The sequence below is a fragment of the Xiphias gladius genome, chromosome 22 (assembly GCF_016859285.1).
Source record: "Xiphias gladius isolate SHS-SW01 ecotype Sanya breed wild chromosome 22, ASM1685928v1, whole genome shotgun sequence".
Taxonomy (NCBI): domain Eukaryota; kingdom Metazoa; phylum Chordata; class Actinopteri; order Istiophoriformes; family Xiphiidae; genus Xiphias; species Xiphias gladius.
Window position 1 is genome coordinate 21647030 of NC_053421.1, and position 70299 is coordinate 21717328.

The following is a 70299-nucleotide window of genomic DNA, read 5'->3' on the forward strand; positions in this document are numbered from 1 at the left end:
AGGACATTTAGTTGCCAGAAATGTGTAAGCGACTTCCTGTACTCAAACCCAGAAAATATGGTGACTAATAAGAGTGTGTACGTGTGCTTGTGTGTCTGTGTGTGTTTTGTAATGTGTGTGTTTCCTCCTCGTGTTCCTCTCCTCTCCTCTCTCCTCTCGTTGTCCCACACGAGGCTCGCAGTGAGCCCACTATAGCCTGTCAGCACAACTGACCTGTGGTAAGGGGGAAATCAATAGTCAATTCCATTTTGCAGCCAGCGTGTGACAGGTACTAGATAGGAGTGGATCGGGTGCGTGTAAGGAGCAGGAGCGTGAGTCAGAGATTGTCTGACCCCCCCCTCCTCCCTCTCTCTCTCACAGTGTCTCACAGTCTCGCTCGACCAACCCCCTTGGTGGAAACAGCAGTGACATGCAAGAGGCCACACTCCTTGGTGTACAACAACTCAGGGGTATGTTGACAAATTAAGCATTGTCCAGGGTGAAGGTTGAATATGACAGATGACTGTGATTATAACTAAATCAGAGTCTTAAATGCCAAGTACCATGAGAGCACAGGGAAGGTAACTTGTTATACTGATGTAGATGCATTACAATACGCACAGCACTACTGACAGGATTCTTCTCATATTTTCATACATTTGTGTGAATTAAATGCACATGGCCGGACGATTTGTTCATTACATATGCAGACCGCACCCACACACTTTATAACAGTGATGATAAGAACAGAGAGAAAAACACACGCACCTTCCACATTGACACTTTTGAGGACATATGGTTCCTCCACCTGGGAGTTCTGATAATGTGGAGAGCTAGTGCAGCACAAACACCGCAGGCCACATGTCAGTTTCAGAGGTATGTCTAGCATCGTGGCTCTAGGGATGGCGGTGTCTGTCTGTCTGTCTGTCAGTCAGATGGTCCACCACTCTGGTCCAGACTGAGATGTCTCAACAACTATAGGATGTGTTTTCATAAAATTTCATACAGATATTCATGTCTCCTGAGGAGAAATCCTAGAGATTTTGATGATTCCCCTGACTTTTCCTCTGGTTCTATGATGAGGTTGTTTTTGTTTTTTAGTAAAACGTCTCGACAACTATCATATGGGTTGCCACTTCAGTACACACATTCATGTCCCTCTCAGGATGAATTGTACAAACTCCATCTAGCGCCATCATCAGGCCTAAACTGTAATTTGCCCGATACTCTGGTTATATCCAAATACACACAGAACTAATGACATTGAAATCCTGGGTACAGTGTGTTCTTTTTGACTTAGTAGGGTTGAGTGGAGTAATAGGAATGGCAATCGTTAAACAAGAGTACAGATAAAGAGTGGGCTCTGAATATTTCTAGATTTGAATGTAGGAAGCTATGATTGCATGTGATTGCAGTTGACTGTAATTCTCTGTAGGCCTATAAAAGTAGATATAAGGATATTTTTGGCAGTGACTGATTTGGGGTTAGTCACATGTCTAATGTGAACCAGAATCTAAAGAGGAGACAGCATTCTATTAAGTGCAGTACAAGAACCGTAATAATCAAGCCTAGCAAAGTGTCATCAGTTCAACTTAGCTTCGGGGCCCTCGGCTAATTTTACTGCTCACTGAAACATAGCATGTAATACCCCCAGAGGACGGAGAACACTTTGTTCATTAATGCTGATTAGGAAAAAAGATCAAGCAAAACATGTCAACGCATGATAACCAGTTAATGTATTTTTAATTAGAGCTTGCTTTGCTCTTTCTCCCGTTGATACCTATTCAAAAACCTACCACTGTGTGCATTTAATTCCTCCTCCAGCGGCCTCTTGATTAACAGTTAGCTTCCATTATGTTTTTGAGGGTGGCAAGAGTGACCAAGCAGGGATACAGCTGTTAGATTAAAAGTTGAGTGGGTGAGCTCACTGGCTGGCCTCACGCACCATTTGAAATGAAGCCTCAGCCAGAGAATCATTTTACAATTTATTAAGCTAATAAACGTGATATGGCAAGTAGTTTCAAGTGCCCTTGGGGGGGTCAAAGCACAGTTTACAATCCCATTTAAAAGCTTGTTACATTACCATACTGACAAAGGCTTGGACGGGGCAGAGAGGGAGACGACTGCGTTTTGAGGCAGTCTCGGTGATACAGCAGATCTGCTACTTCAAAGGTCACACTCAACACAGAGGGTTCAGACTGAACCAGACTTATTGCATTACTCTAGACAGCTCCCTGGAGTCATATTGTAGGGCATTTGACAGCCGCCATATTAACACCTTGTAGGAAAAAAACCATAAAATAAAGTTGAAATTCCTCTGCAGTCTCATACAAGCAAAGGGCAGATGCCTCACCTGTTCAGAGACTGACAGTCACAATGAAGCCAGGAACTGGGGGAAAAGGACCCAAATGCAGACACACAAGACAGGCTGATGCGGTGAAGGTGCTTTAATATAACAAAATCAGGCTTACAGGCAGACGGATGGATGAACAGGTAGCTGAGTTGACAGGCAAACCGGCAGGAACAAACAACAGGATTCAACACACGAGGAGCATGAGGGAACATCAGGAACAAAAGCAGATTCATAGGCAAGACACTCAGGAACTTACACAGACAAACTGACAAAGGAACAAAGGAAGGGAACTAAGATATATAGTCCAAGGTTGATTATGGGATGATACATCTGTTTTGCCAGACATAAAAATTATTAAACCATCTAAATGTGTAAACAACAACATGGACAATTTGCAGGAACTACAAAACAGAGGGGGGAAAAAAACAAACAACTGTGAGTGCTCTCTAGCTAGTTAAGGCAAGCTGGAGAACTTCTGTAATTCAAATATCTTTTTTTGATCCTCCAATATCTTAGTAACTGAGTCACTTAAATAATGCAGAAGTGAAATTTAACCATAATGGAGAAAAAAAGAAACACCAGATAAAAGTGAAAAGCTAATGCTAACTAGTCAAGCTTATGTCTGTGAAGATTCTTAGTCATCCAGGTCATGGCGTTCTGTAAGTGCTCTGTGAAGGCAACGGGATTTGCTTGGACTTCTTGAAGACGTTTCGCCTCTCATCGGTTAGGAAAAACTGAAGAAGCTTTTCGGATGAGAGGCGAAACGTCCTCAAGAACTTCGAAGGTTTTTGAAGACGTTTTGCACTTACAGAATAGTCAAGCTTTCTTTGCCGAAACAGATTGACCGATAGCATAAACATCCTAAAAGGCATAAAGTTGAGGGATAATTCCAGTTTATTTCAACTTGTTGTATATCCCATAAATGTTGCTATTGTGGCTCTATGGCTCATGCTAACTTGGCACTTTTCTAACCGAATGGAGAGCTGAGCATTTGTCCAGTTAGCCTCTGTCTTCTGTCAGTTTTGGGGAGGTGAAATAAAAAGAGGACGATCTTGAAAAGCGTTTGCAAAATCATGCCTTGTAGTTACACTGTTTGAATCACTACGATCTATGGGGTCTATTTTTTCAAGTCTGGATTCTGCAGCAGAAGGTTTTCTGCTCGGTTGGCTGGTTCGCCACTGCATTTAGCTTTGAGGGTTTCCTCAGAAGACAGTATTGAAGCAGTGAAAGTCAGCCTTACACATGTAAAAAAAAAACCGGCACCTGCGGATGAATATGCAGGGTGATTAGGTCGGCCGGCAATATGCCCCGGATGTAGAACCCTATAAGTTAGCATTCCGGAAGCCACCATTCTGGGAGGCTAATTTCTGTGTTTATTTTCAGTAAGACTCAGAGACAAGCGTTCGAAATGATTCATGTTTATTTGGAAAGCTGTAAGACGCTCGTGCTGGCTGCCACAATATGTACTTTTTTGCGCGAGTACATCCCCAAATCTCAACAATGGAGGTGCCGAGTGCAAAGTTAGCAAGACCCATTGAGCCACAATAGCCACATTTATGGGACATACACTAAGTTTAAATAAACTGGAATTTTTCTTTAAGGTTTATATGGTAACTGTTACACACTTTGGCTAAGAAGCCCCAACACCTCAAACTCATTTTTTTTTTTTTTTTTTTTTTGCAATTTCATCATTTCTGTAGTTACCACTGTCTGCCTTTGTAAGGCAGAATACCTGTATATTGTGACAGTAAATACATATCCAATATCACACGTAAAGAATTAAGGAATTTGTTCCATATTCGATTATTTTTACTTTAACTATTCAACTCTCTTCTTTCGAGAAAGCCCTGAATTTAAACAACCCATGTTTCTTTCCCATAACTGGGCCCCATCAGTCACGTGTTCCTTCCTGGAAAATAGTGAAGTTTCACATATTCAAAACAAGGATGTTTCTGCTGTTGCTGGTGTTTGGCTAACACACACATATGTCCTCCAATCTGAGCTGCTTTGAGCCACACTGTTTCATCTGGCGCTATCAGGGCTGATGAGAGCCACTCGTCTTTCTGGGTCTGCTGCAGCTGCTGTTTGGTGAGTAGCAACCCTCTCTGATGGCTTTCCTCTATCTTCACATCAAGCAATTTGCTGCTCCTTTCATTTTGATACTTGTGCCAGATTGAAAAGGGAAACTTTGCAAAACTCGTTTCTGGATGACATAGGTTCAGGCTGGAGAGTTGTATCCTGATCCAGCTTTAGGACTGATTAACTTTATTTCTTTTAAAAATCCTTCCTTAATCTGATTTTTTTATTTTTTATTTGGCCGTTTACTATTGTACTTGTGCCATTTATCATCTTTTGTAGTTTTCCTGTCTAATAATGCCAGCGTTTTATTTTGTTTTATTTTTTTAACAAACATCAAATACTAAAGCTACAGAGGATCTTCAAATAAATAGGATTTAAAGAGGAATTCTAAGATAAGATAATCCTTTTAAAATAAGTATACTTGAAGTTTAATGGTCAAAAAGTGTCAAATTGAAACTTAATAAAACCTTCTACAAAAGCAGTTTTGATTAGACTTTTAAGATAGAAAACAGAAGAAAGATTTTTGTATGTTTTGTCAGCTGTTTTGTCACTGTGGATGTAATATTAGTGTGTTAAGGTAGGGGAGACATGTTCATGCTTTGGCCATCCATTCAAAAAGAGGATGTGAAACTGATTCCTCACCTCCTTTTTAGATTTTGGGAGTTTTACAACTGCTGACAAAAACATCACTGTGTCTGAGCCTGAAGGAACTGTTCTTTGATTAATGAGTGTCTAAACACAAAAAAAATAAAACTTTTTTTCACACCTTTTAAAATCCCTATTTAAAGCACAGTGCTTAGTATGAGAAATAAGACAAAAAAGGGGAAATAGTGGCGAGTTTTTCATTGCACTCTGTGTCAAGGATATTGCCAAATCCTGATAGTGGGTGTTTTGTAACCTTCAACGGGAAAGGAAACCGTGGCTATAGCAAAATATTTCTTTTCGCATAGGGACTTGACTCACCGAGACACAAAAATTAATCTAGAATCTAACATGTATGCATCAACATATATTTGGAACATAATTGGCCAATTCACTGAAAATGGCCACTCTTAAATTATACAGTCTTTATTTTAAGCGTGCCAAATTGTGTTTGTTGACAAAAAACACTCTACACTAATAGCATACCCCCCCCACCCCCACCCCCACCCCCACCCCCTTCTCCCAGCAGCCTTTTGTCAGAGCCACAGGCAATTACCTATTAGTAGTAAGCAGAAACCGTAAAAAAAGAAAGCAGGGAAAATGGAGGCCTTTATGCACATTGCTGATAAGAAACAGAGAGAGAAAATTCATTTCACATTGCTTAATGTAGACTTCAACAAATAGTTGGTTACTGTGGACTGAGGGCAGCAGCTGACTGAGAGTTTGAGTGATAGTTACAAATTATTAAAGTAATTCTTCCTCGTCTTATGGGGCTGCTTGCAATTTAAAAGTCCAGACATAAAATTCTGCTAAAAAGCAGAATGTTGCTCTAAGGCCAGAAGTAAGTTGAATTGAAATCTCAAGAGTCCGTTGACAATAAAAATGTAGATGTTGCCAACACGTTTCAGCCTGAGGAACAAATAAAGTCCTGCAGTTTCTTAAGTTTCTCATGAGAATCCGAAAAGAAGACCAAGACCACAGGAACTTTCTCACTACTGTGGTCTCACTTACTGGCTCTGTGTTCATATGTGTACTGTACGTGTTTGTGTGTTCACATACGTCTGTGTGTGTGTGTGTGTGTGTGTGTGTGTGTGTGTGTGTGTGTGTAAACATGTCTATGTGGTCAACAACCACACAGTCAGAGAACATATGAGAGCTTTCCTCCTTCTTGAGCTCTTAATAGAATTTTATGATTACTAATATTGGTTAGAATAATTCGTGCCAATAAAATATATTTAAAAAATATATAATAAGTATTATTATTATTATTTATTTATTTATTTATTTATTAAGTCTGTAAAATGTCAGATTACCCCAGAGCCTAAAGATAATTTAAACAGTCTGTTTTGCTTAACCAACAATCCGAAACCCAAGAAAATTCAGTTTAAAAAAAACTTTTACACCAGGTTGAAAAGCATTGTTTTGCTGCCATCTTTCTAGCTTGTTTCACCTCTGACCAGAGGTGTGCTCTGTTGGACTTGTAAGCACACCCAACAGTGATGTCGAGGGGGTCCCGGAGTACACCTGTACATCAATGCAGCAAGGTGAGAAGTTGAACCACTGGAGGTTACCATACACAAGATTTTCATGGGGTGCTAAGTTACTCTTTAAGAAGCGAATACTCACATCTGAGAAGCAGGATCTAGTTAAAGTTTGATGGGGTTTCTTTTTTCGGGTTTTTTTTGTTTGTTTGTTTTATTTTTGCTTGATAAATAACTAAAAAGATTCATTTATCTTACAGAAAATATGTTTTCAAATGTATGTATATGTAATATATTGCAAAAATATCCAAAAGCCACGTATGGGAGGAAAGATTCACTGTGTATGCACAGCGTATGCAGTTATTCTGTCTGCAAAGAATTTAAATTCGATTTTGTAACAACTAGGAAAGCTTTAAATGTCACATCCTTTGTGTAATCATGCTACATAGATGTTCAAATTATTTATGAGTGTGTCATGTATCAGTTTATGGGTTTGTTGTGAACATGCTCTGCAGACAGCTTACACAGACAGCACTGCAGATTTTTTTTCAGTGTTTCAGGAAGCAGTGAATGCATTCTCTAGCTGTCTGTTTATATTGAAATGCTATGCATTATGGAGATCACATTCTCGCTCACAACCGCCTGCCATACCAAACACTTGAAACACGGCGTTGATGATGTCTTTGAAGCGACAGACGTTATCGCTCTCAGTTCCTCCTTCACACAATGCAGCAATTTAAATATTGTTTTGATTGGGCATGAACATTTGTAATTTAAGAATAATACATTTCATTTTTGTCTTCCTAACAGGTTTTATCATCATGATATCCACATGGGTGTTAGCGATTGTCATGCTGGTGGCATTTGTGAATGGAGCGAGGAATGGTGAGTGTTGCTCTCAGAATGAAACAACAAATCTATATGGAAATACCCTGCAGCAGTTAAAAAGACAATCGTTTTTACACCTGCTATCCTTCTGACTTGGATTCTGTCAAAACTAAATGTAATGCTTTCAGGACAACATGGCACATCCAAATTAATTTTCTCATTGTTAGAGGATGTCATACAACGGTGTGCGAACATTCAGACATCAAGCTCAGTGGTGCCTTTGGGATCACCTGTCACAGCCACCTGTGTCATCAGAGACGACTGCCTTCTGGTCATTGGACAAGCTGTTCATATAGAGTGGCGGCTTGGCGAACAATTTATTCCCAGCAGCCCCGTGGACAGTGAGAGCGGCAGGGCTTCTGAGGTTGTTATACCAAGCTTCAATCACACCAGGGCGTTCCTCACCTGCTGTTTCCAGGCCTCTCCCGTTCAAGTAGTAGGAGGAGTGGAGATCAGAGCTGGATGTGAGGAAGATTCAAAGTTCTTGTAAATGTTTGTTCATTGCTGATCAAATTAACTTGCCCATATCACTAGTTACTGTGTCACGAGTGAACGAAACCAAACGAAAGAATTGGGGATGTTAAAATTTAGTTTTTGACGAACATTTAATTGTTGAGTTGACCTCAACATAAGAAATGGGAAAATAAAACTCCAATACTGAACATTTTAATTAACTTCAAAGGTACTAGTAACTTTTTCATCAACCGATATAACAGATCTGCCACATTTTAGTAGATCTATGGATTGATACATGTTTTAGAAGTTTTATAAATAAAACAAAGACTTATATTTCACATCAAAAAGAAGCTCCATCTTTTAATTTGGACTAATTCTAAACTTTTTAATTGGCATCCTTTACCCAGATATATATCACGGAAACTGCATCTCAAAACATTTTGATCCAAAAAGCTGCATAAAATCTAAGGATTTGTCAGGGCCCAAGTACATAAAAAATTAATCTCACACAAAAAGAGGAGATGCCTTGTACCAGTTGTAGCTTCCAGCTAGTTTCCATCCGCAATCCCTGGGCAGGTAAACACAAACACTACTACTACTAATACAATTATTTTAGTTCTAATTACAGTAAATACTTTATTAATCATACATCCAAACATACATACAAATTTCAGTTACACACCCTACCTTATATAATATGAATACTCTATGCCACTTGATCCCCATATCATGCATACAGCCCCTGGTCCAGTGTAACTTTTGTCTATCGGTAGATGCACCACTACTCCCACAGAACCTCAGATGCCAGTAGATCAAACCCACAGATGGGAAAATGTGGGTTTAGATGTTGAATGAATAGCACCTTCCTTAGCAACTCCATTAAAGAAAAAATCCTACTCACCTTGTTTTTCCATCTGTAGATCCACCAGAACCACCACAAAACCTCAGCTGTCAGACAAACCTCACCACCCCTAACACCCTGACCTGTAGTTGGGACCCTGGGCAGCAGGAGACTCACCTCCTGACAAAGTACTTCCTCCACACAGGGATACGGTAATATTCAGGAGTACACTGAAACAGTTGCCAGAATGCAAGGATCGTTTTGGTTTCATCAATGTTCAAAGTGTCATTTACAAAATATGTCTGTGAAGTTTGACAACTGTGTTTCCCACATAATGGTTTCCTCTTTTCAGGGATTCAAAGGAAAACTATACTTACAAGCTACCAGCAGGAGTCCACCAATATACCATCCCTCGTTCTGACTTTGTCCTGTTCTCTGAAATGGAAATATATGTGGAGGCGGTGAATGAACTTGGAGAGGCAACTTCAGCACCTATTATTTTGGAACCCGTCAGTGCAAGTGAGAATTCTACACTTTTTGGGAAAATATTTGTTGAATATTTTCACAGACTGTTTCTGTTGTGCCAAAGCAGTAACCTCCATCAAAATGTCATTTACTTGCCATTATCTGCCATTTGTTAAGATTACTTATATTGCCCTGAACATCCTTAATTCTACTGCTCCATTTTTCTTTCATAATCTAATGTAGCCCAAGTTTGTGCATCTAATGTATTGCCATTATATTATTGTCACCGAGCTAAGATTCTGTTTTTTAGAAGAATAATTAAGAGATGATCACTGAAAAACCCAGGTCATTTAACAACACTTATTGCTGTTTTGATGGTATTTTCAGACTCCTCAAAGACACTTCTAACCATCTGGATGAAAAAACATTCCATCTGGTGCATATAAAAAAGATTTTTAACCTTTTTCCCAACTTACAACATATATATATATATATATATATATATATATATATATATATATATATATATATATATATATATATATATATTTCCTATCCAGGTAAGCTGGAAATTACATACCTCCTTGCTAGTTTTGTGTGACATGAGAAAAATACAAACCTGGTATTTTGAATGAAAATATAAAATAATACAATACAACATTTTTATAGACAAATGTAGATGAAAATAAAGCATGTTGATTTTGCGTACCTTTGTTTTTCACTTCATGCAAATCGAACAAGAAAATATGTCATTTCCAGCAACCGTCTTTGTTTGGGTTAAAAATCTTTTTTTTATCATTTAGTAGACAGAACTTTTTTTCATCCAGATGGTTAGAGCTGTCTCTGAGGATTCTCAGATTACCTTCAGAACAGCTGTACGTGTTGTTAAACAACCTTCTGGATTTTTCAAATTTCCCACAGGTATTTATTTTTTGGATAACCTGACACTTAGTTCTGTGACCTGAATGTCAGGGTAATACGTGAGAAAGGCTAAATCTAACTTTTTTCTTCGTGGATTAGAATTAAACTAAAAGACCTGGGAAATAATCCAAATTACATGGGCTACATGCTTTGTTGACTGTTTTATTTCAGCTAAGTTTGACCCACCAAAGATTCTGAAAGTTGAAGCAGTGCCTAAAAGGTACGGCTGCCTAAAGCTGAGCTGGAGCTTATCGCAGCACCAGGCCTGGATGCATGACTACTGCCTGAACCTGGAACTCCGATTTAAGACTGCTGACAGTAGTCAATGGAGTGAAAAACCAGTGAGTGCAAATCAATCCAGTGTCAATATTAACTGTAAGCTTAGTTGATTAACTTTGGATGCAGGAGCTATAAGCACCCATATGGTACTATTAACCGTCTGAAGTTCATAATGTGTGTGCTTAGAGTCATATCTTTATGGTTTGTGTGCTCTTGGACATATTTTAGATCCTGGTGAGCTGGGTTAAACCCACCAGACCTGTGGACCAGTGTCGCCTGCTCCATGGGACTCAGTATTTTGCCCAGATTAGAGTCAGATACCAGCAGAGCCCCTGGAGTGAATGGAGCAGCAGCCAGTCTGGAGTCACCTTGGAGAGCGGTAGGGCTCAAATCAATTCAGAGGGACACAATCAGTCATTCTAACATCTTCCAATCTACTGCCTTTTCTTCCATTTTCTGCTCTTTTCAATATATGCTAATGTTATGTTCTACATCCCCCATTGCTTTGCTCTATAGCTCAGACTGAATTAATGTATTGACTTTTGCCACACACTCTGGCAGTGAATCCATAGACCTGTCATGTATAGAAAAGTTTTACTTTCTAAAGAGTGAGAAGAGAAATGCAGGCTTTTGACGAGCTGCAAAGCTGACAGCAATCTCTATCTTTTCAGCTCCCACTGGACGTCTAGACTCGTGGACGAAGCTATCAGGGGATCACACGCACAAACAAGTCAACGTACACTTGTTTTGGAAGGTGCACACATCGTACACGTTGCTTGACACCTGTCACAAACTGATGGTATTTTCTGTTATAGCTCTGGCTTGGTGTGTGAAGTCTGCCTTCAAAATGTCCTCTCACTTTTTTTTGCTGTTCCAGGCCTCAAAACAATTCCGTTCCAACAGCCAAAATCTGTCATATATCGTCTCATTGCAAAAACTGCCAGGTGAAAAGGGAAAGGTTTGCTCTACAATGGGGAATCACTGTACATTCCAGCTTCCCAGGAAAGCAAAGAAAGTGTATCTGAGCGCAGTAAATACAGCAGGGAAATCCTCCCCCACTGAAGTTCGGATTTACATACCTAAAGGTAAAACTGTCATATTTAAATGTGCTGAAACTGGTTTAGAAAATGGCTCAGGTATGATATAGTATAATATATTTTCCCCATAATGTTCATAACATGTTTTTGTGCCTGTAGCTCATAAGGCGATATCAGACATCACAGCCGTTCCTTGTAACGACCGAGCCCTTCTGGTCCAGTGGAAAAACTTGGATATTTCAAGTCTCACTGGTTATGTGGTTGCATGGAGACCATTGTTAAAAACAGACCTCTCCCTCACCCAGTTTGAAATTGCAGAAAGAAACAAGTCCAGCCTCATTATAACGGGTAAGTTTCCTAGTATTTGTATTGTAGGTTTCAAGGTCCACGTGCTTCATATTTTACACACCTTTTATTTGGTTATCCTAATCTGGTTCTCATCCTTTCCCACGAGAATTCAAGCAATCACTTTTATGCAGGATCTTCTTTTTCCTGTGCAGGACCTGCCTGTTCACACTGTTAGGAGCTTATGAGCACTGATCCACTCTAACCTCCTTACTTTCATCAATAGGAAGCTTTGAGCCCTACAAGCCCTATGGGATCTCTGTGTATCCTAGGTTTAAGGATGGGATAGGCCTTCCTCAAACTGTTACTGCCTACTCAAGACAGAAGGGTAAGTCACCAAATACAACAGGAGAATCACACAAAGAGCAAGCAAGGGTGTGAGAGTGGGATTGCCTCAACTTTGAAGAAGTGAGAAAGAGTTTAAAACATGTGTAAAAAATACACTTATTGTGCAATCCATCAGAAGCATCTGATAAGTGATGGAATAATGCCCTCTTGTGGATATAAATGAATAATGATTTCTAACCTAGTCTCTAGGTTTCAAACCATAATCTGTACTACCCAGTGTCAAACTTTAAGGTCATAAAGCCACTGTAACTGTAATAATAACTCATGATGAATATATTTCTTTTTTAAAGCTCCATCCATGGTTCCAAAAATACGAATTAAAAAGACTTGGCATTCACATATTGAGCTCACCTGGGATGAAATACCATTAGACCAAAGAAATGGAATTATCCAGAGCTACAAAGTCTTCTCCTGGTATGACAAGGGACCCATTAATGGTAGGTAAATTACCTAAATTTTGCTTTTCTTAAACCTTTTTTTATGCACTAGATTCTATCTGATGTCTGACTTTTGTTTCAGTTGTGAATGCTGACCCAGAAGAGAGAAGGGTGGTCCTGAAAGACCTCAAAACTATGTGTCTGTATGAAGCTTTAATGATGGTTAGCACGTTTGGTGGGAGCCTGAATGGGTCAACGGTTCACTTTGAAATTGAGCCATTTGGTTGGTATAATTATTTGCTTGTGTCGTTGTAAAAACATGACCAAAATAACAAGAGAGTGTGTATTCTCACATCAAATATTTAATTCAGAATGTGTATTTCTCTGCTCTCAGATGCGGTTACTGCTGTGATGATTGTAACTGTGTCTGGTGTTGGACTGTCATTGTTGATCATTTTCATAGTCATGACTTGTTTCTCCAACCACAAAAGGTGAGATCATTGCCACACTGTGTTAAGATGTGAAGCTGTAATGTCCTTTATTCTCAACACATTTCTTTTCTGTTCTTCTATTTCCAGGCTGAAGGGGCATTTTTGGCCAATTGTTCCTGATCCAGCTAACAGCAGCATCAAGAAATGGACATCAGAATCATCAGAGGTGTGGAAAATTAACCAATGCAAGATTAAATGGCTTCAGGCAACAAGCCCCGTTAAGGTTACAACTGCATTACTCTGTGTTTTTATATGAATGGTGAATCACATAATTCTGTGTCTTATGAAAGGTGTCGCTAGTAGTGACAAACCCACCGAGGATTATCACCTAACTCAGTCTCACTGCTCTCATCAACCTCATTCCCAGCAGCATTAGGCAGCTGTTTTCAGCAAAAAGGCTCTGATAAATCCATTGTACACTCCCTGCCCAGCACCAAATGGCAGACAAAGTTAACGACTAGAACTAGATCCTAGTGGAGTAATTGGCATCTAAAGAGCCACATCACTTTCCTTCAGGAGTTCTTGAAGACCAAAGCAGCGTTAAAAGGAGATTGAATAAATGATCAGGTGACCGGAACCATGACTGCAAATGAATGCAGCTGTTTTAACATTAGATTTTTACAGTTTGTTCCACTTCTCCCAAGTGGTCAAAAAAAGCAATTAAAGCAGCTTTAACTAACAGACTGTATATTCATGAAAATGTCATGTGATATATGAGATGTAAAACACTGATTATTAATTTATTTTCCATTGGCAGGATACACGTCCTGCATGGGACAATGACGAGCCCAATCCAATATACCTGTCCCACCTCAGCTTCCTGGACCTCCCAATGAAACTAAGCAAACAAGAGGACGATCTTTGGTTAAACAGTGCAGAGGACACCAGTGACCTGGGAGAGTCAATTTGTGGTTCACCGTTCATCCCTGAATACTCTGGCTCAAACAGCAACTCTGTTCCCTATGCCACTGTGATCTTCTCTGGTCCATGCAGCAGCCCTCCACCCAAAGAGCCTCATGTCTACCTGCGCTCCGAGTCCACACAGCCGCTCCTGGAGTCCGAAGAGTCCTTCAGTCCAAAGTGCTACCAGAATATGGCAACTGATGGGATACCAAGGGAGCAGTGTTTTTTTGGACCGTGCCATGATTTTTTAGCCGCAGAAGGGGCAGACCCAGTCACTCTTTGGGATGATTTTCCTTTTCTACGAGCATTAGCCATGAATGATACTCAAAATGACTAAAAGTTCTTTCCTGATTATAAGAATAACTGCTTTGCAAGAAATTCATGTAGATCAGAGTTTTGTAATGAGTCGATTGTGATAAGTCGATCCAGCGTAGCACACAGCTTTAAATACTTGCTAGATTTAATGCTAGAAATCACGCTGATATTTAATGATAATGATGTCCATGATTTATCTGTACCACACTTCGTAGGTACATCACCTCTTTAGAAAAACGTCTTTACTGCAACAAAAATAACATTGTTGAGATGATATTGTTATGGATTATACACTCACTGATTATTTTATCAGGAACACCTGTATACCTGCTCATTCATGCAATTATCCAATCAGCCAATCAAGTAGCAGTGCAATGCATAAAGTCCTGCAGATAGAGGTCAGGGGCTTCAGTTAATGTTCCCTTAAACCAGAATGGGGAAAAAGTGTGATCTCATTGACTGGTTTGAGTCTGAAACTGTTGATCTCCTGGGATTTTCATGCACAACAGTCTGTAGAGTTTACTCAGATTACTGTGGAAAAAAAAAAAAAAAAAAACATCCAGTGAGCAGCAGTTCTACTGATAGAAGTGCCTTGTTGATGAGAGAAGAACGGTCCGGTCGAATTAGTTGGAGCTGACAGAAGGCTACAGCTAACTGAGATGACCGCTCAGTACAACTGTGATGAGCAGAGAAGCATCTCAGAATGCACAGCTCTTTGAACCTTGAGGCAGATGGGAAACAACAGCGGAAAACCTCGTCGGGTTCCACTCCTGTCAGCCGAGAACAGAAATCTGAGCCTGCAGTGGGCTCACCAAGACTGGAAAGTTGAAGCGTGGAAAAACAAAGCCTGGTCTAATGAATCTGGATTTCTGCTGAGGCATGCAGATGGCCGTGTCAGAATTTGGCATCAACAGCATGAATCCAGGGACCCAACCTGCCTTGTGTCAACAGTCCAGGCTGCTGGTGGTGGTGGTGTAATGGTCTGGGTAATGTTCTCTTGGCACACTTTGGGCCCCTTAATACGATTCAATCATTGTTTGAATGCCACATCTTATCTGAGTGTTGTTGCTGATCATGTTCATCCCTTTATTACCACAATTGAACCATTTTCTAATGTCTACTTCAAGCGTGATAATGCATCATGTCACAAAGCAAAATTAATCTCAAACTGGTTTCATGAATGTGACAATGAGTTCAATGTACTTCAGTGGCCTTCCTGGTCACCAGATCTGAATTCAATAGAACAGCTTTGGGATGTGGTAGAACGGGAGATTGGCAGCATGAAGGTGCAGGTGTCAAATCTGCAGAAATTATGCGATGAAATCATGCAAACATGGATCAGAATTTCAAATGAATGTTTCCAACATCTTTTGGAAAATCCATGCCGCGAAGAATCGAAGCTGTTCTGAGAGCAAAGGGAGGCTCTACCCAGTATTAGTATGGTTTTTCCTAATCAAGAGCTCGGTGAGTGTGTGTGAATGTTCTCAAAAAAAAAAACCGTATTGTTTGTGCTGAAGGACCAAGGTTTAAATTGTTTCGTTGAATAATTTAAAATGGAAACAGAGTAGCCTGCAGTTTCCAGAACACACAGTAAAGTAAAATCATCACTCAATAAAGCAGCCTGGGGTCATGCCAGGTACAGTGAGACACTTTTTGGGAAATGGTTTTTAGACCAAATCAATCCAATTAAGGTTGTTGTTTTTTGCTTGTTTGTTTTTTTTCCCATTGGAATGGGTCTAAAAAGTTTTATCAACTTAAACAGGATCCTGACACACTCTTTTACTTATGGTCAACTCTGAAGTCAGTGGGGCGCTGGTAAAATGGGACACTTCATTTTATGACTATTATTTACGCATAGATTTCAGTGTAACCCATGATGCTTTATACATTAATTTTGTTGTATAAGATGGAGGGAATTGATGTTAAACTGTGTAACGGTATTAAAATTCATTAAATCCAGTTTGGAGTTTTTGTTTGATGAAAAAATCACAAAATTTGTTTAAAAAATTCCCCTTCATACTATTCTGCTTTTCATTATACTGTATTATTCTTTTTTGTCTCTCTTCCTCCCTGTCATTTGCCATTTTATAAGGGCTAATTAATGTAAAATATGAGCTACCACAGCAATTTGATATTGTATGTCCATATTTATACATTTATCCATCCATCTATGCATTTTCTGCCATTTATCCAAGGCTGAGTTGTAGTGGCAGCAGGTTAAGCAAGGCAGCCCAGACGTCCCTCTCCCCAGCAAAATTTTCCAGCTCCTCCTGGGGGATCCTGAGGCCCTCCCAGGCCAGATGACATATATAATCTCTCTGGTTTTGTTCTGGGTCTACCCTTCGGTCTCCTACCAGCTGGACGTGTCAAGAAGACCTCCAATAGAAGATGTCCAGGAGGCATTCTATGCAGATGCCCGAACCGACTGAACTAGCTCCTTGCAATGTGAAGAAGCAGTGGCTCTACTCTCCCTCCGGATGTCAGAGGATAGGGTGTCTCCTTACCCTGTTTCTACGGCTGAGCCCAACCACCCTGCGGAGGAAAGTCTGCAATCTCATTCTTTAAGTTACTACCCAAAGCTCATGACAATAGGTAAGGGTTGGAACATAGATCAACTGGTAAATCAATAGCTTTGCCCTTCAGGGGCAGGTCCCTCTTCACCACAGTAGTCCGGTACAACACCCGCTTTACTTCTGATGCCGCACCGATCCGCTTGTCAGTGTCCCGCTCCATCCTACCCTCATTCGTGAACAAGACCCCAAGATACTTCACTCCTTCTCCTCTCCTTCACTTGGGACAGAAACTCTGTCACAACCCAAGGCAAGCAATCCACCATTTTCCGACAGAGAACCATGGCCCCAGACTTTGAGGTGCTGACCCTCATCCCGGCCGCTTCACACTCGGCGGCAAACCACCCCAGTGCATGCTGGAGGTCACAGTCTAATGATGCCAACAGTACCACATCATTTGCAAATAGCAGAGACACAATTCTTAGGCCCCAAAAGCAGACATATATTTCCACCTGGCTGCACCCTGAAATCTTGTCCGTGAAGATCACAAAGAGGACTGTGACAAGGGACAACCCTGGTGGAGGACAACACCTACCAAAAAAGTGTTTGACTTCCTGCCGAGAATACGGACACAACTCTCACTCTGGTTATATAGGGACCGAATGACTCATAATAACAGCCCCGGAACCCCATATTAATTATTAACTATAAACTGGAAAATCATTACTGTTGGAGTTTTTTTATTTATTGCATTATTGTCATGATTGTTTTTTTTTTAAATAAAATAAAAACATCCCACTCAATCGGAAACCTACTCCTCCCTATCAACCTAAAGCAACTAAAAAACCTTTCATATACAGTAAATACAATTATTTGGTTGTTAAGCGAACTGTCTTTAATGGTAAAAGAAAGTAAAAGTGGACAAAGAGGCTGCCAGTCTCGGTTTACTGTTGTTTTTCGTGACAGAAACCGATACTAATCTCTCATATTTGACCTATCGATGTGTTCTGGGATCGTAAGCCTAGGACAAATATTTCCCCGTCTTCATTTGATTAGTTTAGTCTAGTCAAAATGGCGAACCTCATGTAGGGGTCGAGTACGACTATATGTCATATTTTCATAACTTTCAGGGAGCTTATTTTCTTTATTGTCTGCTCTCCTGCGAGCCATGTTCGCAAACATAGCTCTGCGGACCGTCCTGAAATCGCCAGCTGGTGTTTTGCGAGAGCTGTGCTCTGCTGCACCCGTGAAACCGTGGACATGCAGCTCGGCTTTATTATCAAGAGCGAGAGACAAATGCGGTAAGTCCCAGTCAGAGGAAAAAAAGACGCGGATCCTGACCAGAATTGTGGAGCAAATAGCTGGCTAACGTATCTCAACATACTTAGCTGTTTACTGCCTTTCTGTCAGCACTTAGCCAGGGCACCATCAGTCAACTAACATCAACTGCTGAGAGCTGCACTGGCGAAAAAGCGACTCACTACATGTCAGACAACATATAAGGTGGCACTTTTAAATTTTAAACGCTTGGCACTGTCTGAATTTCATTTAGGCAAAGTAATAATCGTGGATATTGTGGGCTTGTTTTTTTTGTTAGACTGCGAATTTCAAGTCTTTACCTAGCTTTAACTAAACTGAACATGTAACAAAAACAAACATGCAGCCAGTGTTTTACAGAGGATGCTTGTACAGCTAGTATGATGGCTAGCGTGGTTAGCAGTAAACTGATTTTTTTTAAAAACTGAAATAGTACAGAAAATCACGAATCAAAGATAACAAAACGGCTTTCACAAATAAAGCTCCGACAAAGGAGCAGTTAAGAATAAAAATATCTGTCGGTATTTGTTGGGTCACAGATTTGAGAAAACGTGCAACGATGTCAGCCAAACGGTAACCGCGGTGGAACTCTGCCAGTAGTGGTCGCTATGGCAACAGCATGTTCAGTTGCTACCGCGGTGCTGGCGACAGAATAAACTCTAAACCAGTTAAACTGAAAATCATAAGCCTCACGCGGATAAGATTTACTGCAGGGGTTGTCGTATTAGACTGCATTAGTTTACGGAGGTGTGCCTAATAAACTGGCAACCGAGTGTGCGAATGTATGTTTTTGCCAGTAACATTAGATTTATGATATGGTTATCACTGGCCTCTGCAAAAGAGTCATTAGTAAAATCAAACCGTTCATGTTCACAATAAAGCGCAATTCCCGAATCAGTGTGTTTAAAAAAAAAAAATAAATGTGAAGGTATCTTGCCAAAATTTGTGTCGAATGAGGAGAGAACCAAATATAAATATTGTAAATTTTTGGGCACAGTTCACAAAAAGAAAAAATCAGTGCTGTCTTTAAATATATGCTGAGAGAACAGTTATTTTCATTATTGATTAATCTGCTGATTATTTGCTCAATTAAACGGTTATTGGTTTTTGTTCATATAATATCGGAAAATAGTTAAAAATTCCTGTTGCCGTTCCCCAGAGTCCAAGGTTATGTCTTCAGATGCCTTGGTTTGTAAGACCAAAAGTCCAAAACCCAAAGATTTTCAGTTGACTATTGTATATGACACAGAAAAGCATCTGTTTGTCACATTTGAGAGGCTGGAACCACTTACGATTATTTGATTGTCAGATTAGTTTCAGATTAATTTTCTTTTTGAGCAACTAATCAATCAGCTAATCGTTGCAGCTCGAGATTATACGGATTCATTGCCCAAAAAAATGCCCATTCTCACTTACTTTAATCATTAACTATTGAGAGAAGTGAATCTTATAAAAACAGTCCCTCTGGAAGTATAAAAAGTCTTAAATTCAATTTACAAAAGTCTTCAATATTTTTCCCATGCCCACCATAGGCAGTGATGTTAGTTATAAAATGTTTTTTTGAATTCGATTATGGGCTGTATTGGTGCAACAGTGGGTTGTAGTCAGCACCATCAGACCTGTAGGAAACACTGTAACTACTGCCAGCTACAGCAACTGGGAAGCTTGTTGTCTCATAATAGGCAAATTAAGTTTTTAGCAAAAACTTAGATGAAATTAAATGAATTAATCATTTTTAATTGAATAATCCATTCATCCGTTTCTGCAGCTTATCTATCAATTATATCATTAGAAACTAGAAAAATGTGCTCAGTAGAGCGCAGACCTCTGCCAAGGCCAATGTCAAACAAAAAACACCAGACTTAAGAGGAAAAAATTCAAATTCATATTAAATGATCCGGATCTGACCTACATTTAATGGGTTCTTCCTTGGCCCATGGCCCATGCCCCATCCCTTTACCAAGTTCAGTGCAAATCAGATCAAATCTTTACTTTTTGCATAATCTTGCTGACAAATAAACAAGGAAACCAGCAAACACAGGTAATTACATAAACTCCTTGGCATACTTAATTATTTTCATATACTGCTGGGAAGCAGTGAAAAAATGTGATATAATAATAAATAATTCTGTGCCACGTTTTCACTATGATCGTGAATCAGGTATTAAATTGCACTCTATGTGGTGTTAAAAAGGTCTAAAAAGAAGTTTTAAATTTAACTTGGTGAATCCTGAAGAAACCCTGTAATCCTGTCCTCAAGACCTGGCAGGCAGACTTGCAGCACATAGATAAAAAATGCGAACACCTAACTGAAAATGGCTTAACTCGAAGTTTTACTAAAAAACATTTCTATAGTTGGACTGCTTTTTAGTAGCAGCTGTAAACTATTAAAGAGGTCTGGCAAACAGCTTGTAAACGTACAACAATCAAAATGCCAAATATTCTGCATCGCTGGTTAATTGCCCAAAAACAAACCAAAAGCAATATCAAAACGAGTAAAAACAAGCCTTTAGACTCAGACAAACTACATTGATTGCTACATATTAAAATGAACCAACAGGCCTTCTGAAAGACGTGCTGTATTTAATAAGCTGACTAATATTCTTAGCCCAATATGACCCATCTCTGCTGCAGGGCATGCATATGATGAGGTTGCTTCAGTGTTCTTTTTCACTCAAGGCTTATGAGTGGTTGCCTTCCCCTCTGTGCTTCTATTACTGCTCAATCTTTGCACCATCTGGCTTCATTATGGTCATATCAAGAGCATGTAGAGCAGCTATACTTTAATTTCCCCCTCAAAGTCACTGCGGACTCATGTCCGTCCCATTCTTTTGAACACGATATATCAGGAACGCCTGGAGGAGATTTCATTACATCTGGCACAAATGTCCACTCGGACGGAAGGATGAAGTGAATAGAATTAGTTGGCCAAAGGTCAAAGGTCAAGGTCACTGTGACCTCACAAAACACGTTTTTGGCCAAAACTCAAGAATTCATGCGCTAATTATGACAGATTTTCACACAAATGTCTTAATAGGATAAAATAAAATTATGGCATTTCATATCCAAAAGGTCAAAGGTAAACTTAATTGTGGCTTCATAATGTTCTGCAAATACACTTATGCCATTTATATTACCTTTTATTAAATTCCTTAAAAGTCTTCACTACATATATTATATGAGGCTGGACAGACATGGATGTAAAATGCAACTTGAGTATTTGGTGGAGCTACACAACCGTGTGGCAGTAATTCTAGGTTTAGATTAAGTTAACTGCCAAGAAAAGTTAATGCTTTAAGTAAATTTTTCAATTGGGTGGAGAGCACTAAGAAACCAGAATAGGCACAGTGTACCAGCACGGTATGTTTGTTGATTTCTGATGGAGGGGTGAACAACCAGTATTTCAGAGGAAATAACATCATTTTATGATACTGATAATAAAAACCACTGTCACTGTCACCATCTGATGCGTGCATAGTTGTGTTATCTGGAGTGTCTGAAAGCGATGCTTTACAGATTATCTTTCCTGTGAGTCATGCAGTTTAAACTTGAAGATCGGTTTTATTGTCATCCTGTAAAATTCTTCTCACACAACAGAGGAGAAATTCTTCTTTCGCTACTGAGCTCGCAATGGAGACAATATCCCCTTCATGCCAAGTGGCATGCAGCAAAATAAAATTTCTGATGGTGGGTTTGGTAACAAGCAGAAAGGTTTCTCCACATGCAGGGGTGACTAAGTTTTAAAAGTCACCCCAAAGGCTTATCTAGAAATTAGTTTAAACAGAATTAAGTGTGATCCAATGAAAGTGTGCCTTATCAGACGTACCGTATGTCTGCCTTGTCCCCTTGCTGTCTGCTATGCATTCATTCCCAACGTGAAGGGCTGGTAAACATGTTTGCTGTGCACAGTTTATGTTAGAACTCTTGCTGCCTTTTTTTGGACTGCCAGTGGCAAATATTACAATATGAAAATCAATTACTCAAGAAAGAGGGGCCATCTTTTTCCTTTTGGTCCTGCTCTGTTCTTACTTGCAGTGATATCAAATTTAAGAACAGATAAACCTCCGATTCTTGGAATAGTTTCAGGATGTGGAGAGGTGGAAAATCTGCAAAGGGCACTATCATCCTGGAATATGTAAACATGATGAGATAACTGTGTTTGCATCTGTGGTCCTGGTCCTATAAATGGCCTATTTATTTGCCTAGCTTTCTCGGCTATTATACATCCACAGAAAGCACTAATTGGATGTCGTAAAAAGATTGCAGTCAGCATCATTACAGATCCACCACTATGTTGAACAACATGTAAAAGGAACTGAGCAGCAAAGCTATCCTTGGCTTTCTTGGAACATAAATCTGTATGATTTAAAAAGGTTAAGGCCTGTCATCAGACCATATTGCTATATTGAATTGCTCGGATTCCAGCTTTTTCTGCTCCTTATTATGTGTCTTCGTCTGATGGCCTCTGATATAAGAGATTTCCTTGTGGAAGTCTTGACACAGAAACCAGCAGGTGACACGCATGCATCTTTGTTGAAACTGTCACAGATGTCTTTGTTTAGTTCTGTAGTAGTAGTAGTTCCTTTGCGTTACGTGGAGCTTCCGTATAGCTCAGTCAGCTTTGACCGGCAATATCAGATCGTTCTCTGAGTCAGTTTTTGGTGTATCTGACAAATTTCATGTTTTCCTTTGCCCTGCACATTGCAGTTTTTCTCATTGATTCACCTGTTCTTCTGTTGTTGGGCCTCTCCTGAGCTCAAATTAGCTATCAACCTTTTATCTAAGTTGTTTTCATCATTCTGTCCACTCACTACACATTTTTTTTCCCCTCTTCAGCTGCAGGACACTTTGCTGTTCCACCACCAGTGAGACATTATGCTCGGGCTGCAAAGAAAAAGAAGACAGGTATGTGAGGAGGCTGCACTCTCACCCGACTGCGTTTCAACATTTTTGAAATACTCATCTCTCATCCCAATATTTTGTGTTTTCCAGGACCTCAGAGCCAGCTCAGTGATCTTCCTCCAACAATGCTGAGGATGGAATATTCAGCCATACCCCTCGCTCAAACGTACATACATACCGTACCTTACATAAAATGAGTAATAATAAAATGTATATTCACCATTCATCATAAATCTTTTTCATATATTTATTAGATTAATCCATTACTTTCCTAACACCAGTGTGTTTTCTTTTAACAGAACTGATGATATTGTCAAAAGGCTTCTTTCATTGGAGTTAGCATGTCATGTAAGTTCTCTCAATCTCTCAACAGATTGCCTTGCCATGTTTTCCCCCGTTTTCTTTTTCTTCAGTAATTTTGTTGCTGATGATTGATTTTCTCGAAATATACATTGACATGCCAGTTTCGAAAGGTGGGGTCATAAACAGGTAGTTCAACACTCTGTGTCCATGTCCTCAGAGTGACAAGCTACAGCTGAAAAAGGAACAGCTGATTGAGAAAGTCCAGAGGGATGAGAGTGACCGCAGCTCAGTGGAAGTCCAGGGTGAGTTGCTTTGCTTCAATGTTGCCCATAGTGTTTTCATTGAAATACAAAGATAGAATAAAAGGTATTTTAAATGTATGCTGACACAATCCCCCTTTTACTTTCTTTTTCTACAGTGGCTATTTTGACAACGAGAATCAGAAACTATCAGGAGCACCTGCAAATACATCACAAGGTGATTGAGGGCTTAGAATCAGTATCATTTTAGCTTTATTTTGCTCCCTTTAAACAGGGAAACTTGTATTGTGGACGGTTTTTATAAAAATATTAGATGACATAACGTGTTTTAGGGCAGTGGACTTGCAAAACTAGAACTGTTGATGTATGAATGCCTCCCCACATTTCCTCTTTGCTTTCCTCTGGTGTCAAGAATGCGTGAACTACAGGATATCCTGTCTACTCCCCCGCATTAAATAAAAACGTGTGTAGCACAGTCATGGTTGGAAATTTCCATGTTACATCATACATTGAGCATTTTTTATTAAAACTGACATAGATAGGGAATAGAGGTTGTGTAATGTTTGGACGGTTTCTAAGTTACATTTGTAGTTAAGTAATTCCTCATAAGCAGGTTAGTGTGTAAACTTTGCTTCACTTGATGTCCTCATTTCCTACTATGTGGGCCTGTTTGAATCATATTTGAAGTCCAGCCTCATTATTTTACAAGTTTTTTTCATTCCAGGACAAAGCCAACAAGAGGCGGATGCTCATGGCCATTGACCTAAGGAAAAAGCTTTTGAAACGCCTTAGGTTGGTTCGCTATGATGCCTTTGAGAAAGTTTGTGAGCAGCTGGGCATCACCTACACCTTCCCCCCAGAGTACTATAGACGGGCTACCCGTCGCTGGCTGGCCAAGAAGGCCCTCTGCATTAAGGTAGCAAACAAATGACCCCATCATCCTATTTACATCTACATTTTCTATGTATAAGAATGTATACTGTTTTTTCACTGGCTGTGTATAATAAAACCTTCAAACTTTGACATCAGTGAAATAGTAGTACGTATAGTGTCTTACATCATTACTCGGGTTTAGTGTAGGTTGATGTGTACACTCATCTAACTGATTACCGTGTTGAGGGTGTTATGTATTGTGAAGTTGTTGTGCCCTCCCTGATGCTTGGTCATGTGTGTCTCTTCACAGGTCTTCAAAGAAATGCAGAGGCAGAAAGCAGAGCAGAGACTAAAGATGAAGCAAAGTTTAGCTTCCACAGAAACAGAGGCAGCTAAGACAAAAGCCAGTACTCAGTAAAAGACAACATACTGTATATTACAATGCTTGATTCTAAATGCTTGTCTTAACCACCATCTTTACTTTTCCACCTTAAGATGTGGTAGTGTAGCATGTGGAGAACCAGCTCCCTTTTTTTCATGTGTTACCATTATAAGATATTATTATTTGCTTGTGCTTTCAGGTTGATGTCAGAATTGTCTGAAAATGTCAGAATTAAATGGAATAAAGTGACCTAGAAAGTGATGTATAAATGGGAATTTATTTGTGCTGAAATATGTTAAATGCATGATTCAAGAGGCATCTGCACCAAACAAGTGGAGTGCCCATTGATATCACTTGTGCAAGGCAATTTCTGAAGTACAGAACTCAACCAGATAACTTAAAAAAAAAAGATTTGGCAGTTTGGTGACACAAAATAGCCAAATCGCTGAATGTTCCACCGTAAGCTGCAACTTAAAGGTTTATTCAACACTGAACTGTGGCGGAAATGTGTTGCTATGTTGCTCCCCTGGCCATGATGTCAGAACGGGTAGTTTTCCATCAGCCGTGAAGGGCAAGCAAACTGTTCTTTTGTCATTTATCAAAAACAAAGAAATCCTTCAGCTAGATACATCTCCAGGAATAGCTTGCATAATATTAGATATTAAGCAATCACAACGGTAGTATTAAATTTCTCACAGTTTCAGTACTGTTTTGGTGTTTTTCTGTAGGCTTTGTGCAGAATCTTTAAGTGCCAACACTCTTCAGTGTCTAAGAGCATCTGGTAGTACAGAATGATTCATCTCGTTTGAGCATTGTTTGATTGGCTTGGATCTCTGTGGAGATAAGGCTATTAAATAGCCATAACACAGGAATCAGAAACAATAACAGGAAAACCTGTACAACATCCACTCAAAAATTTCTGCAATGAAAAGGCCATTGGTGACATGATGTAAAATTTTTGTCGACTGGACTGGAAGTGCCAGAGAGATGTTGATGAAACTGGTCATTTTTGAGGTTGTACAGGTGGGGTTGATGCATTATATTGCAACGTTTGTCTTATTTTGTCCGTATAACCAAAAGGATATTACTTTAATGTGATCCAGTAAAACATCACCACAAGTTATGCCCTCCAGAGATATCAACATCACTACTTTCTGACTGCACTCCCATATATACTGCGAATTTCCATTAAAATTTCAAGTTATTTCACATCAAGGTATACTAACAAATGCAACACTGTGTGAAATAAGAGGGATAAACATATGAACATTTGGATTCCCTCAGGGGTTTTCATTAAACAGAAAAAAAGTTTTTTGCAGCTGCCTGTAGTTTTGTGCATGTTCAGATCTGAAGTAAATCGATCACTTCTGTGACAAACAGCAGAGGTGACGGGTTGTTTAAAACCTCAAGCCAAGTGACAAAAGGGATGTGATGCATTTGTGGGTGTTCTGTGAAAGTTTGGTCTGAGAGATTCTGAAAACTGCGTGAGTGCTCTGAACTAAATTGATCAAATGTGAGATTGAAAAACCATTAAAATCCAACCTCCCAACAGTGATCTGTAGCTTTTGGGTATTATACCAACGATCCGCCTCAAAGCCAAGCAAGCCAAGTTCTCCTTAATGGCCTGAGTTTGCCTGTGAATTACCAAAGATTTTTTGTCATATTCAGACACGGCAGTGTGTTGTTAAAACAGCATTTCGCAGATCAAGCTCGTCACAGTTTCCTGTGCGGTGTGCAGTTTGTCAGTTTGATCAGGAGGAGCGCAGACTGACATACTATTCTGGTAAGTGGCACCTCTTTTTCCTCTAACAGCAGATTATATTCAGGATTCAATATTAATTTAGTTTAAATGAAATTCATTCATGCTCACAAACCATATTTGCAAATTCTTCACTTCTTGTATTTTTAAAATTGTGCATTCACATTAAACTCCTTTTGACAGCATTGAGATAAGATAACATGGGCCCTTGTCTGTCCTTTAGAACTTAGGGTTAATTAATAGCTTCATATTCATTTTATATCTCTTTTTTATGTAATAGTTTACCTACATGGCTCATAGTATGAACATTTACACTTTACGATTTACCAGTCACCGTGGTTAACAATACTTTTATATACCAATATTATGATCTAGTACTGACTTATTTAACGTAGGCCTATATACAGAAAAACAAACCCCTAAAGTGGTAATTCCAAAACGATGTAATCTACGACATTATTGACATACTTAAGATTTTTCAAGTCAAACCTTTCAAGTTTGAAACACAAATACCAAAACAAAATATCCTCTGAGCAACATTTGTGAAAGAGAGGCTGAACTGTTGCACACTGATTTTGTTGGGAAGACTTTTCTGAGAATATGGGTAGATTTCTGATTAAGAACTATGCAAAGCAATTTTTAATTAATTAGTGTGTAAATCACAAAAAATCTCAAGGCCAGCAAACCAGTGTTTCGTTCGTTTTTAAGAACGAAGTCCATGACATGTTTGTTGATACATCACATGCTTTGCAGGGGAGCTTCATTAATGCTGATTGAGCTGTGGAGGCTGAATAATACATGAAATCTGTATTAGGGTTATTCTGTTATGAGAGGGCACTAGAATATCTTTACATATACCTCTGAATTATCCTGTGAAAAGTCCAACTATGTCATTTCCTAATCAGGAAATTAATAGCGTCATATATAAGTACATATGACCAAATGTAAAAACAACTGTGTGCACATGGAAAGATTAATTTAGGTCATTTTTCTACAGCCTTGCCACCTGCAACAAACTGCACTTTTGCTCTATTCCATACCTAACAGCTGAATATCTTTTTAACCACGTAGGTAGATCAAAAACAACCAGCAGATCCACTAATCCAAAATGTCAAACCCAGTGGTCACCAGTCAACCAGGTGCAGGCGGCTATGGGACAAATGTCCAAACGGGAGAGTGGAGCACGGGCCTCTGCTCCTGCTGCAGTGACTTGTTGATCTGTGAGTACAATTCAAGATACTTCATTCTGACATTATTTAATTTTTGTCCATACACCAAAAACACATTTAGGCATCAATTAACATTTTTTTCTGAGACACAAAAACCATTTTCTTTCACACATTCACAATGAAATACATTTCTGCTGTGCAGGTGCTCTCGGTAGCGTCTGTCCAATGGCACTGAGCTGCTACACAGCAAATAAGTATGGAGAAAACGTCTGTTTGGGTTGTTTGCCAGGAGGCTTAACAGCCATGAGGACTCATATGAGACTGACCTATGGTATTCAGGTATGTGACTCATCTGAAAACGATTTAGTTTTTATCTATTGTAAACTTTTCAGAATACTTTGAGGTTTAAGTCTCATACAGAAGAATTGACTGTCTCTTTTCAATAACTTGGCTCTTGTGAAAGACAGAAATTTCGTGAAATTTGGAAATGTTGGGTGTTCCCTGAAATTTAGAAACCCGAATTGCAGCACATTTCCTAATAGAGGCTTGACACTCTATGTTGTGATTTTTTTGCAATGCTTTAACCACAGGGAACAATATGCAACGACGCCTTGATGAGCTGTTTTTGCGGACTTTGTGAGCTCTGCAGGATGGCGCGAGAAATCCGCATCAGGAATGGAGAGATGTCACTGTAACAAGACACAAAGGATTCTGGCCCACTCTATACAGTATCATCTGTTTGTTAATGAAGTCCTGCTATTGTGGAAGTAATTTGTTTATTTCTGTAGCTTTCATACAGACAAAAAATGCGGAGCAGCTGATGAAATATGCAATTCAATGTATTAAATGTGATGTTACCTTTAGCGTTATACTGTATGTGTCTGTGTAACAGTATGACAAAGTGTTAGTTCTAGTTTACTATCAGTACTATTAGTGTAAATATATTGCATTATTCACTCACTCACAACATAAATAAATCCATTTAACCAGTTTTACAAAATTGTCTGTAAAAATATAATTGTTGAATTTTATGTCATGTACTTTTTATTATATTATATAACGTGTTCAGATGTGATGATCCACATGTAGCTCTGACAAAGAAAAAAAAAAAGATCTTTCTAAATCCTTTCTTAAACCAGTGATTCCCAACCTCTTTGACTTGACTCTTTAAAGTAAGTGTATTTGAGACTATTACAGCAGCTTATGGCCTTAGTGTGGACATAAAAGCAGTCAAACCAAAGACTGATTTAACAATCTTGAATTGTTATATTTCAAGGATATTTAGAGGCTTAAAGGAGCGAAAGTACCCAGTATTTCACAGAATGTATAACAGTATAAAAGTATCTGAAGTACGGTAGGGGGGGAACCACTACTCTAAACTACGTGGAACAGCGGTTTGTTCTGACATTGAATAAATGAACTGAGCTTGTGTTTTTATCCATGATTTTCAACTTGGGACTTGTGACTTCATTGCATGTGCACTGTATGCACACTGCGGCTGAGCTGCAACTGTCTGACCCCTCCCCTTTCCCCGACGTCGTGCGGCAACCGCGCTCTGATTGGCTGTCTTCTTCGTGGCCTGGCAACCAGAAGAGGCTTTACCAAACAGTTAGATCCCCCTCCGGGCAAGCGTTCGAGCTATCCGCGACCCGATAGCATCTTCTGTTTTCTCGGGACATTCGACCGACCGTCCAAACACCATCATGTCTTCAAGGACCCTCCCGTTGCTCTTCATCAATCTCGGTGGGGAGATGCTGTACATCCTGGACCAGCGGCTTCGAGCTCAGAATATTCCTGCAGACAAAGCCAAGAAAGGTAGCTAGCTTAGCAGCTATCCAGCTAACAACATAAATGTCCCCCCGCAGTCAAACGTCAACGTTATAATGCGATAACTGCACTTTCAGTTCAGCCGGTTTGTCCGTTTACTGGATGGTGTATTGACAAGTTTCGGTGATGCAGAGAAAGTCAATAGAAAGACAACTGAGGAGTTAACGTTAATGAGTCACTGGGTTGTCCTCTGTAAATCTACACGTTTTGATAAAATCGTAGCTCATATAGACAAGTAATAGTCGCATGAGACACTGAAATTAGGAGCCCAGAGCACATTTTAATTTGTAATTACCAGTGGTCCATTGTCAGTAAATGTGAAACTTCTCTGTCTATAATCCGAAAAAAGGCTTTAGATCATAGTGACATACACATAATGTATATATACAGTACGGTGCAAAAGTTAAGTAAAAGTAAAGTGAGGATGCGTTCAGAAATAATGCAATGAATACTTTTTATTTATCAGTTAACTTCACACAAAGTGCAATAACTAGAAAAATCTAAATCAAATCAATTTGGGCTGTGACCGCCCTTTGCCTTTCAAACATCCCCAGTTCTCCAAGGTGCACTTAGCATCTTGAGGAACTTGCCACAGTTCTTCTGTGGATTTAGGTTGTCTCAGCGTCTTCTCTGTCTTCATGTCATCCGAGACTGACGCGAGGATGTTGAAATCAGGGCTCTCCGGGGGCCAGACTATCTGTTGCAGGACTCCGTGTCCTGCTTGTCGCTGAAGGTAGTTGTAAGACTCTAGATGTGTGTTTGGGGTTGTTGTCTCGCTGCAGATGAATTTGGGACTAACCTGATGCCTCCCTGACGGTATTGTGCGATGGATAAAAATCTAAACATCTAAAGTCCCTAAAACTTTTGCAGAGTACTATATATACACAGTATATACAGGATGTATAGAATTTTGGCATACAACCGCATTAAATGAAGTCTTGAGATGTTTTCAGCACATCATTGCATTTATCTATGTCCTTTTAATTCATAAAGTGTCCACAATAGCTGGCTGGATAGAGGAGGACAGAAGGAGAGGTATTATTACAGAGCTTCAGTATAGTTATGCACTCATGCATTAGTAGCTCTTCACTCTGCTTTGGCCTAGACTGAACCAACGCGCTCCAAAGGCAATAGGAGTCGATGAATAAACAACGGATGAGAGCTCATATACATACTGTAGATCAGCTCTCAAATAATATACTCTGGTTGTCTCTGGTCCCCAATGTTTGTCTCTGCTCCGAGAGAAGTGCTTCACTTGTCTCAGCTCCTTTTTTAAGTGGAACTTTGGCTTCCATACGGGTAAGTAGCACTACAGAAAACACTACCCGACCTCACGGCATAAAGCTAATTTATTTGCCTCAACCATGAGCAGATAAAAAGAATGTGAAATTTTTGGAAAAAAGGTGACATTCACCAATTGGTTTCACGGCTGCCAGTCACAGCAGTGATTGTGATCGTTTCTGTCAGTTGCAACAGTAATTGACAGAAAGGCTCACAACATAGGAAAAGATTCCGAGGGGAGTTTGAACACTAAACTCTTCCTACCTGGCTGTAGGCCTGCTACCAAGTAGGATACACGCTGATGGCTTTCCACGCTGCTGCTTTGTCAGGGGCTTTGTGTTTAGGCTTTGGATTAAATGGTTTTGCCCAGCATATAGTATAGAATGCTCATCTGTCTACCTCTGAGCCTACAGTGAGGAAAGTACATTTGTTTAACCTCAGTTAACTTTTTATGGACTTTTCTGTTGCACTCTGCATCACTAGTTATGAATGACATCATCACCACCATGTTCAACAAAAAGTTCCTGGAGGAGCTTTTCAAGCCACAGGAGCTTTACTCCAAGAAGGCCCTGCGGACTGTGTTCGACAGGCTGGCCCACGCATCCATAATGAGACTCAATCAAGCTAGCATGGACAAGGTGGAGTGGTGCATACAGATGTTGGCCTACAGCATTATACTATTTTGCAACCTGCACATTTAGAATTTCTCTGTTTGTCTTTTTTTCTAATTTGAATTTCCACTTCAGCGCACAAACTTTATCCGCACATTAATCATATTCTGTCATCAACTGCACAGTGATCCTAGTTTGTCTTACGTCTTCTTCAGTATACACGCTAGATTTGTTTTTTAAAATCAAACAACGCTTTGGATCTATATGACATAAATCTACACATCAATCAATACTTTACTTACTATATACTAATACTATCTTATATGACAACTGTTTAGCAGTAGTACTTTGTATAGTGCATACATCTAAAACGTTTAATGTGGCTCCCTCTGTTGTTTATTATACAACAACAGAATCAATATGTGGATTGTGTTCCTCTTTACAGCTCTATGACTTGATGACCATGGCTTTCAAGTACCAGGTGCTTCTATGTCCCCGACCGAAGGACATCCTCCTTGTGTCCTTCAACCACATGGATTCAATCAAGGACTTCGTGAAAGACACTTCCAGCATTCTCAGCCAGGTTGATGAGACTTACCGACAGCTCATAGAGGTACGACACGTGTGTCTTCAGTCTTTACTTTTTTTTTCTTTTTTTTCTTTTTTTTTCTTTTTTGTGTAGGAACCTTATACATGGCTTATTGGTACCTCTTGCAGAGTGTTGCAAGATGTGTGAGGTTTTGGGAACTAGGTCAAACGTTGAAAGAGGTAGAATGCAAAGAGGCTCCAAAACCTGTCTAACTATACAAAGGAATAAAGAAGCGAGAAAAACAACTTCAAATTTAAAAATAGAAATGTTTTTATTCCAGTTTAGTCATGCATGCTCAGCCATAGATTCCGAAGTGGCTTTACACTAACATATCTGGTGATACACTGCGAATCATTGCTTTTCCTCAGGCAGGATTTAAGAAACTGCTATGTAGTACAACCTACATGGCCAAGAAGAGGAAATACATGTCAGTGTTACAAAGATCACAGTCTTATGACCAAAAAAAGTATCCAGGTCCACAGATAAGACCAATAAAAATAAGGAAGACAGAGTAAACCATCCAATCGAACTACAAACAGGATACAGGGGAATTTAATAGAACAATTTAATATCAGCATTTTAAGTGGCAGTGACTTATTAATACCACTAATAGAAATGGTGTTTCGAGTGAATATAGAGCTGCTAGTACATGGGGGTGTGTTTCATCTTTTTTGCGGATTCATTTGTTACGGTCAGTAATGCCAATCATACAGTAGCAGCTTCTCGGTTACCTGTCTATAATTACCTGTTTTTTACTCATTTTCATAAAATCCAGTTCTCATTTAAGTATTCACTACGATTGTGTTTTTTAATGCCAATTTAGTTATAAAAGATAAACCACAAGCTATTTGTAGTAGTGGCTACACATAAAATTAAAGATATAAAAAGTAGAAATAAATATTTAGATGAGTGTAGTAGTTTATTTTACCTGACTACAAGTTTATCTCCAGCTCTGAAGTACACACTTTTTTCCATCTTTTTCATCACTTCAGATATTTTTAATTTACTTTTATTCTTATTTTTTAGATGTATACACCCTTGTCTGGTGGTGAATTCCAGCTGATTAGACAGAGTCTTCTAATCTTCTTCCAAGACATGCATATAAGGGTAAGTCAGTAATTTTCAACATTTAATCATGGGCAGACTATTAATTAGAGAATATTTGTTTTTGTTTTGTACTTCATTTTCCTCACAAGCCTTTTGCTGTGTGTCTTCTTCTATGCCAGGTGTCTATTTTCCTTAAGGACAAAGTGCAGAACTCCAATGGCCGATTTGTACTTCCCACCAATGGTCCTGTGCCTCATGGAACACAAGTTCCTGGCTTGATAAGGTTCCACTGTATATAGCTCTTATCCCTCACAACCAAACAATCTTCCCTCTAAAGAATGATGGAGATAGTGGGATTAAACAAATGGCTTTGTGTAGAAAACAAAATTACCTTTGGTCTTTCCAGTGATCTTTAATGTTTGCCTTTCTTGTCTTTCATACACTCTGTTTTCTGATTGTATCCAGACACTGTAATCTGATGTTAAGTAGGCCTATCTGCAGCTAATTGCATTACAGAGGTTTTGTTGAGCACGCATTTGCATTCTAATTTTAGATGTGTTGTATTTTTAGCTTGGATAAAATTACGTAAGGATTGTATGTCCACAGTGAAACATTTAATACTTAGAGGAAACAAGCGCTCACTTGTACATTAGAACATCTGAGCTTCAGCAGTGTTAAAGTATTAAAAGCAATACACAAGGTAAGGGTTACACTTAAGGGAACTATTTTCATCACAGAAATGTTGTGTTTTTGTATCTGGTATTTCCAGGATGTTCAGCTGTACTGGTGAAGAAGTGAAAAGGCTGCAGTTCAATAATGGAGGAAACTACACCGCTGCTATCCGGGAAGGATCTTTTGAGATTTTTGGAGACAGGGTCACCAAACTAGGCACAAACATGTAAGACTATATGGTCCTTATGCAATGACAGGGTTAATGACTCTTTGTCTTCAGGTCATGAGATATTTAAATGTACTAAGTCAAAGGCATCTGGACAGTGTGTCAACAGTCATCCAAGCTGTTTGATCATTTTTTAAAGTTTACTTTGGAATTTTATGCCTGTATTGATAGTCAACAGGTGAGAGATGACAGGAAATGAGAGGAGAGAGAGATGTGGAATGACATGCAATCAAAGGTCCCTGACCGGATGCGAGCCAGGGGTGTTGCGGTTCATGGTCGTCGCCTAAACCCCTAGGTCACCAGGGCAGCCTGGGTTTGATCACTTCTACTGACTGTAGGCATTTAATCTCTGGTTTTACATAAAATATTTCCATATAACATCAAGGTAGGAACGGCATAGGGAGGTTTAAATGCCTGGGCCTCCCTACCACTCTGTAGAACTGATGAAGTGTCTTGAATGAGTGGCAGTTGTGTGTAAGATTAAACCAGCCGACCCATTACCCCTTGACTTAGCTTTTAATTTATACAATCATACCTTAGATACAATATTATCACAGTATGCAAAAGAACCATATAAACCAAGCATTTATATTACTTTTGCAGGTTACCTTTGATACTCTGCTGCATGCACATAAGTGTTGTCTCTCTCTTTCTTATCTTTTCTTTCAGGTACAGTGTAAGTCGTCCAGTGGAAACCCACATGTCAGGAACATCTAAAAATTCTGCTCAGCACACTAAGGTGAAACGGGTTTACTGTGAGCACTGCATCATTTTGCATTTTTTAATACACGTTTCTTGAACTTTAAAAAACGAGTTAAATTTTGAAAATTGATTCCAACATGTTTTACCTCCGCACAGTGACCCTAGTCCAGAACAAGACTCTACTTCTTAGTGCACCATCAACAGGAGCGGGATCTTTTTAACAACGGGTTTAGGACAAATATACCAAAGTTAACAATCTACTATGTGCCAACAGGTCAATGCTGCTCCCAACCCTCTGGCCAAAGAGGAGCTGAATCTGTTGGCCAAGTTAATGGGAGGGTTAGAGGTTCAGAAACTAGGAAATGCAGACAGCGGTTTCCGCGTCAACCTCTTTGCCACCGACGAGGAAGAAGAGTGAGTCCCCTTATTTGTGTGTGTACTGTCAATGTGTTGTATGGCAATTGATCAAAGAAACTGCTAAAAAAAAAGTTAACTTGTTTTAAGTACTCAAAACTAACATAGTGACTCTTCTTTATCACAGAGAGGCATTAATATCAAGACCAGATGAGCTTTCATATGGAGTCATAAACATCCAAGCAACAAAGGTAAAGCTTATTTATCTCACAAACTGTTTGTTTCCGCAGAAAACAATAGGAAGCTCAGTATTTCTGTAATGAAAATCTAAATTCAACTGCACATTTAGTGACATTAAGTTTGACCATACATCCGTCATCTAAGGCCAAGTGCAGACTGCAAGACTGCTGAACCCATCAAGACAGTTTTTGTCCCTGCCTGTTGTCCTTTTGATGTGAGGGTGCACAAACGACACAGCTGATCTCAGACAAGGTGTATCGATTACAAGATTCAACAAAACATGCAAGAAATTATTTGTCGGAAATGACATCTGGTTTGTTTACATCCGCCTACTGGTGGAACTTGACGAGGTTCAATGAGCCTCCCCTCCATCTCGTGTCCACAGAATCCGAGGAACGCTAGTCCCCATCTTTGTGAGCTTTTTAGCCACGATGGTTGTTTTGTTTTGGACTGTCCACTCCCCTTTTCACAGCCTCGTTTCCTCGTGCACTCCGATTGGTTTACTGATCTCCTCCCATTTAAAACTCGTCTCCAAAGTGCCCCAAATACAAGTGCATCTTGTTTTGGTTACGATTAACTCAAATATGTTTAAAAACTGACATAGATGGTCTGTAACAGCTCACAATGTGGTCAGGACCCGTCTCGGAACCACTCATACCCGTCATGACGGACACAGGTGCAGAATTCGCGCTGACACAAGGGTTTTTATCTCAGATCTAAGAAATTTGTCTAACATGTCAGCCTCACAACTAGTGGGCTGTCTTTTGCCCTTGATAAGCAACCCTCCCGATTGGACTCCATGTTACTTATTTCAATGTCTGGTTTAAGGTTATACAGTCAATGATCAGATATGTTAGGCTTTGCCAGTCTAGCAGGATTTACTGTAATGAGGTGTAAGTGCTTGTGATGACCAATCCAACACTGAGGTTGGTGGATAACATTGTCTTTCAGGACCAACAGGCCAGTGCTGAGCTGGCAAAGATCATGGGAGAGTTCACAGAGTCTAGAGATCAATCTCCCAGCGCCAGCAGCAAAGGAGATGACCTTCTGGCCATGATGGATGGCCTGTAACACATCAGCCACTCAGAAATGCACAGGGGCTGGGGCACAATGCATCGTCAGCAGTCTGCTCTACTGTAGACTATTCTGCTTTCTGTACCTGCAGCACTGCAGCAACCTCTCAAGAGCCAGAAAACCTTATTCTTTGGGTGCTTTTAAAATGCAGATGTGAGCAAGTGTTTCAATTGGTTGTCAAATGACCAACTGCAAATTTGCATAGTTAACAACTAAGCAGGTGTTATGACTCAAGCTTTAAGCTGTAATACACTGTAATAGTATGTTTGCTGTAAACTGAGAAGAGTTTCAGTGCATCAAGATATAAAGTAGGCCTATATCAGTTTGTTGAACATGTGTATGTGGTAATAGCAAAACATCTGTTAATTTCACTCAAGGCCATGTCTCTTAAATGTCAATAATACATCGCAATTTTTTTATTTATTTTCAGGTTTATAGTCCATAATTCTGTGTTTGTTTATTACACAGTAGGAAGCAGGAGTTTGTTAACTTCTTCTGTATTCTAATGAACAAGTGGTTAAATAATACTCTGAGGGAATCAGAGTAAAAACCAAGTGCTCTTTCTATCGTGATTCGAATATCCTCAAAACTATATTTTGGTAAGAAATGTGTTTATTTGACACCATGCTGGACTACCTTAAAACAGTATTAGCAGCAACTTGTATGACATTTTCCACTAGCCTGTGATGTCTCTGAATGTCGAGATATGGCCCAAAAATGTGCTCACTGATGAGTACATAATTATAATAGAGAATAATGCAATATAAGGAAATGTCTAATATGTAAATATGTTTATCGCATACTTTATTTATTTCAATGTATCTTTTTCTGTGCATAAGGAAAGTACATATTGCTGCAACTGTTAAATTGTTGAATGTGCAATGTAGTATTTTTAATACATTTTTCAATAAAATAAAAAAAGGCATTCTGTTTTCACACATTACAGTATGAAATGTATCATCAGCTTGGGTAGTGATGCAGTAGAGTTAATAATGGCATGAACCTTGTAACAGCTTGTTGTAGTAGTTAAAATGTAACAGTAGGGGGAGCTGTCAATCCTTTCTAAAAATGATGTACTGTATGTGGTCCGTCCAAACTGACTACCACACATTGCTACAGCAGTTACGCTGTCTTTCTTAAAAATGCACTAAAAAGGTCATTGGTGTACTCCTGAGGCCAAGGTTTATTTATTTTTTTCTCTAATCCACCTCTGGGAGTGTAGGACTCTGACATGTAAATATATAAATATGTAATTGATTATATTTCTTTATATGCACATATTTAACAATACCAGATCATTATAAGCAATATGCTTGAATAGAATCCACAATTTGACTCCCCTGATAATCCCACATATCTACGATGACAATTGCTATAGCAACAGCTATATATACCCACGATATTTGTGTGCAGTCTGCCTGCAAGTCAAAGTGAGACTGATAGTTTGCACTCCCCCAGTCAATCACACTCAGACACACACACACTGCATACCATTCAGGTAAAACATGCTGAGACATTTCTGTGAATTGATCCGGAGAAGGAGTCTGGTGAGGTCTTCCCAAAAATCTTGGCAAAGGAGAGACAAGAAACACTATGTGCCCCGAGGATACAGCCTACCAGCAAAACAAACACAAGCCAGAGTTCATGCCAGTCCTCCTGCAAGACTGTGCACTGAAGTCAACTAAGCTCACAAGAAAGCAATCTTTAACCACAAAGATTTGGGAAATTGCCCAAATCTTTATAGGCAAATCTTAAACGTATAATTAATTACATGGCATATTGAAAAACAACACACGTGATTTCTATAATAATTAGTAATATTCACTTATTTTTAGAGATGTTTCCCTTTCAAAGTTTAAGAAGTGCTACAAAGCTTGCTCCATTAGGGCTGCAAGTCATTTTATGAATATATAAATTCAAAAAACCAAAAAGTCTTTAAAGTCCAGTCAACCATAGTTTCTCGAAAAATGCCAAAAGAGCCTGTAAAACATATCTCTCTCACAGACCCTGCATTTTGAATTATGATTCAGTTTCGACTTTAAAGAGCGTGGGCAGGACATGGTAAAGCCACAGGCTGAAAAGTGTTTCATGTGGCTGGGGGCTTATGCTCTGCTGAGTCAAGGCAGGCAGACTGGTGCACCTCAGATAACCCTCTGCCATTTAGGTTAGCCTCTGTGTCTGTCACACCTGCCCACTGGTTTGAAACTGCAAGCTATGCGTGGAATTTAAGGTTAATCGGTGAGTCTAAATTGAGAATATAGGTGGGCTTTACTAAATTTTACTGTCACTTAAAACTACACTTGCTGAGTAAACAAGTAAGAAATTCGTGTGTTAGCAGTGACACCCTGACAAATTACAATTTCAAGTCTCAAATACTGAAAAATATATGTTTATCAGGTGAAGTACTGATTTAACTCAGTGAACCTGAAGTGCAATATGTGTCTAATTAAAAAAAATAACTACAGTGTAGAGCCTTGTGTATGAAGCAAAACGTTAACCAACAATCAGCACTCTCTTTGTGTACAGTTATGGTCAGGCACAGTACCATTAGCTATAGAAACAGGTCAATTCAGGGGTTTCCCTGAATAGAAAAGGTTTCACTTACTGTGGGTGATATGGAGGGCTCCGCCAATTGATGTTTTGTTGGTCATTATATGATGATTGATTAGCTACATTTTCTAGTAGAAGTTGGACAGAAGAAATATTTCTTAGTTTGCAATGTAATGCTAAGTGTAAGAAGTCAAGTTCTTTTCTGAGTTATTTCACCACTGCTTCCGTGTTATTATCATAGTACATGCCCAAACTGACATTTGCAAGAACGATAAACTTAATTTGTGTGTGTTAACTCTTCCTTTAAAGATAACTATGATGTAATGCTGTTTCATTTTGCAACTTTTAGTATCCGAAGAATTTCATCATCAGTGCGCAACCACTTACTAGGAAAAATTATCACTGGTCGAGCGCGGCTGTCAATCAAACAAGTGTGTGCGTCATTTCCGTTGTCAGGTGGCGCTGTCGCTGTGGAAAGATGCGATCAGCGAAGAGCGGAGGCTTATCCTTAATTGCTCATTTCGGTAACAGAGGCTAAACAACCCGAAACCAACCCTCTGTGGTCTCTCCTGTTTAAGTCAGAAACTCCGCATATCCACCACAGCGTTTACCCAAGAAATGTCCATGTTGTAAGGAGACAACGCAGACTTTACCCGGCGGTTTTGGCTCGAGGTAAGCGCGGTGGCGACTACGTTGCTATCTAGCTTTCTTTCACTGCTAGCCAGCTGTAATGTTACCTACTTTGTTTAAATGGCCTCCCGGCTGCTCCGTAGCCTCCAGCTTGGCGATACCGAGCGCCGCTCGTCAGCAGTCATGTTCAAACCTCTCTGGTACTCAAGGATATAAGCTAGAGCAGTAGTAACCTAGCTAACGGCTGCTGTCCGTAGTTTGCACTGAAAGCCCAACTCCTTGTTGTGTTGTGTGTCCCTTTGTGTGGCCGGTGTGCCTGAAGCTGTGGCAGAGTCTTTAGCCGAGGAATTCAGTCAGCTTTGTTGTCGCACTAAGTTTGTACGCGTACTCAAGCTTAGTTTTGTTACCCTACGTTAATGTACATCGCAAATAAATAACACAGATGTGTACATTCGTGTTTATTTAGATAACTAATTCAGACGTAGTCTACGTTACTGCACGCTGTGTAAACAGGTTTAATGTGTGTTTTTAAACGTCTCAGGGCGATAAAATAGCAGTTGTTGTGGGCAGAACATATTAGAGCCTGGCTACTCAAGTTATTAGCTGCTCGTCGAGTGGTTATGCACAACCTGAAAGGCATAATGTCAGCGTTTTACTCTACGTCTCGTCTCGTTTACAGTGCTCGCTGCCAGAAGTGGACGGTGTCCAGACCTTGCGGTCGCAAAATGGCACCAAGTAATGTGTGACAGTCTGTATGCCTCTTTGATTACTTTCGTCAAGTTATTTATAATGTGACCTTGTGTCCACAGCCTTGTTGTATGGTCAAGGTCGTTATTATTGCAATAATGTAGTTGAGAGCTGCAGTTATAGGTAGGACAGTGTGTATGACCTCACTTGATTGATTGACATTTCAGTCAAACAGGAGGATTGGAGCCTGTATGACCTTCGAGTTGCTTTACCTCTTTGCCTTTGTCTTGACTCTTGTCAGATCTATTTTTTTGATTCAGATCATACTATCTCATTGGCTTTATTTTGTAACATACTGATATATTTACTCCCTGCTCAAATGTCCTTTTGCTTTTTTTTTGTCCACCTTGATACTACCTTGACTTTGCATTTGTTTTTGCAGAGCCAGACAAGTGGCTTGGAGTCTGGGTGGGTGGATCTTGAGACACCTACGTGGTTGTTTTGTTCTGATACTATTTAAGGAGCCCACATTTCCCGTGGGCTACGGCAGCATGTCTCTCCTCCTTTTGTGTGATATGATTCAGAGTCTGTATCTGTTCTCGTCCTCCCTCTGGTACAGTCAGAGGCAGTTAGAAGCAGTCTTGCTTGCCAGATCACTGGTTGCGCAGAGAGGCACAACAGTGTCAGAAAAGGATAGCTGTGTGCTGTCATTGCGCTGATGTCATTTAGGTCAGTGTGCATTAGTTGGTTGCATTGACCTTTGCTTTTTAGATGTGTCGGGGGTTGGCTCCACAGCACTGCAGCTGGTGTTTAGTAGGTAGATGAATAGCCTGGGGTCCATTTGCTGTGTGTTGTGTAGCAGTTTCTGTCCATGAGTCAGTTTGTTGTTATAAGTCCAAGGTGCATGGATTAGTATGTGATTTTAACTTTGAATATGTGGCTGTTGATAAAGGAAATGCATGTAAGTTACAATCACAGATAACCTTATTAAAAATGTGGGAAATAGCCACAAATGTAACACCTGTTAGTTTTTGCTTTGTCTGCTTATTTTACTCAATCCAGCAGTCTTTCTACTAGTCAAACAACAATTTAAAGCTTATTTATCTGGCAGCATTGAAGGCAGTTTGTGCATTTTTGATTCTGCCAGCCACTTTGGCTGCTGGATGAAAAAAATTTAAATAATTTCTGCTCAGGAGCCTCATGAATTGCAGTAGCTGATTATCCATTGCTTTGCATGCTCTAGAGTGAGATTCTCTCTTACAATTGGCAGCATGATTTGGTGTCACTCTGGCTTGTCCCATAAATGCTCTCAAGAAAACCTCAGCTCATCAGACTCAGTGGGTGATGACTAGTGGAGATGGAGACAGATGGGCGAGAGACATGATGATGACACTGTCTGCTGTCTGGGATCACAAAAAGCCTCATGGAAGTGAGAATTCATACCAGCCCATACTGACTGCCAACTGTCCTGCTTCCTCTCTGCCCAAAAACGCCAACTGGCGAATGGCGCGCTATTAGTTTTGAAACAGGAAGATGGTCTAATTCATTTGAAAAACTAATTTTCTCTAGTTTGTTGAACTTGCGATACTATTTACATATTCTAAAGTTTTATGACGTTCATCAGCTCTCCATACATTGTCTAATTTGCAGTTTATTAGGTGCTTTGGATTTTATTAGTCTGAATCCCCTCTTTTGTATAGTTGGCTAAAATATGCACGCCACTTCTCAGTCAGTGACATTTTTACTGCAGATATGGATCTTTATGTAGCCTTTCTTGTGGACATAAGTTCAATACGGTGTTTCATTTATTTAATTTTTTCTTCAGTTGACATGGTGCACATGTCGGAGTCTTGGGGGCACATTTCACACTCTTATCGCCGTCATCACCTGGACATTTAAGCATTTCTGTCCAATGGAAACTGTGGAGAGAATGACAGCAGGGTGAATCATTCCTCTCGGTTCAAGGCACTACTTCCCTGTTACGAGAAACAAATGAGGTTTCATCACATAGGAACTCAGTATCAGTAAACAAAGCATACCTCTTGCTCTCTGAATTCTGGGAGGTAGATCTGCTGTGGCAGTTAAAGTAGTTTGTGTAATGATGATGTGTCACACTGTCACTGGTTCTTCTGGCTTGTGAATCTAGTTCCTTATCATAGTGTGAAGGCTTGGCTTTTTTTTTTGTTTTTTTGTTTTTGTTTTTTAGTCTTGTTCGAACAAGTATGTCCTTTCAGAGGGAGGTCTATGTAGATAAATCAGTTGTACAGCTTTTGAGATAAATCGTGCCGATTAAGAGCGGAAGGATTTGTAAACCCATGTCCACTGCAGCAGGAAAAGCTAAAGATGGATGTGGTTCAGTGCTGACATGTAAATTAAAAATGCCTCTGTTTAAAGAATTTTGTGTTAGTGCAATGCATTTACATGAAAGCATTTTCCATTTAAATTGCAGATTGTGGCACATTCACATTTCTATTGGGGAGATTGAATCTGAGGTGACACCCTTGACGCCTGCAGCCATCATTCTGAATGGTGCCGTAATGGCCTCACATTCACACTGAGGTGTTGGTAAATGTGTGGGAGGGATATTTAAAATAGTCTGGGAAGAGCTGCCCTTCTTTCATTTCTGTTCACTAATCAGTGTACTCTCTACCAGCCGGTAGAACTATTGCTAATGCTAAAGTCTTTATTTTTAAACAGACTATTTATAAAACCATTGTTTGGTTACTGATTACCATGTAATTTTATGTCATTGGCTGAGAGTTTGTGTCCAGTCACATGTATGCACTTGCCCTTTAACTTGACTATCTTTATCCTGTGTACTAATCTGATTTATTTCCCCTTAGAGCTCCAGTATGTCCAAGCGGCGCTCTTCGGAGAGGGGGGCTGGTGAGACATCAGGCAGGGCCAGCAAGCTGCAATGTCCTGGGATATCCGGCAGTAACGCCAAGAGAGCCGGGCCCTTCATCCTTGGTAAGGAAGCTACTAGTGTTTGCTCAAGCCTCAAAAGTATCGAAATGGTAGCCTGTGTGACTGAGATATCTAGTGTGCAATTTCTGGTGGATATATGTAGATTTTAAATGTGTGTGCAGGAAATCAGTAAATCATAGGTATTTGTGAGTGTATGAGCATGAAAGTCACGGGGTGTCTCTGTGTATGCACTTCTGAGACAAGAATGTGAAGAATTTTGCTGATCCCCATGACATCGCCCAGAAAGGTCTGAGTCTGTGCTAGAGCAGGGTTACTTCCTCCTTCTGGAAAATTTATTTCTCCCCCATACTCTGTCTTTTGTGTTTTCTACTACACAACTCCTCCACTATTTGCAATGCAGAGTGCCAAAGAAAACATTACACTAGTGGTGTTAATGGGTACATGCACATGCAGCCTTTAATGAGTTGCAGTCAGAGCACACACTCTGGCATGTAGCCTGCCTTTTGGTCATACAGCTGTTCCCTTTCTTATCCTTGCAGGGCCTCGCCTGGGCAACTCACCAGTGCCCAGCATAGTGCAGTGTCTGGCCAGAAAGGACGGCACCGATGACTTCTATCAGCTCAAAGTAAGTCTGTCAGGGTTGGCTAGTTTTTATGTGTTTTTCTCTGACAAACACAGTGAGTTAAACACACATTTAAATAAAAACTCTAGCATATCTTTCAAAACAAAACTATGACGTTCCAGAAGACACCTGAACCTTTGACCCTTCTTTGGTGGTGCTCACTTTATGGCCCCCAGTTTCAGTCTGACTCAAACAACAAAACCTCAGCAATCTGTTTACAGGGGCTATCCAATGTCTGTTACACAAGGGAAGTGTAGCAGAAGGGGGGCAAGGAAGGGAGGAAGGTAGCGCCCCACCTGGAATGTCAACTTTTAACCCCCAGGACCATGTAGTGAGTCAGTTTGTGACCCTCCCCTAATACCTGTGTCTCCACTGCACAGCTTGTTTACTTCACAGTGGGTTATGAGCCACTATTATAAAGTGCAGTCCTGCTTTGCCATCTCCAGTCCACAGATTGTAACTTCTTGTTAAATGCTAAGAAGATATAACTTAATGTCATGTCTTCAGTCATTAAAAGGTTTAGTGTCAGGACTGAAGATTAGCTGCATGCAAAATGGTAAAAGCTCTCTTTCCACTGTCTGATCCTGTATGAGCTCTTTAGTTGTGACCTCTAATGTTTGTTCTGTTCTCGTGTGTGGTTACGGCAGATCCTGACGCTGGAGGAGCGAGTGGACTCTGCTGGTGAGACTCAGGAGGAGAGGCAGGGGAAGATGCTGCTGCACACAGAGTATTCTCTCCTTTCTCTACTGCACAACCAGGATGGGGTCGTCCACCACCACGGCCTCTTCCAGGTATACTGATACATGCACGTATTTTGCACTCAAGTTACATTTCGTCGGCAGGTGCTTTGTATATCATATGTCAAATAATTAATGACATGTCAAAAAAATATTTCTTGTAGTTTATGGTGTATTTCTAAGCACTGTGTTGTTGAGCATTCTGTATAACTCAGACTGATAAATACACCAACATCCACCATGGAGAAGTATCTATTTGTCAATTTCTATTCAGTTTAGAATATGGTGTCACCATTTTAAGCACAAGTAATAGCATGTTCTTATCAGCTCAGCAATAGCAGAGGTAAGCTTGTCATTAGTCCAGCCAGCTGCTTGTAATTTACTTATCAGGTTGTTTCAATGGAGAAGTTGGAATACCATTAATAGCCATATTTATCTGCAGTTGTTTTCTATTCACAGCTCCATCCTTTCAGTGTGCCTCCCGTCCCTCACCTGTCTTCCCGTCTGCTTCCTCCTCTAACTTTGTTATTGTTCCATCTGCCTTCTCTCTCCCTCTTTCAGTTTTGCTTCTTTGTATCTCTTTCACATCCTGTCTGTTCCACTCTGCCGGTGTTCTCAGAATAGCAGCATTGAGCCATGCACTCTGATTCATTTAGGCCTGCAATATTGATTGGATTATTATAGTGCATCTCCACAGTGAGAGAACCAGTTAATAATGTACACTTTCAGAGGTGCTGACTGCATCTACAAAAGACTGACAACCTGATACAGAAATCAATAAGAAGTAGTGACTCTGCTAAGACTGGAGTTGGATGAAGAGGAATGACCTTTGTTATTCGTCCTCCACCAACCAGTGTGGAGGAGTAGATGTATCTTATTCACTTGGGCTACATGCAAGCTGATGAATGATAGTCTCTGCCCCGCTTGAATCTATATCTTTCTAAGCTGAATGAATCAGCTTGATGTGCCGTTATAGTACAGGAATCCATTCAGTTTGATGCATTCATGGATGCCTCAACTTATATTGATTGGACACGGCTGGAAAGTGCTTCTGAAATACATCAACAACTCGGTCCACTTGCAAAAGAAGTGCCCTCCAGAACTGAAGATCTTTTCTCACTCTCGCTCTTTGTTGTTCCCCAGGATCGAGCATACGAAATAGTGGAGGACATGGAAGCCAACAAAGTGCGCAAGATGAAGAAGCGGATCTGCCTTGTGCTGGACTGCCTATGTGCTCATGACTTCAGCGACAAGACGGCAGATCTAATAAACCTCCAGCATTATGTCATAAAGGAGAAGCGACTGAGCGAGCGTGAGGCCATTGTCATCTTCTACGATGTGGTGCGTGTAGTGGAGGCCCTTCATAAGGTGAGTCTAGGTTAGTGTTATATACTCTATGTCAAAATCACACTATCCAACATATTGTGAATGTTAAGTTCTCTATTTTCATTAATGAAGAAAGCTTGGATACTGCAATTTTGTTAACTGAAGAAATTGCTTTATTGTTTACTAGTTGTAAATCCTTTCTGATTACTCATTTCCCATGTTCTCGTGCCACTCCCAGAAACAAACTGATGTTTTTGATACCAATGATTCACTGAGAACGATATGACCAAACATTTTTTTCTTCTCTCTTTCCTGCCTGCAGAAAAACATTGTGCACAGAGACCTCAAGCTTGGAAACATGGTGCTGAACAAACGGTAAGAGAAAACTCATTCACCCATTCGGCCTTGTCAGTCAAATAGCTGGCTATATAACCGTCTCATTATACCAGGTCATGTCATTTTAGCCTGTTAGTAAGTCATTCTGTCTCTGCTCACGTGTCTGAGAGGCCCTAGCAGACCCCAGCAGCCTGTATCCAGTGTGCATTTGGCTTTTAAACCCAAGCAGGGGTCACATTCTCAGTGAGATCAGTCCACGGAACCTAAAGCCTAACTCTCTTGTGTCTGACTCTTGGTCTGTTCCTTTGTGTTGAAAAAAGGCTAATGGTTCATTCCCCATGGCTGGATTTTTGGAAGCAGAAAGTGAACTGTACTCTGGTGCAAAAGAGCGCAAAGAATATGCCACTGCTTTGTTCTCAGTGGGAAAGTGTTTGGGGTCGGGGGGCATGAGCAGTGTTACATAGCACGCAGGACCCTGTTGAGTGCAGCTCAGGTCACAGAGTGCTGCAGCTGAGATAGGCCTTGCAGAGTGGAAAACTACTCATCTGTAAAGCCCTGTCCAAACACCCTATGTACCGAGTGTATGAGAGAGATGGTGTGCATGTTTTCAGGAGGTGAAAGCCACTCTTTCTCTGGGAGAGAGTTTTGCTATTCTAGCTGCTATTTCCTTTTTTATATGAATTTGTCCAACTTTAGAGAAATTTTGCCAGATTTTGCATTGATCCTATGGAAGGTTGCCTCTGAACAAAAGAAGTCTGTACACATGTTCTTGGAGACTCTGATAATCGTCCCACAAAGCCAGTTCTTTTCGTTTGGAAGGACATGACTAACACCGATTCACCCTCTCTCTGCACCTACATTTGCTTAGACACGCCTTCAAATCTCATATGCTTGGATCACGCACAAGTGGGTGTAAACAGAGTTGTCCCACAGACTGTTCAGTGACTTCTCGTACATGATGTGCATGTCTAAGTATATGCTTTAAAATATCTTGTTTCTGGCTTATCTTTTACCACATAAACACCATGCATCTCAGGCACCAGCGCCTTTTGATCCCACCGCCACCTGCTGCAGCAGCAGCCGCAGCAGCAGGAGCAGTGGTGGTGGTGATGAAACAGGAGAGTGTTTTGGCCAGGGGAGGAGGGTAGCGGGGAGAGGAGCAGACAGGCAGAACACTCCGTCCCAGCTGGAGACAAAGGAGAGACCTGCCAAGGGCCCCAAAGCTCAGAGCTGTGTAAAACTGCAATGCACGTCACACACACATACATACATGTACACACACACAGTCATCATTTATTTACCCTCTACTCTGCTTTTTCTCTCTTTTCTTTTACACCCCAATCCATTTCCTGCCTCTGTTGTCTTTGTTTGGTCCCATTTGTTATACCCCAATTTTTGTTTTTATTTTTCCCTCCTCCTTTATGCATCATACTTTGCTTGCTTGCCTGTTTCCCCTGCCAGTCCATCCTGTATGTGTATGAATGTACAGTCAGTATGGGAAAGACGTGGTCAATCTAGAGGCAAACCGATCTCAAAATTCCCTCTCCTGCTGCTCGTCATCGCTCTGGGAAATGCACCGATGCCATCAACAAGCTCAGCAGTTTATGCAAGAATAATGTGATTTCCTCTTGCAGAGCCAGCTGTTATGAAAGCAGGATGTCATAAATCAATCTGCAAGGTCACTGACGATGTATTTCATAGCTGTATTGACTACCTAAATTTTTGTTGTACTTCTAAGGGGACATAGCCAATCATAGACATACACTATAGCAAGGTGATTTTCTTTTTTTAAATCTCTTTTTTTTTTTTTCAGCTCCTGTCAGTCAGTTGAATTACCACTACTGACTGAATTTGAAATTTCTCAATTGTGTTTTTCTGGAATGTAATGGCGGTGAACGAAGTATTAAAAACAGAAAGTGGGAATTCTTTTCCCACTGAAATCAAAACAAAATGCCTTTCTTGAAACACACATAATGGTAGTAGACAAACACTAACCATGATGCAGTAAAACATACCTTAAAAATTAGCATAAAAAACATTTGCTTCACTAAAGCTTGGGTCTTGGTAAAACCCTTCAAATCATCAGTTCCCATCAGTTCTGAGAAATGAAATTTTCTGGTCTCTGTTGAAGTTGCCCTCCATTTAACCTCCTTTCTCGTCAGCTGGTGTATGTTCAGCAAAATGTTGAGGGGAGGGAGGAGAAGTCATTGGGGCATTGGGTTTCTGGTTTCCTGACTTACCCGGGGTCACATGACCAGGAAGCGATGGTGTGGTCTCTCTTCAGTCCCCAGGGACCCTTGCCTCACGAGGCAAACATGCAATTTCATTTACCCAATCTCCGGTGCAAGAATAGAAGCCTGGGTCATGATGCACACAGACAAAAGGACAGACTCTTCCATAAAGGAAGCTTTTATGTTGAGGGTCCTTGAAGCATCACACTGTTCCTCTGGCCCATCTTTCTGCAAATCACAAGGCCACTATATGGTTATAAAGACTTGGATCACAAAAGCTGTTGAAGCTGCTGAATCACATAAGGAGCTGGGAATTATGTGGACTGAATGTTCTAAGGGAAGATTGAGATTGCAGCATTTGGTTGAAAATTGGGTGTTTGACAGGAATTGGCTTCAGACGCTGTAATGGGAGCAGTGAGTGTTTGTGTGACAGAGCAGCATGTGAAAGTGAGAGAGAATAGGGGAAGCTGTTGACCTCAGGCTTTTTAGAAAGCGGATGTGGGTGAGAAGGGTGATCTAGAGAGGACCATGGCTATAGAACCGTGGCTACTTTTGTGTGCGCTCGTGTGCTTTTGAGTGCATTTTCGTGTGTGCGTGTTCAGCATCGGAGTGATTGTGTGGGTGCTCTTGAAGTTGCGCGTTTGTGTACAAATTTTAAATCTCTTGAGCTTTTATATATTCATTTGCCAGCCCATCACCATGCAGGCTTAGTCATCGAGACAATTATCTGAAGCCACAGGTTGACTCATATGTTTGTCAAAGTGCGGCTTTTTTATTTTCTTTCTCTGCTGAAAGAACACGGAGATATAGCACAATCCATAGTCCTTCGGCTTCAATACTGCTGGGTTTCACTCTGCCACAAGCAAAATAACTTTACCTTGATGACTCACAGAAAAATCTTAATGTCACATTGTTTCCACACAAACCAAATTAATCAAACATCGCTGGTAACAGCATTGAGTCTTCCCAGACTTTGAAGCGCCAGTATGTCTGGATCGGTCTTGTTCTCGTAATGTCTTAGGCCTGATGTAGGAAGATACCAGCTAAAACAATGCTGTTGATGATAATAAACTCACTTTATGGAGAGCATTATAGATTACATTGTGGTTTAATAGGAATGTAAAAAAAAAAAACAAGAACACAGGAGGGACATAATAACATGAAATACATTTAAGAGAAATTATTCTACAATAAATTTGTAATGCAGAGCGCTTTACAGTTTAGAGGTCCTCATCCGTAGCCCACGGATGTCAGGGTACATGAGAAGTCCATGCTTGAAGAGCAAACACTATTTTAAAATCAGTTCTATACATATACCAAATATGCAAGACATTTTCCCGCAACCACTTTTGCATCTACCTTATGGTTGTCTTAAAGTTTAAAAATTCTCTCACATGAGCTTTCCTTATCTTGATCTTCTCATTTGTGATTGGTATAGATATTTAATAAAAGAAATGTAAACAATTATGATTGTCTGTAGTTGTTAACCAACAAGGATCTAGACCAGAGTTCATTTTTCAGGAGTTTAACCTGCATGTACAATAGATAACATACAAGGATCTACTGAATCAAAGACATTTTTGAATAAATTGTGGAAATATTATGTATATGGGGAAACCTGAAAGTATAAGATCCTGGTCAGAATATGAGATGAAGAATCTTGTGTCGAATCAAACGAATTAATGAAAGTATAACATATGAACATGGGAGACCCCCCCCCCCCCCGATAAGACTGGGTGCGCATACCCTGTTTTACATCTGGCAGTCATGAGATACTGATGTATTTATAAGGCCAAGTGAACCGTGAGATTATTAAAACAACACGGCATGCTAGCGAGTTCTCCCTGTCTCTGTCAGCCTCTGTTTACTTCATGCTTTGGGCTGTTAGAGTGCAGTGTCTTGAATCCTGAACTTACATTTTTTTATGATGAGTAAGACTGTTTTCCTAGTATTATCCATTATTTTATAAAGTTAAAGTAGAGAATCCTGCGGGGGGTGTTCATTAGAAATACTTGAGTCATTATTTCAATCAAAATTGATTCAAAATCAGGTATTGATCAGGTGTGCTTGCATGTTTGTATGCTTACAGGACTCACCGAATCACTATTACCAACTTCTGCCTGGGTAAACACCTGGTGAGCGAGGATGACCTGCTGAAAGACCAGAGAGGAAGTCCTGCCTACATCAGCCCTGATGTATTAAGTGGTAAGTGAAAAACCAGTATGTTGTATGCATGCAAGGACAATCTATACATCAAACAAGGTGCAGGCAGTCTAAATAGTGCTGAAAGTCTTGTTTTCTGACATTTAGCGATGATGTGTGTGCATCACCGAGTTTTTGTCACTTTCAAAAACTGACAGTCCAACACTCACACCCAGTTTTTGCTGTGCACAGGTGTGAAAAGCTTCCCCACTGCCTTAGATTTGCCACTGTCCACTGTTGGAAGTGAAATAGTTTTGTGTTGTGAATTTAACTATAAGTGAAACCAAAATCACAGAAAAGCTCTGATTAGAAGAGTGACCCTTGTTGATACAGGCCCAGTTGGGATCCTGGGATGCTTTTGTAGACCATTGCGTAATGTTTAGCAGTCAGTCTTGTGTTTGATTTTCCGGTTATTAAGCAACAAGAAAGAGGCTATGTTGCAATCTCGGACTGACAAAAGCTAGGAATAGCTTTTTTTTTTTTTCCCCCCTCTCTCTCTCGCTCTCTGTCTTTGTGTTATCACAGTGATGTTGCATTTTCATATGGTATGTGTCTGCAGAGGAGACTACTTTCCTCTCTGTCTGAAAAAAGCTAAAATCCATTTTTATTGTTCAGTTTCACGGTGCTCATTTGTCAAAGCAAATGTGCAAACCTGAGCGCTACACACCGATAAAGTTGATGCTTGAGCATGAACTTCCATGGTAGACCCCAGTTCTATCCATTTAATGACTAATTTCCTGATAATTTCAAAAAGTAATCCTTTACCTCCAGCCACTCAAACTGTAGATAAAACCCAGGCATGTATATCAGCATAACGTGACAGGCACGCAATTAAATAGAGCTTCAGTGACTCACGCACTGATGACTCACTGGAGGGAAACTACTCCCATCTACCCCCATCCCCCGCCTGTGTGTGTGTGTGTGTGTGTGTTGGTGTGTGTGTGGAAAGCTTTAACATAATTGCCTGCTGCTGTTGCTGCTGCCTGCCTGACTATAACAACACTGCCTATGGTCATGCACAGCCACGATGCTCCACCCTCACCAGTTCGTTTATTCATTACTGATCCATGGCTGATTTAGTGGCTCAGGGTTGATTATAAAGAAATAGTTCTATCATTTTGAAAGTCAGCAGTGTGCTGGAAATGTCTAGGAAATATAATGCATATGGAGTCATTGCTTGTGATGGTGTTTGCTCGTCTCGTTAATCATTAGACCTGGTGACTTGACAGGAATTGAACTTGTTAAAGGGTTGATCACCCTTGAGTCACACAGGGCAAAAACTGTCATTGCACTAAACAAATAGTTGATTTCAACCGCTATTGCTTATCTGCCTATTGACTAAATTATCTGTACTTTTTTTTTTTTTTTTTCTTCAAACACGAATCCTCATCCTCTCTTTTTCCTATCTCCAGGTCGGCCGTACCGCGGTAAACCCAGTGACATGTGGGCTCTTGGCGTGGTCCTGTTTACCATGCTGTATGGCCAGTTCCCCTTTTATGACAGCATACCTCAAGAGCTCTTCCGCAAGATCAAGGCTGCCGAGTACTCCATCCCAGAGTGAGTACTTTTCATGTCCATGCAACATTTAGTGGACATGTATTCAAAGCAATGGAATTTAACTGCTCTGACAACAGTGATAGCATAGTAAAAAAAAAACGGTTTGTACTGGTTAAAATTGATTCTCTTTTCATTCTTTCATAATTCTGCAAGACAGAATGAAATTAACTGTAGTTTGCCAGATTTTACCCTAAAGCAAAATGAATCACACCCAAATTTACCACATTTTCATATTCAGTTTTGACTTAAGGCAATGGCAATATAATCTTTCAGTATTGGCTTAGAAGACTTGTGACTTACAGTAATCACATTTTACTAATAAAACTGTCCCTTCCTGTTCCCTCCACCTCCTCGCAGGGATGGTCGTGTGTCAGACAACACAGTATGCCTGATCCGAAAGCTGCTAGTACTAGACCCTCAGCAGAGGCTGACTGCAGGAGAGGTGCTGGAGTCGCTCAGCGCCATCATTGCCTCATGGTAATTGCTCCCCCTGCTGGCTTTAAGAAAAAATATTGTTGAAAAAATAATTGTAATGAATGACAAATGAATTTTTGTAAAATGTCTATTCCTAGCTTCCATGAGTTTCTACTGGTTGGCTTTGCATTCATGATTTGATTTTTGTAGGTACTTGAATTGTGTGCACATACAAGTCAGCTGCTCTTAGCCAAATCGACAAGCTCTGTATTATTAATCGTAATCCTTGTTGTGTTTTCCTAATGACAGGCAATCTGTTTCATCGTTGAGTGGTCCTCTGCAGGTGGTGCCGGATATCGATGACCAGATCAATCACCCAGAACATCTGCAAGAGGTAAATTATTGGAGAAATGTGACATCACAGGTCTGAATACGGAACCTTTTGGATAAATCAATAGTTGCTAGAACAGAGATACTTCAGATAAAGAATTAACATTTGATCATAGCTAGATGTAATTATGTGTAACAGTGGTAATTGGCTGATTTTGTTCACCTTTTTTATGTGGTTTTGAATCATGTTTACATTACTGCTCAGATACACTCAGAGATCATGTTTCATTCAGATGCTGCGACACATTGAGTAGAATACATTTTATTCCTTCAGGCCAAGGTGATAGAAGAGTCTTCACAGTATGAGTTTGAGAACTACATGCGCCAGCAGCTGCTACTGGCTGAAGAGAAGAACACTATCCATGAGGCCAAGAGCTTTCTCACCAAGCGCCAGTTTGGCAGCATCCCACCTGTAAGGCGTCTGGGCCACGACGCCCAGCCTGTCAGCCCACTAGATGCTGCCATCCTGGCACAACGTTTCCTCCGAAAGTAGTCCCTAACCACCCGTCCCAGCCTCTCTGGTCTCCCCAGGGAGTAAAGAGACCTGTGGAGTCCAGAGAGGACGGAGGAGGATAAGCCCGTAAGCTGAACTTACATGCATGGGGCCCAGCCCGAACCAGGGTACAGATGGCCCAATACATTGGTGGGCTTTGGGCAAGCTAGGTGGAGCAGTCAAGAGGAGGGCACTAGAACAAACTGCCAACCCAGAACTTCACTCCTCATGTCTGGATCCTCTAGTGAAATATGGAAAGGCCTGGAGGAAGATCTGAACCAAAGGTTCTTTGCCCTCAGGTCACCCACAGTCAGATCTCACTGTGCAATAAACCTGATGGCACAGTCACACATGGGGCTAACACGAGGCTCTGTCTGGAGTGTTGAAAAGACTATTTAACCCAATATTCCTCCTCCTCCTTTGAGATCCCCCTGCTGTAACACTTTACCCATCAACTCTGGATCCCCTGAGCAATACAGGACCAGAATCATGTAGCAACCCTTTCTCTTCCCAGTGGTTAATGGAATTGCCTCAAGTAAGATCACCTGATCACAGCCGTCACCTCTTTATACCTCCATTTGACCCTCCTCCTCTCACCCCTTCCACTTCCTCTCTACTGTTTTCCTGTATCGAAAGTGATCCAGACTGCTCCTGTCTGTAACTCTGACTTCAAATCAATCTACCTCTCTGTCTCTCTTCTCTGTTGGTAAACCATGCTCACTGTTCTGAGACAAGGGATTGTAACAATGGAGTCTTGATGCCACCAGTGACATAAAGCATTAATGTTTTCTGTCGGAGTGATAGTGCTTTGAAACCTTTTCAGTGGTTTCGAAACAAATTTGAATAAGCTTTTTATCATATTTACCATAATAAGTAGCATTTCCCTCCCTTTGCTTTTAAGATATTGAATATCAAAGTACAAGCAGCCTTTGGTATTTACAGAATGCATTGTCTCCTGCTTTTGCTCACCCCTGTGGAAATCTATTTTTAGCATCTAGGCAGCTAGTGTGAGGTACCTGGAAGTCACAATGCCAAGAACTGAGTGGGAAAAACTGTTGGATCCTTCCTGCCAAGGCATATTGATGGTAATGCTTCCTCAGTGCCGTTATAGTGAAGATCAGGCACTGTCATGTTTCTATTGCCAAAAAACATGTCTTAAAATTACTGTTAGCCAAGGAAACTCGTACCCACAGCCTCATTCAGAATCAAATGGCTTCCAGGTATTCCAACTTCCCTGTTTCTCTTTATCAAGACAGATCATGGGACAAGTGTTTTTCAGTATGAATGTGAACTGTCATTATATGCTTTGATATGTCTGCAGTATCCATGAGCGTGTACGTGTTTGGTTTTTTTTTTTTTTTGGTTTTTTTTTTGGGCCAGGCATAATAAGAGTCTGCGAATCTGTCGAGCTGTTAACCTCTGACAGTCTCAGACCCTTTAAGCTATCCTCCAATCTTTGTGTCGTGTTCTCTGGCCTGCCTCATTGGCAGACACTGTGAAAACCAGAGCAGGCTTTGCGAAGACGGGGCTTGACTAAATGTTTGACTAAATGTTTTAGTGATGGTCATGAATGCTTTCTTATGATTGGAAAATATCACATATCTATTGCCATTCTCAAGCCCTCTCTCCAGTTCACCTTGTACATGCTTGTATCATCTCACTATATAGAATCTTTGAGAGACAAGCTGGTGGCTGGTAATCGATACTGTAATATTTCATAGAGAATTGAAAATACAAACTCATAGGGTTTAAGTTTAGTTGCTGGGTCTTCTTGGCTGTTGGTGCATTCTTCTCTTTTATCAAAGTGTTTCTTCAAACCATGGCAAAGCTACTAACCAGTGACTGTTGGGCATCTGTACACTGCAACTTGCCTTTGCATATTGGTACCTGCTTCAGGCTCTCTAGATTTCTTCCTATTTATATTCAAACTGATTGCATGAACATAGACTCTGGAATATTTTCAAATGTCTTTACATCTACTTTTTTTCTTGTAATTTTATGTTGATTTATTTATTCACTTGTGTAGATCCCCACCCCCCCCAAAAAAAAAACATCGGGGCTTGTATCACAGACATTGATCATAGTCAAAAAGTTTCTTTTTAAATGAAAGTATCTTTTAAGTTTCTTAAAATTAGACTAGGTGTAACGTATGCCAGTGAAACAGGCCCCAGACCTCTTTGCTCTCACAGCTTTAAGAAATGTTTTTAGCTCCAACATTGGCTCTAATTTATCCATCTCTTTGTGATCCTTCCAGCCACATTCATGAACGAGTAGCATCCGTATGTGTTCCTTTTTGGATTTCTAAATAATTTTCTTGCCATTTTGCCACTAAGTCTGTCGTCAACTTAAGCTACACTAATAACGAGACTGACTATTGCATAGTTCTATTTTTACAAAATGATATTCGCACATTATCTTAATTCACGGGAGGGTTTTTGTAGTGGGTTTTTTTTTTTTTTCCCTCTATCATTACCCCCAAACCCCCACGCAAGGCTGCACTCTCTGGTCAGTATGTAAATAATGTACCATCATGACTGCGCCAGTCATATTGTATGTAGTTCCACCCAGTGAGATACCAATTGTGTTTCAACACATGCCGATTGACGTGCATTATAGGCCACGTTGGCCATCAACCACCACATCCAGAGGCTAAAATAATATGTAAAGAGAGCTGTCGGCTTTCTCCCACCTCAATGTGAATTCAATGGGTATACAGCAGTATTGTAGTACTCTAGGTTGTTCATCAGAGAAGGGTGTTTCATGAACACCGTAGCCATTGCCGAATGCTGACATTAAGTGATAGTCTGTGGAAATGTCTTATGCCATGTTCCATGACGCCCAAGTACAAAATAGTAACTAGAGGTTCAATACACCATTGAAGTAGATGTTATTATCTGCCCCCCCCACCCCAAATCAAAAAGTGTTTCACTATCTAGCTAGTGGATTGTACCACATTCAATGTTTGTTCTACAGAGTCATATTGGTAGATTGCGATGTGGACTGAAAAGCATGGAAATAGTTTGAGGTTAAACTCTGTGTAAAACATGTGACTGTTGCATGATTTTGAACTTGCGAGGTGTACCAGAGTAATGGGTTGAGAATTTGAAGATAATTTACTCATTTGGGTGCTAAAAGTTAAATTCAGCGCAAGAATTATATATTATATACACTCTAATTGGATGAATAGTACAATTTTAATAGTTTTTCAAATTTTTTTTTTTCACCCTGGTTCTAAAGTTATTAAGTCGTCAGTATACAACCAATATGTTACTGACTGTTTCAACTGGAAACTTAGTGTAGGATATGAAATGTGGTGAAGTTTAAACCCAATGGGATAATGTGTTGTAAGCTGCTTGGTCGGACATGGGCATCTAGATACAGAAACATGCGTAATTGTACAGATGAAAACACGTTTGTATAAAAAACATATTTTTCTACTTCATCAGATCTCTACATGCATGTCAGCAATAAACTTTGATATGGAAACATTCAATTCTGTCATGTCTTTGTATTCTCATATTTCCTCTCATTACCACCGGGTGGAGCACTTCCTTAACAAATGAAATTAAAGTGACCAATAGGAGAAGCATATTTAATATTTGCACTTACGGGACAAAATACTGAGTGTTCTTTTTTTTTTTTTGATGGCTTCCACATATGTCTCTACCAGATGTGGACAAGACAATCTACAGAAAATGTTCAGTTGTACTTCTGTGCCAGCCATCTGCATGTGCTTTTAAACGATATGGTCTCTGGCTTCAGAGGGTGGAAACCTGTATTAAGAATGAACAGACTAGAGAATAATCGTCTCTCTGTGCGTCAAACCACCTCAGTCTTGCGGTGAGTCGGGTTTTGGACCAGACCGACATAGAAATGCTCAAACAGGAAGGCTCCTGCTGACTCTGACAGCACCACGGGACTCTGTGGGCTGCACTGCTGATTTCCCCCACCTCAGGCCCTCAGGCCTTTGAACACACAGACACCCTTTTGAGCAGGGCATTGATTCCATTAGAAATCATGACATGCCTGCCAAAAAATACACAGATACACATGGAAATCTCATCATTACAGGCCTGACAGACATATTGGATTAAATCTGTGATAATGGCATGTGCAACTGTTGAATGACTAGTCACTACAAAATACTGCAGAATCATTTTGTTTTATTTATTATATATATATATATATATATATATATATATATATATATATATATATACTTTTTATAAAACAAGAGGATTCTGCAGTATTTTAAACCTCAGTGACACACATCTACATGTATACTGTGGGTCCACATTTTACTAGCATGCTTTTAGTGTACATAAGTAGCTCCCACTGAAGGAAATTCAATCTTTAGGTTACAATCACTACACAAATTGGGGGCTCAGACTTATAGACCAGTTTCATTCAATAAGTTGTTACCAAAGACAAAAATGCTTTGCTTTCCCACCCTTCTGTGTCTCGACTGGGTCTATCCTCTGGGTCATTACACCCCTCTCCCAACACGTCAAGCTAGTAGAGATCTCAAGGGTCAAAGTTCCACAAATGCTCTGTCCCAATAAACTACAACCAGGTGGCCTTAAGGAGGTCCATCCTGAAACTATGTGTTTTTCAAACAAATAATTGTTCAGACATATGCGATTTTCTTGCTTAATTGCCTTAGAGAGCATTACGTATTCAGTTTCACTGGAAAAGAGCAGGATTTATCCAGCTGGACATGGATGACAACAATTCATATTTCCAGATGTCTATACATAGCAGTATTGTCATCGCTCTGTGTGTTTGTGTGTACTTTACTGGTAGCGGGGTATTTAATTGTTAAAAATGTATTGGACATAATTGATTTAAGTGCACAGCTGCATTATATCTTGGATGTTTATGTCTGTCAGAGCGTGTGAATGTGTGTCTCCATCTGTGTCCAGCATGCTGAGGCTTTATGGCCTCTTCTGACAGACACTTGAGCAAAAAACAAAACGTGACTATCTACAACACTGAGCAACAGATATCACATGCTCACAACTGCCTAAAGAGAGGACATGTGAAATCAGATGAGCTATGCCTCAAAGGGTTAAAATTCAGATGTCATGAAGTTAAGTGGTTAGAGGCTGGTAGAATTCCCCACCTCTGAACATGTGGCTCTGCCGCCTCTCATACATTGTTTAGCCTTGTCTAATCTCTACTATTTATATTATTCTTACCGTCTCAATCAAAAAAGTAAACAATAGCAAAAGAACTTCCTTTTATCAATGGCAAAAACATTTAATTTCCAAAGGCCTTTAAGGGTTGCAATAAAGATTAAACTCAAAAAAATTAAAGTGTTGGATGTGGGAAAACAGTGATACATTAGCTATTTTTAAAGCCTCACCAAAAGTGTTAAATTTGTCACTTATAGGAAACCCATTTCATTAGAATCATTAGAATCAAAAGCGTTTATTCCCTAGAGAGCATTAAAGTGCTCAGCGAGTTTCGTGACACTATTCCTGTTAGACAATGAGATACAGTGCATTCAGGAAGTATTCAGACACCTTCATTTTTTCCACGTTATGTTGCAGCCTCATGCTAAAATTGTTTAAATTCATTTTTCCCCTCATCAATCCACACTCAATACCCCCTAATGACAAAGCAAAAACAGAATTTTAGAAATTTTTACAAATTTGTTAAAAAAAAGAAAAACTGAAATATCACATTGACATAAGTATTCAGATCCTTTGCTATAACACTTGAAATATAGTACAGGTGCCTCCCATGTCTCTTGATAATCTTTGAGATGTTTCTGCACCTGTATTGGAGTCCACCTGCAGTAAATTCAATTGAATGGACATGACTTGGAAAGGCTCCCGACTGTTTACATAAGGTCTCACAGCAGACAGTGTATATTGGAGCAAAAATCAATAATGGCCTCCATAATTCTTCAGTGGAAGAAGTTTGGAAGAACCGAGATCTTCCGAGAGCCGGCCGCACGGCCAAACTGAGCTCTTGCTAAGCTCCAGAGATCCTGTGTGGAGATGGGAGAAATTTCCAGAAGGACAACCATCACTGCAACATGGTTTGGGCTTAATTGCATAGTGGCCAGACGGAAGCCTCTCTTCAGTGAAAGACACATGAAACCTGCTTGGAGTTTGCAAAGAAGCACCCAAAAGACAAACAGACTGTGAAAAACAAGATTCTCTGGCCTGATGAAACCAAGATTGAACTATTTGGCCTCAATTCTAAGCGCCACGTCTGGAGGACACTAGGCACCGCTCATCACCTGCCCAATACCATCCCAACGGTGAAGCACGGTGGTGGCAGCATCCTGTTGTGGTGGTGTTTCTCGGCGGCAGGGACAGGGAGACTGGTCAGGGTTGAGGGAAAGCTGAACAGAGCAAAGTAAAGAGATATCCTTAATGAAAACCTGGTCCAGAGCACTCAGAGCCTCACACTGGGCCGAATGTTCATCTTCCAACAAGACGATGACCCTAAGCACACAGCCAGCACAACGTAGCATGGGCTTAGGGACAACTCTGTGAATGTCCTTGAGTGGCCGAGCCAGAGCCCTGACTTGAACCCAATCCAACATCTCAGGAGAGACTTGAAAATGGCTGTTCACTGACAGACTACATCCAACCTGACAGTGCCTTAGACGATCTACAGAGAAGAATGGCAGAAAATCCAGATCCCCAAATCCAGGTGTGCTAAGCTTGTCGTGTCATACCCAGGAAGACTCGAGGCTGTAATCGCAGCCAACGGTGCTTCAACTAAGTACCGAGTAAAGGGTTAGAATAATTATGTCTATTATATTATTATATTGTCTATTATATGTCTACTGTATCCTATTTGAAGAGGCAGAGCACTGCATTTTCATTTGTTTCCAGCTTTTTAAGTCTTATTAAGGAGAGGAGAAGATGAGATTAGCAGCATTACACTTTGCACAAGTTGGTTTTTGCTGTCAAGCTGTCATGGCCACAAAATGTGCATACGTTCACCATATGAGCAGCAAAGATGGAAAACATCTGTTAAATGTTTTTCTTTACTTATTTTAAGTCACTTTGTTTTAGTCTTGTTCCTCGTATTCGAGTGTTGTTAAAATAGATAACAAAACACAAGATCTGAAAATGATAAACACCGTTATACAGTTACACAGTGAGCAGTTATGACACAAAAACATGTAAATTGTACCAAGTGTCCAGATATCCTTGTTTTATCCTTGTTTTCATTTTATTACGCAGCTCGGTTAATTGCCGTCACATGCTGCCGTGTTCTCAAACTAATACTGTGCAACTTTGAAATCAGTGCTCGTGGTCTATAATCTTTTATATGATACGTACATTTGAGACAATTAAAATAAATGAGGTAACAAAACCACTAGTCCTCAAATCTGTCCACATTAAGGAGAACAACCTAATTCAGTAACAGACGGTCACGTTAGATGTGGCTGCAAATGATGCCAGCAGAAGCAAAGACGTTTTTTGTGGCACTATACACATGGTGTGCAATACAGAAAATTCAGGGAACTGAACAGGATGCTGACCAAATCTATTACAGAGAATAACTCTTTTTCTGTGATGAAAGTATTTCCCTCAGCATGTACAGCTGCATAACTGCAATAAGGTGATACTAACTGTCATACTTCAAAGTGAAAACCAAGTCACTGACATCAATAATAAACTTTCAATTGAGGCCGCAAAGTTCAGTTTAATTAAATTACTCTCACTCACTTTCTTTCTGAAAGTTACATGAGAAGATTGATTCCATTTTCTCAGCTCTGTGTTAAGTACAGAGCTGGAACCACAGAGGGAAACAGCTAGCCTAATAGCTAACATAGCTTACCCTAAAACCACAAATTGTAATTTTTAGATATCTGTTTATGGGATATGGATTTAAACAAATGAGATAAAAGGTGTTCATTATTGACCTTAAGAAGTGTTGGTAGTTTAATTCTTCACCAGGCTAGCTGTTTTACTCTGCCTACAGTCTTTAAGCTAAGCTAATTGTCTTTTAGCTCCAGCTTCACACTAAAAGGAATAGTTTCCATTTTGGGAAATGCGGTTATTAACTTTCTTGCCGAGAGTAAGATGAGAAGATCAACACCACTCTCAGGCCTGTACAGTAATTACGTCGTTAGAGCAAGCAGCCTGTTAACATTACCTGCCATAAAATGTTGCTGTTACACTTTGGTTTTTGTACTGATACAAACAGGAGAGTCTGGCTCACTTTTTCTCCCTGTTTTCTGTCCTAATGCTAAGCTAACAAGCTGCTTGCTCCATCTAAATATTTACCATACAGAGGAGAGAGTGTTCAATCTTCCTATCTTACTCTAAAAAAGTGAATGAGTGTATTTCTCAAAATGCTTATTCTTCTTAAAAAAATAATTTTTCAGATTGTCCGTCCCATTCTTGTGAACGTGATATCTCAGGAAGGCCTCGAGGCACCAACATTCACGCAGACCCAGGGATGAACTGATTCAATTTTGGTGGTCAAAGGCCAAGGTCACTGTGACCTCACAAACACGACCTCAAAAATTCATATGCTAATCATGATCAAATACACTTAAAAGCCTTTATTTTTGTATTATTCTCTTTCTATGAGAGATCCGGTTGCAGTGGTCACATAGTAAACTTAGAATTATTCTTGTGTTTTTGTCATCAATACCCACCAGTCTGATATATTGTGTGGATATGAATCTTAACCAGAAGGTATTATTGCTAAAGCTTCTTGCAGGCCCAGGGCATAGCCCCTCTTACTCGTAAACACCTGAAACCCATCAGTGTGTAGCAGAAGATTGTTTACAGCTGCTGTGTCTCTCTGTGACCGTGTCCTGCTTCTGAGAGAATGAAACACTTGTCATCCTGGGACATTCATACATTCTGTACTTACTCTCTAGTGTGTTTGCATTTGACATGATGCAGAGGTTGCTATGGTCCATCCAGTCCTTGCATATTTTTCCTACACATGGTTTGATTCTACATTGAGAAATAGCACGCTGTTGCATAAATCTCTGAGGAAGACGCTGAGAAGAGCCAGGCCTGATGATAGTGAAGTATTATGGAGTGAGAAATGAAAGTTTGCTCGTAGACTTTTTTGCCACTTTGTCAGTTGTCTTTTCAGTCCTTTTCAGGTCTTTTTATGAACTGTTCCTCTTCAACCATATACTGAGCCAAGGATCTGACCGAATCCCCTCTCCTCCATCTTCGCCCCCTCAACCCATCTGTCAGGAGCTGAGTGGGAAATCCGAAATGGCGCAAGAATGAATGTGTCATTTTCAAACTGCCCGCTAACTCTGAACATCTGGTCCTACGGGGAGCAGGGCGACCCTGTCAATGGGCGCCCTTGTCTGCCCTGTCAACACCATGAGAACAGCCTGCCTTAAGGTGAACAAGGAGGCATGTGTGTGTTTTAAATGTTTGTGTATGGACCAACACTGATCATGCTGGAGTGATGTTTAACAGGCATCGTTAAGACTCATAAATACTGTGTATTTGTGGAAGAGCTACTGTAGTTTGAATGGATATTTTTCTTCAAATCTGGGCTGAAAACAAGGGGCTAAATTTGATTTGGTTATCAATCATAATAAATAAAGAAAATACACGACGTGCAGAATGAATTCCAGATCCTACTGGAAACATTCAAGAAAAAAAAATGTGAAAAATGTAAAATCTCTTGTTTAAGCCATTAGGTATAAGAGTATTTCGACGATCCAGCCAAACGACCTCGCTCTGAAATGGTACCATATCTCTTATAAACCACCTCTGTGTTCATGAATTTAAGATGACATAAAGTTGATTAAAATGCCGACTAACTAGCAAATGAATGTCTTTTTTTTTATGAATAACACACTAAGAATCACAATTTCCTGTCTTTAAGGCTCTCTTTGTTTTACTAACATAAACAAGCATTTAATGGATTCTGCTTCTGATCTGTATCTTTTCACTCCTGTATGTTGGGGGGAAAAAAGAAAAAAAAAATCCCCCTGATGAAGGGCCTGTGCCAAAAGCTGTAATAAAGGTGATTCTTCCAGCTAGTCAGCTCGTGTTGCCAAGTCAATATTTTTTTAACATTTGGTCTTTTGGTGCTTGCGCACCCAGCTACCTGGTGAAGTAGCAACAGCACACTCCTACATGTGATGTGGTGCCTGATTCTTAGTGTGGCATAAAAGATCTGTGTCCTTAAATATTTTCGCCACATTTGCTATTCAGGCTTTTCAGTTGATCCCATCAAACATTCAGTCACATATTCACTTTATGGCTGAACCCAATGGTAGTGATTGTTTGAATTCTTAGACCAACCTCGCCCCAGATGCAACGGGATGAAATATACACTGTGCCTCACACCTACATGTCTACTTCTTAGAGACCTTTACAAGTGGAGGTTGTAACGAAAATCTTCCCTGTGCAGCGAGATTTCCTGCACAAGAGTAGAGTTTGATTGTATGATTACTGAAAATCTGGGTCAGCATCTAGTGAGATGGGATGCTTCTCTGTGTGACCTAGGCTGGTGAGATGAAGAATTCTTTTACGTTACAAAAAAACGAGACTCAATCAATGTAAAATCGAGAGAGAATACTAGATCCAATTTGAGATGCACAGAATGACGAAACTGCTTGGTTTTTTCAGAATTCCAAATGTTGAAGTATGACAGACTCGGTTTCAGGCCCCCGGGACCTGTTTGCAAAGGAAAGCATCATTGTGCCATTTGTATGACGTCTGTGTTCACTTTACCTTGCATGCCTTCCAAATAAAAGTCCTTACCAGAATTTGAGCGCGCACAATCCTAAATACACTCACATGCCAATCCCACACTGAGCAGTTGTGGGTAGAGAGTGAGTCGGCTCGGGAGCAGAGCCGATGTCCGTTGCTGGTGATTACGACTCTCGCAGCTGTCCCCCACTCAGCACAGTCAGCAGACAGAAAAATGCAGGAGCTCTGCTAATGTTAACGCGGTGGAAAAACTCAGCTGTCTGTCTGCACCTCTCTGCTCCTAATGACGCTCGGGCTCCCACCACATTCTTTCTCAGACATACAGATATAAACAGTAAAGACACATTTACAGTAAATCAGATACTGTACAGTCCTGGAGGTGATGTTTCCATTTGGTTTGGACGGACATGAGGACTGTTTTGGGAAAATAAGGGTTCAGTTACACAAATAATTTACAGCATTACGCATTAAATCCATCGCATCCTTGGGAAGATTCAAAACGTCTATTTTCATATTTGAAATTAAATGTTTCTTTTATATCTACTGTGCTTCTTTTTTTCTTCCCCTGCCCTTATGTTTTTGTTCATGTTTGGTCCACATTATACAATAGATTGTGAAATATGATATCATGTCAGGGCCCTCTCAAAAACAAGTTGATGCCTCTCTATGGGCCTATTTTCCTGCGAACAATAAAATCTGTACATAAATCAGCTGAGTGCTGTTTTTTGCTGTTTTTTTATACACGTTTGTGGCACATGCAGACACATGCAGCTGTTGACCAGAAAACAGAGGAGCTTTCATTAAAAAAAAAAAAAAGGTCCTTTATTGCCACACTGTTTGTAATTTGACTTTTAACCCCTGCTTTCAGCACCTGTATAAAGTGTGCAACAGCTCTATTCACTCCAGCATCACAATCTTAAGTCTGGTGACCAGATTCAGCACTGTAGAATACCTGGGGCCTTGTCATGTTTCTACAATTCAAACCAAAACTAGGTAATTATAGTGTGACAGTACACGAAACAATGAGTTCTGGCATCGGTCGTGTGGGCGTTCAGCAGCAGAATCATTTACAGAAAATAAGTGATTTCACTTGAAATATGAGAATGTGGAGGAAAATGAACCCCACCAGCACTGTGTTAAGAAACCACAAGGCTTTGTTCTCATCATTATGCCAGTAAAGATACCAGATTTACCAAAACGTTGAATAAAATCTGTCTCTCACATCCTCCTCCTCCTCCTCTTCTCGAGATCCTCCCACTCCTTCATCCGGTGTCTGTTGGTGGCAAACAGTCCTTGGATTTTCTCTGACTGCCCCTTCAAAAGCAAGCTTTGGTGTGGGTGGTCGAGACACGTCTCTTCCTCTTTGTTTGGGCTGTAAATATTTTCTCCAATCAAAGAGTCAGACTTCAGAGCTTTGCTTAATCTCTGGAAGTACAAGACACACATCAAAGCACAGGATGAAGCAGATGAGTTAAGTGAGAGAAAGAGCGGGCATGTCCCTTCCACTTAGCATAGTGTTTGTAGTAAGAGATACTTTATGATTTAATTTCTGCCATTCACAAATAAATATGGGTAACACCATATGGCATCAAATTTCTCTACATTTACACAGCGCAATAAAATGAGACTGTGACTGTTGAAAGATGAAACATCACAGTTTGTTCCTCGTGCAATTGAAAAGCTATATTCATGAGCAATAAAACACATCCTTCCCAAATTTAATTACATATGGCAGATCATCAAGACGCCCAACGACGATGTCTTTGAAGCAACTGGCATCAGAGAATCTTGGGAAATTAAGGAAAATACCAAGTACCATTATCTTGTAATTACCTCTTTGTGTTGAGCAAAAGTTAAAAGTCCCTAGAGGTCTGAGGTTTTCAAAGTCTGACACTGTTGGCCCCTTCTCAGACAAATTTGAGACAACTATCTACTCTAATGTTAATAGATGGATCAACATGTGAAAAAGTTTGGGGTTTTTTTTTTTTTTTTACTCCTGTGATTATTCTCCGTATAAATTGGATTTGGGGGAAAATCATGCGTCAACGTTTTGGAACTACGGCTCCCATAATTCTTTGGGGGATGTAAACAGGAAGTATAATGATGCCATGGAGGTAACTGTGGGCCTGTTTCTTTTTCTTTTTTCTTTTTAGCATTTATTTCTTTGCATTTTGGCATATTGGCACCATTAAAAGTATGCCGAATTAGCTGTTAGCAGTTCCTGTTTGCAACGTATCCATCCGGTGTGAATCCACCTGCATTCACACTGCAGTCACACTGAATCTAAAAATATGTGTATCATATCTATGTGTTTAGTTTTGAGTAAGTTAAGACTCTGAGAGAGAGAGACTGTGAATTTTGACGCAAATTGCAGCAATCGGGCACTGGGGATTTTATAAGTACTTTAATTGCCTATCTTGGCTCACCTTTCTACCTCCAACAGACTAACGTGTTGTTGTTTTTTGTCTCTTCACGGGGTCTGTTGACAAAAACAAAAATATCAAATATTGGCAATCTTACTGTTATTTTCCATGCTCCATGTTGACACGATTGCATCACATCATTTCTGCAAAGTGGTCAGCTGCAAATTCGTGCTGCAAATCACCCATTCTACCAAATCCCAAAGGTGTTTCTACCGGATTCAGATCTGGTGACTGGGGGGGGTCACTGGAGTACACTGAACTCATTGTCATGTTAATGAGACCCGTTCAAAACGACTTTTACTTTGTGACATGGTGCAATATCCTGGCGGAAGTAGCCATTTGAAGATGGTTAAATTGTGTCCATTAAAGTGTGCCAAGAAAACATTACTCAGACCATTACACCACCACCACCAACAGCCTGGACTGTTGACACAAGGCAGGTTGGGTTCATGGATTCATGCAGTTGAAACCACATACTGACCTGACCGTCTGCGTGCCTCAGCAGAAATCCAGATTCATTAGACTAGGTTTTTTTTTTTTTTTTTTTCCAGTCTTCAACTTACCGGTTTTGGTGAGCCTTGCGCCCACTGCAACCTCAGATTTCTGTTCTTGGCTGAAGGTGGAACCCGACGTGGTGTTATACTGTTGTTGCCCATCCGCCTCAAGGTTTGACGTGTTGTGCATTCTGAGATGCTTTTCTGCTCACCACAGTAGTAAAGAGTGGTTATTCTGTCAGCTCCAACCAGTCTGGTCATTGTCCTCTAAACCCTCTCATGAACAAAGTGCTTCTTTCCGCAGAACTGCCACTCACTGGATGTTTTTTGTTTTTGCACAATTCTGAGTAAACTCTAGAAACTGTTATGCATGAAATTCCCAGGAGATCAGCAGTTTCAGAAATACTCAAACCAGCCCATCTGGAACCGACAATTTTACCACGTTCAAAGTCACTGAGATCACATTTTTTCCCATTCTGATGTTTGATGTGACCATTGCACCGATGCCAGATGACTGGCTGATTGGATAACTGCATGAATAAGCAGGTGAACAGGTGTTCCTAATAAAGTGCTCAATGAGTATATATACATTTATACTATTTATTCTTCCCACTCTACATCTAAAAATCTAAAACTCTCCAGTACGATTTTTTTTTCTTTTTTACTGCTGGCAGCAGTAATTGAAAGTGTTCATGAATATTTGGTAAGAAGATAAAACTTGGTATGATCCCTTAATTCAAGCCTTGCATGTTTGTCAATCTTCAATTTAGGCCATTATTTTATCCTTTGTTTTGTATGCATACTTTCATTTCCAGCTCTTCCATTACAACCTAGTGCATTTTGAACATGTGCACTTACATCTGCACCACACATTCTTTGCCCTTGTTGCATGAGAAAAATAAAACAAGGAACATTCAAGAACAGTAAACAACAACCCATCTACAACAGTAACAAAGATCATACTTTTTTTTTTTTTTTTACATACTGTTTCTGTTTCTTTCCTAGCTATCACTCTTCCCACAGAAAAGCCAAATAGAACCGGAGGTAGTCATTACAGGCTTCGCAGGGTAATGCTTGACTGACTACACAGGTCTATTCTTGCTCAGTAAGAGTGAAGTGGGTGCACAGCGGTTCTTATAGTAGAGATTGGGTGACAAACATTCATATAGGATGTAATTCTTGTGGTTGTCTTCAACCCCAATGAGGCGTGGGTGGAGTGCCACTTACTAAAACCGAACCAGGATTTCCAAAGTGGTGCCAGGCACCCATGGAGAAGAAACAAGTATGGACCAAACTCTGGCCACATGCTGGCCCAGAAGTGAATTCCTTAGGGGTTTGGTTTGGGTTTTTTCCCATCGTGACTGCCGGTTGGCTTTACATTTCCATATTTTTGCATGAAGCTGTAACAGTTGTAGCAGCAGGATATAGGAAACAGGACTGAAGCCCCCAGAGGTCTGTCATCAGTACAGATTATGTCCACGTGGTGCACTGCTACCTGAGCGTGCTGCTTCTTACTCAGCCAACTGTTTGAATTTTTGGTCATGTGGTTGCTGTCCGTCATTTTGGAGGTTTGGTTACTTAGGGATAAGTCTGGACTATATTATGGCAGCGACTTTCCAAGCAGCAGTTTGCATTATGTTTATGTTCTGCTTTAGCTGAAGATGCAATAAAATTTAACTATTTTCCATAAAGCTTTGCTAACAGCCATTTATCTTTATGGTATAATTACCACACTGTTAGCACAGTTCTGTATTATTCATAAAAATCACTCACTGTCTCTGATGTTTGAAAATCATTTAACATTTTGACAGAAATAGATGACAGCGTGAATTACTGCACAGACAGGGTGTGTACTTTAGCTCTGCTTACATTTAGAAAAAAAAAATTAAGACCTGCTCTTTTCAAGCCTTTTTTTTTTTTTTTTTTTTTAAATGGGCCTTTTGCGAACTCTTTTTAAACAGTGGCTAAAATTCCTGACAGGCTATCATTTCCCCTGGGAAAATGAATGTATTTGAAAAATGTGGCAGAAAAGCTATATCATTTCATTTTCTCTGGAAGAGACGCAGAGTGTTCGTCGTGAAGTACACTGAAATAACATGGACAAAGGAGAAGTTTCAGAAGCCTGAATATTGCACAAATAACATCTTTTCCTGTGTTAATTAGATTCAGATACCAAAAGAGCCACTAAAGCTCTGAGAACAACTTTTCCGTGTCCTTTTTTGTGTATGTTGTAATTATTAAGTTGATGTCACCAAGCCACTTTGGCCCCATACAGTTAGTGAGTAAGTGCACTGAACAAATCACTGATTGGATGTGACAAAAATGTCCTCAAGTTAAGCTGAGATAAGAAAGAAATAACATATTTCTGAGCTTAAGAAGAATAATTAACCAGTGTTCCACAACAGCTGCAATCACTAATGTTAAGACAGCAAAGCAAGCCAGAAATCCTGGTGTAGTCATGGACTCAGAGCTAAGCTTTTACATCCACGAAGGACATTTACAATTATAGACAGTTACAAAATCAGCCCACAGTCACCTTCTGAATATATCAAGAATTAAAGGACTTAAAGGGCTCAACTACTGGAACGGTGTCCTTACAGGTCTCTAAAGAGTCAATGAGACAGCTGCTAGAGCCCAAGAAATAGGAACACATCACTCCAGTTCTCAGACCTCTGCACTGGTTCCCTGTGTGTGTTAAAGAACGGATTTTAAATAGTAACGTCGGCTCTGATTTCTGATCTGCTACTACTTTATGAACCATCCAGAGCCTTCACATCATCTGGGACAGGCTTGCTTACCATTCCCAGCGTAAAAACTAAACCCGGAGAAGCAGAGTTCAGATTATATGCTCCACATATCTGGAACAAACTCGACACTTAAAACGCTTCTGTTTGCACTGTAATTTCTGTTTTTCTAATTTAATATGTTTTATTCTATTTGCCTCAGTGTTCTCGCTGTAAATGAATCCCTGTACTGTAACACGGGCTTTAAGAGGCTCCAGCCGATCCTTCTCCTCCCTCCTCTACGCGCTCGCCACCTCAGCAGCAGTTTAAGAGACTTTTATTCCAAACACCTGGTCCATCAGGAGCAGCAGCTGGGATTCAGACGGCAGACAGGACCAGGAGAGATTAATGTCCGGGGAGAGTGTTGAAGGTTCAGTTACAGGGTGAGGAGAAAAGGCATAACTCTGACGGCAAGTGTGTGAGGAACCAGCAACATCTCAAAGCTCTTTTTGAAGTTCAGATGAATAGTTGTAGCTGTAGTTTTGCTGTGCATTTGCCCGTGTGCATTTACATGCTAGTAGT

The 70299-nt window shown here is 40.2% G+C and overlaps 5 protein-coding genes across 8 annotated transcripts; all 5 read left to right on the forward strand.

Moving 5' to 3' along the window:
• Nucleotides 1-358: 358 nt before the first annotated feature.
• csf3r (colony stimulating factor 3 receptor (granulocyte)) lies at nucleotides 359-15153 on the forward strand. 4 transcript variants are annotated; one of them, XM_040118652.1, is made up of 18 exons: nucleotides 370-449; nucleotides 4228-4420; nucleotides 6494-6597; nucleotides 7345-7419; nucleotides 7590-7886; nucleotides 8799-8931; nucleotides 9072-9238; nucleotides 10277-10446; nucleotides 10613-10763; nucleotides 11056-11138; nucleotides 11262-11469; nucleotides 11581-11769; nucleotides 11993-12094; nucleotides 12405-12551; nucleotides 12634-12774; nucleotides 12886-12982; nucleotides 13070-13205; nucleotides 13740-15153. In XM_040118652.1, exons 3-18 carry the CDS (start codon nucleotides 6588-6590, stop codon nucleotides 14220-14222), a joined length of 2589 nt encoding a protein of 862 aa, XP_039974586.1. In that variant the 5' UTR covers nucleotides 370-449; nucleotides 4228-4420; nucleotides 6494-6587; the 3' UTR covers nucleotides 14223-15153. The 4 variants fall into 4 exon arrangements, with proteins under 4 accessions (XP_039974587.1, XP_039974586.1, XP_039974588.1 ...); XM_040118654.1 differs by having other exon boundaries at nucleotides 8799-8907; XM_040118655.1 differs by having other exon boundaries at nucleotides 371-449; nucleotides 13070-13148.
• A 2567-nt stretch (nucleotides 15154-17720) lies between these two features.
• mrps15 (mitochondrial ribosomal protein S15) lies at nucleotides 17721-25014 on the forward strand. The gene is made up of 8 exons (XM_040118127.1): nucleotides 17721-18011; nucleotides 22864-22932; nucleotides 23020-23095; nucleotides 23229-23277; nucleotides 23450-23534; nucleotides 23651-23709; nucleotides 24217-24408; nucleotides 24676-25014. Exons 1-8 carry the CDS (start codon nucleotides 17879-17881, stop codon nucleotides 24781-24783), a joined length of 771 nt encoding a protein of 256 aa, XP_039974061.1. The 5' UTR covers nucleotides 17721-17878; the 3' UTR covers nucleotides 24784-25014.
• Nucleotides 25015-26171: 1157 nt separating this feature from the next.
• Nucleotides 26172-28547, forward strand: LOC120783847 (cornifelin homolog). The gene is made up of 4 exons (XM_040117150.1): nucleotides 26172-26530; nucleotides 27578-27726; nucleotides 27878-28014; nucleotides 28266-28547. The coding sequence occupies exons 2-4, from the start codon at nucleotides 27615-27617 to the stop codon at nucleotides 28368-28370; spliced, it is 354 nt and encodes a 117-aa protein (XP_039973084.1). The 5' UTR covers nucleotides 26172-26530; nucleotides 27578-27614; the 3' UTR covers nucleotides 28371-28547.
• Nucleotides 28548-29375: 828 nt separating this feature from the next.
• Nucleotides 29376-37440, forward strand: oscp1b (organic solute carrier partner 1b). The gene is made up of 10 exons (XM_040117152.1): nucleotides 29376-29490; nucleotides 31267-31421; nucleotides 31840-32007; nucleotides 33010-33090; nucleotides 33210-33313; nucleotides 33800-33928; nucleotides 34598-34667; nucleotides 34905-35044; nucleotides 35172-35235; nucleotides 36176-37440. Exons 1-10 carry the CDS (start codon nucleotides 29379-29381, stop codon nucleotides 36293-36295), a joined length of 1143 nt encoding a protein of 380 aa, XP_039973086.1. The 5' UTR covers nucleotides 29376-29378; the 3' UTR covers nucleotides 36296-37440.
• Nucleotides 37441-39295: 1855 nt separating this feature from the next.
• stk40 (serine/threonine kinase 40) lies at nucleotides 39296-56886 on the forward strand. The gene is made up of 11 exons (XM_040117151.1): nucleotides 39296-39520; nucleotides 43009-43135; nucleotides 43633-43718; nucleotides 44363-44506; nucleotides 45596-45820; nucleotides 46101-46153; nucleotides 50435-50550; nucleotides 51960-52104; nucleotides 52462-52581; nucleotides 52828-52912; nucleotides 53183-56886. The coding sequence occupies exons 2-11, from the start codon at nucleotides 43018-43020 to the stop codon at nucleotides 53399-53401; spliced, it is 1311 nt and encodes a 436-aa protein (XP_039973085.1). The 5' UTR covers nucleotides 39296-39520; nucleotides 43009-43017; the 3' UTR covers nucleotides 53402-56886.
• The last annotated feature ends 13413 nt before the right edge of the window (nucleotides 56887-70299 follow it).

What these genes read in the sequence shown, in the direction of transcription:
- csf3r (XM_040118653.1), top strand. An exon ending in ACGTACACTTGTTTTGGAAG is followed by an intron (nt 11,139 to 11,261) that starts GTGCACACATCG and finishes TTGCTGTTCCAG; the next exon opens with GCCTCAAAACAATTCCGTTC. An exon ending in TGTTTCTCCAACCACAAAAG is followed by an intron (nt 12,983 to 13,069) that starts GTGAGATCATTG and finishes TTCTATTTCCAG; the next exon opens with GCTGAAGGGGCATTTTTGGC.
- mrps15 (XM_040118127.1), top strand. Translation starts at nt 17,879, where the DNA reads ATGTTCGCAAACATAGCTCTGCGGACCGTCCTGAAATCGCCAGCTGGT. An exon ending in TGCAAAGAAAAAGAAGACAG is followed by an intron (nt 22,933 to 23,019) that starts GTATGTGAGGAG and finishes TGTGTTTTCCAG; the next exon opens with GACCTCAGAGCCAGCTCAGT. An exon ending in ACCTGCAAATACATCACAAG is followed by an intron (nt 23,710 to 24,216) that starts GTGATTGAGGGC and finishes TTTTCATTCCAG; the next exon opens with GACAAAGCCAACAAGAGGCG.
- LOC120783847 (XM_040117150.1), top strand. Translation starts at nt 27,615, where the DNA reads ATGTCAAACCCAGTGGTCACCAGTCAACCAGGTGCAGGCGGCTATGGG. An exon ending in CTGCAGTGACTTGTTGATCT is followed by an intron (nt 27,727 to 27,877) that starts GTGAGTACAATT and finishes TCTGCTGTGCAG; the next exon opens with GTGCTCTCGGTAGCGTCTGT. An exon ending in GACTGACCTATGGTATTCAG is followed by an intron (nt 28,015 to 28,265) that starts GTATGTGACTCA and finishes CTTTAACCACAG; the next exon opens with GGAACAATATGCAACGACGC.
- oscp1b (XM_040117152.1), top strand. Translation starts at nt 29,379, where the DNA reads ATGTCTTCAAGGACCCTCCCGTTGCTCTTCATCAATCTCGGTGGGGAG. An exon ending in CAAGTTCCTGGCTTGATAAG is followed by an intron (nt 33,314 to 33,799) that starts GTTCCACTGTAT and finishes TGGTATTTCCAG; the next exon opens with GATGTTCAGCTGTACTGGTG. An exon ending in ACCAAACTAGGCACAAACAT is followed by an intron (nt 33,929 to 34,597) that starts GTAAGACTATAT and finishes CTTTTCTTTCAG; the next exon opens with GTACAGTGTAAGTCGTCCAG.
- stk40 (XM_040117151.1), top strand. Translation starts at nt 43,018, where the DNA reads ATGTCCAAGCGGCGCTCTTCGGAGAGGGGGGCTGGTGAGACATCAGGC. An exon ending in TAGTGGAGGCCCTTCATAAG is followed by an intron (nt 45,821 to 46,100) that starts GTGAGTCTAGGT and finishes TCCTGCCTGCAG; the next exon opens with AAAAACATTGTGCACAGAGA. An exon ending in CAGCCCTGATGTATTAAGTG is followed by an intron (nt 50,551 to 51,959) that starts GTAAGTGAAAAA and finishes TCCTATCTCCAG; the next exon opens with GTCGGCCGTACCGCGGTAAA.